This window comes from Carlito syrichta, unplaced genomic scaffold (assembly GCF_000164805.1).
Source record: "Carlito syrichta isolate Samal-C Ts95f unplaced genomic scaffold, Tarsius_syrichta-2.0.1 Scaffold90601, whole genome shotgun sequence".
In the NCBI taxonomy this organism is placed as follows: Eukaryota; Metazoa; Chordata; class Mammalia; order Primates; family Tarsiidae; genus Carlito; species Carlito syrichta.
The window spans coordinates 4,882-76,970 of record NW_007034697.1 but is presented as its reverse complement, the minus strand read 5'-3'; the positions used below and the strand labels follow the sequence as shown (position 1 = coordinate 76,970).

At 39.0% G+C, this 72,089-nt stretch overlaps 1 protein-coding gene across 1 annotated transcript; it reads left to right on the top strand.

Annotated features, from left to right (window-relative positions):
* The first annotated feature begins 17,676 nt into the window (after window positions 1-17,676).
* On the top strand, window positions 17,677-68,310 carry LOC103260949 (teneurin-3-like). The gene is made up of 4 exons (XM_021712529.1): window positions 17,677-17,706; window positions 41,746-42,051; window positions 64,923-65,201; window positions 68,109-68,310. The coding sequence occupies exons 2-4, from the start codon at window positions 41,820-41,822 to the stop codon at window positions 68,111-68,113; spliced, it is 516 nt and encodes a 171-aa protein (XP_021568204.1). The 5' UTR covers window positions 17,677-17,706; window positions 41,746-41,819; the 3' UTR covers window positions 68,114-68,310.
* Window positions 68,311-72,089: the final 3,779 nt, after the last annotated feature.

Sequence of the window (72,089 nt, the reverse complement as noted above, 5' to 3'; positions counted from 1 at the left end):
GGTGCCATTCTATCAACAGATGCTACTCAGCAAGCAATTTTAAATTCTAGGTACCTGAGGGAATATTTCAGAAGAAGCCCTCTATTTCAACAGTCGTGCAGAATTACTCAAATAATGTGTATAACATAGGGAGGGGACACACAGTGAACCAGACCCACTCCTGTCCTCAGTCCTATGTCCCTGACCCTCCTTTGCTTGGCTTCAGTCTTGGTCCTCTTTCGCCATGTATATTTTTCTGTGCAGACCAGAAGTGAGCAATAATTAAATGCCAATAAGGAACTCGTACTAGCTGAGTGATCGAGGCAACTCAACTTCTTTGAGTTTCTGTTTCCTCGTTGGTAAAACGGGGATAATACTAAGAATTATCTCCTGGGGGTGATGTGTACACGGTCCATAATGAACCCCAATAAACATTAGCTCTGATTATCATGATGATGAAAGTGACTATTGTAAAGGAATAGGACGTTTCTAGGGGTCATGTATTCCAGGCCTAACTCTGCACCGGCTTATTAGATGGCCCTTCCCAGCACCAGAAGTCCCTAGTGTGCAAAAAGAAGGAGCTGGAAATAAGCTTCACCCCTCTGTGACATTTCGTGATTTGATTAATATAATGCAGCAAGCTTGTATAGTGGAGTTGGCCTGTCATCAACAGAGAAGAAAATTGGTTGAAAACCAACTGCGTGCAGCATGGTGTTAGTGTGGGTTTGAGGATAACAAGAGACTTAAGACAGACCCCCTACTACGTGCATGGCATGCTCCATGTTTTGTGCTGAAACCAACAGCCCAGGCAGTAAGTGCCGCAGGAGAGGAGGCCCTGAACAAGTCCCAGGGCTGCCAAGTTCGGAGTTTGCTCCTGAAGAGAAGGGGGGTGGGGCACACTGGTCGGTGCTCGGATCTGGCATGAAACCTGAGCACAGGAACAGATCTTTCACAGCATTGCACAAACCAACGGTTTGAAGATGCTTAGGTCAGCCTAAGAAAACCTACGTCACTTACTGTAATTACTGCCTTGCCTTTAATGATCTAGAGTTTCTTTGCTTTTGCTCTTTCATCAGAACCACGTATGTGTTGCTTTTTTCTGTGAGGACTTTTAAAATATTCTGTTGAGTATGAAAAGTGATATATACATACATGTGTATATATGTATGTATAAGGGGAGACGCCAAAACACCGAATTTTATTTATTAAAAAACGGTGTATTTATTCTTACATGTTTAAACTTCAGTCACCTTCAAAGTACTCTCTACTTGATGCATTACACCTAGGGAGATGCTTTTTTCACAGCTCAAAACAGTTTTTGAACTCGTCAATTTTTTGTTGTGGTGTTTTTTGTTGTTGTTTTTTTGTGGTTTTTTTGAGTTGGAGTCTCACTCTGTCGCCCAGACTGGAGTGCAGTGGCCACTCCCGGCCACCTCAGCCTCGACCTGCTGGGCTCCGGCGATCCTTCCGCCTCAGCCTTCCGAGTAGCCGGAATTACAGGCGTGCACTACCACGCCCGGCTGATTTTTTGATTTATTGTAGCGGTGAGGTCTTGCCAAGTTGCCCAGGCGGGTCTCGAACCCGTGGGCTCAGGCAATCCACTCACCTCAGCCTCCCAAGGCACGGGATTATAGGCTGAGCCACCAAGCCCCGCTGAGCTCGTCAATTTTTATACCTTTGAGTGCTTCTGCTGCTTGTTGCGCCTCTTTCCCATCGGCAAAATGTTTCCCTTTGAGGACTTTTTTCACAGGGAAACAAAAAAAAAAGTCTCTCAGGGTGAGATAGGATGAAGAGGGAGGGCAGGGCACAGCGGTCATCCCTTTTTTTTAATCAAAAATCACTGAACTCGCAGCACAGTATGGGCAGGTGCACTCGTGAATCACCCATCGTGAAATGGTTAAAAGCATTGAAAGAATCTCCAAAAAACATTCACTGAAGCTGAGCACAGCCTTTCAAAACAACATTAGCTGGTACACGGATGCCGATGGATTTCTAGAACACTTACCCCCTGGGGGAAGCCTGTGCTGCAGAGGGTCCAGCATCCGAAAGATACTTCTGATTTTTTTTGTTGTTTTTTTGGTCCCCCTCGTATTTATATGAAAAAAGTTATTGCTTAGAAATGATTACTTGGAGTTAAGATCAGTGTCACCTTGATCATAATTTCAAGTAATCATTTCTAAGCAATAACTTTCTTCATATATGGACCAGAACTCTTCATACCCTAGAAATGCAATGGAATATATTACATGGATATGATTTTTGGACAGCATTGCCTGTTTTCCTCTGTTCAAGGCAAGGTCCTGTGCTGTGACATTAGATAAATGAATATGCTGTCATTGAAGCCTGACTTCAAAGAGCTAGCAATCTATAAAGGCAGATACTTAAGTATACAACGTTATTAAATATATACAAGAAGCCGGGCTCGATGGCTCAGCCTGTAATCCTGCGCCTTTGGGAGGCTGCGGTGAGTGGATTGCCTGAGCCCGTGGGTTCGAGACCCACCTGGGCAGCGAGACCTCACCTCTACAATAAATCAAAAAATTAGCCGGGCGTGGTAACACCCACCTGTAGTTCCAGCTACTTGGAAGGTGGAGGTGGAAGGATCGCCGGAGCCCAGCAGGTCGAGGCTGCGATGGCCGGGAGCGGCCACTGCACTCCAGTCTGGGCGACAGAGTGAGACTCCAACTCAAAAAAAATCAAATAAAATAAATAAAATAAAATAAAATAAAAATATATATATATACATACAAGAAAATGGGACCAGAAAATAAGGAGGTATGAGCCCTTATGTAGTCCCTCTGTTTCCTTTTCTTCTTCTTTCTAATTATCTTTTAGATTCTTCTGTTATTCTGTAGTTCTTGGAAGGTGATTTCTGCCTGTTGTGGGTCCTCATAATTGTCGTTTTCTCAGTGTGCTTTATAATTTTTTACTGTGAACTCATCTTCAGCCAGGTCCCCAGGAGCTCTGGATTGACTGTGTCCCTGTGGAATCCTTTTTTGTATTTGCCTCTGTTGGGACCTAGTGGTTTCATATCAGGTTTTATTTAAAATCTCAGTCAAGGGCTCCCAAGGGTTGTGAAAATGTAGCCTTGACACCTACACATTGCAGAGATTTGAGGTTCTTTTCTCTCAAGAAGACTTTTCTTTCCAGCACAGACCTGAGCAGACTGTGGGTCCATGAGCAAAATTTTTTCCCGTCACCTCAGAGATAGGACAGTTCTTTTCACCATGAGGTTCATGCAGAGAGTAAATCCTACCTTCCCAGTTCCTGGACACAGTGCAGGTATCAAAACTCCTGTTCTTTCAATGGATCTCTGAGGCAAACATTCAGTCTGAGACTTCTTTGGACCATTCAGCTTTAGTGTCTCCTTCTCATTTGGGCCCTGAGTTTCCTCCTTGTATCTAGCCTTTGGAGTTTTTCCTTTTCTGTTTTCAATGTGGGCCACATATATATTTTTAATTTTACTTTCTTTTTTAAGAAACAGGGTCTCACTCTACTACCCAGGTTGGAGTACAGTGGCATGATCTGGGCTCACTGCAGCCTTCACCCTCTGGGCTCAAGCAGTCCTCCAAGCTCAGCCTCCTAAGAAGCTGGGACTCTAAGTGTGAGGGAGTACACTCAGCTTATTAAACAAATTTGTTCTTTGTAAACAGGAGGTTTTGCTATGGTGCCTAGGCCGGTCTTAAATTTTTGGCATCAAGGGATCTTCTCATCTTGGCTTCCCAAAGTGTTGGGATTACAGGCATGAACCACCACACCTGGCCTAATTTTACTTTTTGAAAAAATATCTATTTTATTCATCATTTCTATATGTTTTAAGTTCTGGGGGAGAAAGGGACTGCTTTTAATCAGGCCACCATATTCACAAGAAGTTGTAATCACTGGAGCTTTATATTGTTGAATAAGAGCAACATTTACAATTTTTCTCTTACACAGAATGAAATTCTTTTCAGCCAAAAGTTTAGAATGGATAATTTCTATTTTTGTGGAAAATCTATTCTTACAAAGTATGAACCCGACTCACTGCATTAAAAATAAACCTTTCTTCTCACTTTCCTGTTGTAAATCAGGAGTCTTATTTCAGTAAGCAGATGAGCCTTTGAGTTGGCATAGCGTGGAAAATTGAGTCCTATCCAGACACCTCTGTGCTGAGTCCCTCTGTGCCACAAACCTGGTGGGTCGAATGGACTGTCACTTAACTTTTTTGGGCATCATCTATAACAGGGAGACTGGTCACACCTTTTGAAACTTTACATAAAACTCATCAGAGTTGGGGGACTCTCTTGGATGTGAGTGAAGGTTTCACCCCTTTGCCCATTAGCCGGCAAGGAGCCCCCAACGAATATTCTCAAGAGCCTTGGGAAGCAGAGTTTACAAATCACTAGACTAGACACCTCCGTCATGTCTGAAATGATCTGATTCTGGGAGAACACAGTAGTAGGCAGTGCTATTTGATTGTCAGCTGCTCAGCTGACTTGGGTAATTTCTCCTACACACTCCTGTTCCTCTTTAATAAAGTAAAAAAAAAATTCATTGAGTAAGAGATTGGCTCCTTGTTTCTTTCATATCTTTAAGTATTAAAACGATCATATTTTTCTTTAATGGGGACCATCCCAGGCAAATTGGGACACATGGTCACCCTACATTAATGATTATATGGGGGAAAATCTTGGTAGAGTTTACTACAATTCAGAAATACTTAATACTATAACAGCATGCATTTTGTTAGCATTTGTCTACATAATTGTCACTTTAATAACAGATATATTTGAAGAGATTCCTATAGATCGGATAATTACCAAAAAAAAAAAGACCTCTTTTGTCTCCGTAAGATCTTTTGGCCACTATAAACTCTCTCAATGTAGATTAAATGTAGCCCAACATTGAAAATAAAACGATACTATCAGAGTTTTCTTTCACCTTGAATATGTCCATGCAGAAGAACAGAAACCAACATTTTTTTTTTTTGAGACAAGGTCTCATTGTGTTGTCCAGGTTGGTCTTGAACACCTGTACTTAAGCAATCCTCCATCCTCAGCCTCTCAAATTTCTGGATCTGTGGGTGTGCTATTGCACCTGGCAGTAGAAACCAGCACATTTAATTATAACTCAAATGTGCCAAATTTCTAAGATGTTATAATACATTGTCATTTTAAAATGTAATTTTAATAGGGAGTGTGTTAATTATTATCCAACAACTGAATGTTTACTATTGCCAGCTTTTTAATAATCAACAAGAAAAATATGGCTTTACTCATGCCTGTAATCCTAGCACTTTAGGAGGTGGAGGCGAGAGGTTTGCCTGAGCCCTGGGGTTCAAGACTAGCCTGGGCAACTTGGCAGGACCTCATCACTACCATAAATTTAAAAAGTAGCTGGGTGTGGTGGCATATGCCTATAATCACAGCTTCTTGGGAGGCTGAAGTGAAAGGATCACCTGAGCGCAGCAGGTCGAGGCTGTGTTGGCCATGAGCATGCCATTGCACTCCAGCCTTGGTGACAGAGTGAGACTTCAACTAAAAAAAAAAAGGCTTTAAAGCAATAATTATAAAATGCTTTATAACTCAAATACCAATGGACCTGGATAAGAGTCAAGAAGTCTTACCATGAAACCCCCTCCCATAAGCGTATCCAGCACTAAACCATTAGGAGAGACAGGCATCTTCAGGGTCATTGCCAAGTCATTTTGGACGGTAGTGAGGATTTATATTTTTATATTGAGTTCTTCGTCTTCTCCATTATATTAGTTTGTGCTTTGTCTTCATGTGCTGTGTTTAAAAAGCAAAGATAAAATTTTCATTATCCTTCTATCCAGAGGTTTGCATTATTTTCTTCCAGAGTAGTTTCTGTGTGTTAATAGCATGTAAATATGACAATCGAAGGTGCCTATCTTTCATCAGTAAGTGAAAGTAGGTGTGGAGTAACAATGTTTCTTTCTTTGTCTGGAACCTGAAATTTTTGTCATAAAACTATCAAAGAAACTGGATAAAAATTCATAGTCAAATATCTCCTCGTATATGCTTGCATCACTAATATATTTCATGGACTGTTCTTTTAAATAAAGAATAAAATAGAATTGCTTCTGCTTTAGCAGTCTACTGACAGTTTATAACAATGAAAAGACTGCCTGGTATTTGGATACACAAGAAAGCTGTGGGTTGCCTATTTTGATTCTTTTAGATATTTATTGCATTTTAAAAAAATTGACTTCAGCTCAAGTAGCAACAACAATCTACTTCTCTTTTTTCCTTTAACATTTCATTTTAAATTGTATAATAATTACACAAATCCATTCTTATAAAAATGTAAGTAATATAGATAAACCACATCTATTTTATAAACACTTTTTCTCATGTTAAATTGAATTTAAGGTGATGGTAACAAAAAAGAGAACCTTTGTTTACCCAGATCATATATATTTGCTTTTTTTGCAATTATTTGTCACTGTTCTGTTTTTTCTAGAGACACCTTTTGGTCCTTCTGCATGGTCTCAGATGAGACGACATTAAAACAAAGAAGGCTGTGCTGGGCAAACATACTTTTTTGGATTAATTGAGATGTGGTCGGCACTTATTAAGGGTTATCCTTAATTCACAATACACTTTCCTGGATGAAGATACATGTCAAATGTGTGTCGCTGGCTCCCATGATGATGTATTAGAGCTAATCAGTAGAGTTTCCTTCTGACTCCAGAATGATCTGAAATAAGAAATTGCACAAGCACGTGTGTGTTCTCTAAAATTAACAAGAATGAATAAAAATAAACAAATGCTTTGATATGGAGGTGTATGTGGTGGGATGAATTGGCCTCTGAGATTTGCTTTGAAATACTTGAGGAAGAAAAGAAAGAACGGAAAGACGACACGGTCGTGGCAATAATTTTTTAATGTAGGTGGTGTATGTATGTGGGCATTTTAATGTAATGTATGTGGGCATTCGTGGTTTTGTTTTTGTCTATTTTTCAAAATGTTCACAAGCAAAAAGAATATATAGGAATTATTTTTAGGCAGCATAAGAAATATTAACGCAGAGATTTCATCTGAATGCAGGTCTTTTGACAGTGTTTGTGGAGCCGTGGTCTGGAGGTGAGATATGTGCATTACCTCAACACTACTTTGTGGTGTCATTTGTCTGCCTAAAGAAAGTGTTTATTATGTGACTTTTACCTTTTAAGAACTTTAAAAATATTTTCCCTTTACAAAGTCTAGGTTTATAAGACATGAGAGAGTCTAATTAAAGTAAAAAAAAATAATTGAACACTTAAGGTTAGAGTTTTATTTCAGGGTTACCAAAACTTGCCTCTCTCCTCTGACTGGTATCACTTTCAAATGAAAACGAGTGAATGAAATGTGAGCATTGCCAGATTTCCAGTTTCGTTTCTCCTCTAAGATTATAGGTTGCATGACTCTAAGTTTGCAAGATTTTCCAGATGACCCCAATGGGGCATATTCACAGGTGTTAATCTCTTATAAACAGCATATTATGATTTTGATTTTTTTTTTTTTGGAAAGTGGGTCATATGTAAAGTGTCATTTTTGTTCAGGCAGTTTGACTCATTTAAGTATATTTGTGGATTGATACTGGTCAATGTTATAATTAAAGGTAATGCTATGGTGGTTTAAGTGTATTGTGGTAAAATGAAGGGGGAAACGCTGAACCCATGTTTATTACTGTAGAAGGAATATGACACTCCATTTGCACCCTTATTATTTTTCATACCCTAAGGTAAATAGACTAATGGCTGTTAAGAAGTCGTCAAGAGAAGCCTGCAAACACTGGGTATATTATGCAATCAGGCTGTTGTCGCGTTGGAAAAGTCAGTAGTTGGGAAGGGGGGAAAAAAGTGACCTTGTACTCTCACCATTGTCTTTACACTGAGTAGAACAGATGAGATTGTGAATTATTCAGAACATTGAAAGCTTATAATTGTTAGCAGTGGCTGCGGCGATAGAGGAGCGAGACAGGACTGTGTTAGTCCAAATGTCTGGTTCTATTAAACATCAAAGGAATCTTTTCTTAAAACCATCTTGGGGAATTTGGGTGGCATGGACCCCATGAAGAATCCTTTTCCCTGTTTGATACCTTTTTGGGAATCTGGGTCAAAGAGGCACAAGTTAATATTTAGCATAATTTCTTTTGGAAATGCAGAGTAAAGGAACAAAGACATTCTAGGGAGAGGATTTGCCATTTCAGCAGGTGACACAGCACATGGGTATCTCTCTTATAAGTGTCAGGGTTTGGGCTTGGGTTCCTAGTTTCTAGTTTGTTGATACTGTTATGCTGCTCCCTTACAGTTTAAATACTTACAGCCTTTAGGTTACATCCAGATGATATCTGATGGCCAATTAGAGGAAAATTCATTATACCTAGGTTAATGTTTGTAAATATTTGGGAAGTTTGGAGAGCATGCTAGATAGAATATGGTACAAAGAATTCATTTTTCTATCACTTTTCATCATCATTTTGTTTTCTGAGTATGTTCCTTATCTTAGTTATTGTTTTGTTTTGTTTTGTTTGCAAAGAGCTAAATGCTCAGCATTTACATCCCACATGTATTTTTTTTTTTTTTTGAGTTGGGGTCTCACTCTGTCACTCGGGCTCCGGCGATCCTTCCGCCTCAGCCTTCCGAGTAGCCAGAATTACAGGCACGCGCCACCACGCCCAGCTGATTTTTTGATTTATTGTAGAGATGAGGTCTCGCTGCCCAGGCGGGTCTTGAGCCCGTGGGCCCAGGCAATCCACTCACCTCAGCCTCCCAAAGGCTCGGGATTACAAGGCTGAGTCACCGAACCCGGCTCCACATGTATTTTTTTAAGGCTCTGCTATGTGTGTGGCATATGAGGTCTATATGTGAAAATAGAAGATGAGGTTCTTGCTCTTAGGAAGTTATCAGCTAACTGGGGCGATGAAACCATTCTGAAGTAACATGTGATTACAGGTGTGTATGCCTTACAGGAAACCAGTCCTCTAAAAGGTCAGCAAGAGAGCTAGTCGTTTTAAGCTGAAGCGGAAGGAAAGGCTGTAAGAGGAATAGCAACAGAGCTTTTCTTGGAAGAGTGGAACATTTGAGTTGGTACAGACAAATGACATGCAGCCTGAGTGGACGCGTGGACTTGGAAGAGATGTGTGCACAGAGCCACAGGAGGATGTGTGCTTAGAGTCACTGTTTTCAGGGATGGATCAAGACTAAAACAACTAAGTGATAAAAAAAAGGGGGGGACCTTTAAATACCAACTTGCAGAAATTAAAATTGATCATTAAGGATGAGTGTTGTGGCTCATATCTGTAATCCCAGCCTTTGGGAGGCTGAGGCAGGAGGATCATTTGAGGCCAGGAGTTCAAGAGCAGCCTGGGCAAAATGGTGTGACCCGCCCCCCCAGTTTCTACAAAAAGTTGAAAAAGTAGCTGGGTGTGGTGGTGCATGCCTGTACTCTAGTCTGGGCCACTGTGCTCTAGCCTGGGCAACAGAGCGAAATTCTGTCTCTTAGGAAAGAAATTGATAATTGATCATTAAACTTGATAATCGAACACTGATCATCCTTCTGTAGCAGGTGACTCCTTGGGGGATAGATGTACTTGCCAGGGCTTTGCTGGACCTCCCCCCAATATCGTCTCCTGACATGGGAGATCATGGCTTGAACGATTTGCCCAATACCCCATCAGCTTTCCTGCTTGGCCTCTGGCCTCACAGATTCTTGCTTCTGGAAACACGCTAGATTGGAGGGCAGGTTTCTTGCTGGGTATTGCCACGGGTATGGGCAGGACAGTTGGAGTCTAGCTACCTTCCCCCACACCACTGTGACACGGTAGCTTGTGAAGACAGTGGCAATGCCGGGGGCTCCTGTTTCTGCCTTTTCCTTGCCCCTGTCTTTTCATCCTCTGCCCCTTTCTTTCCCCCTTCTCAGGTAAGCTCAGCTCAGATCAGAGAATCAGCTGGGGACCGAGTAGCTGTTCAGCTGGAGGCTGAGATGCCATTCTCCACTTCTTGTCAGCACGCCATATCTATCAGAGAATCTCCCTTCTTGGGCTTTGACTTGAAAAGGAGGAGGTTCTCTCCACAAACTGCATCTCCACGAGGCTGATGTATGTCTTCATCTCTGCCCCCATGCCCAGCCCTTTTTGTAGGTGCAAAAGGTTGTGGCTGGTGCCTATTGGAAACAGGTCTACCTCTTGGTAAACCCAGAGACCATGTTTGGTCCTAGTTGTTGACAGTTCTTAGAATGAGGCACTCAATCCTACTCTGTCCTCAACTTTGGTCCCTTGTGGCAAAATGAGTAAGAAAAACCCCACTCATTTTGCCAACTGGTCACTAACATCTCTCACCAGGATCACCACCAAAGACTCTGAAATGGTCTCCTTGTTTCCGATCTTGCCCTCTCCCCTTCCTTCTCAGTCTGTGGTTCACTCTGTGCTTAGCAGCCAGATAAATCTTTTTGTGATGTAAATCAGATGACATCACCATCCAGCACAAAACTCTCCGGTGACTTCCATGGCTGTTAAAATAAAATGTGGACTGGGTACCTGTGGTGCCCCACGTCAGTGGGCCCCGACGGGCCCCTCCGTGCTTGTCACATGCCACTCTCACGTGTTCTTATGCCTCAGCCATGCAGGCTTTCTGCTGGTGTCTGTACTATGCCAGGCTTTTGCTATTTCAGAACATTTGCGTTTGCTGCTCCTTCCCCTTGAAATGCCCTTTCCCCAGATCTTCGTGTCTGCCTCTTCTTTTCGTTCCTAGTGAATGAATCCGTGTATCTGTTCAAACATCACTTCCTGAGAAATGCTTTTCCTGACCAGCCCAGGAAAGGTGGTTGCTCATCCCTCAGCAATGCCTTTGTTTCCTGTTACCCATTTCTATTTTCTTCAGTGTTCTTACCACTTCTGAAATTATAATACTCTATTAACTGTTTACTTGCTTTCACCTAAAGTCCACGAGGACAGAGATTTTGTTTGTCTTGTTTGTCACTCTGCCCAGCATCTGAAAATGTGCCCAGCACATAGTGCGTTTTCTGTAAGCAGCTGTTGGATGAGTGGATGGGCGACTTTACTCAGCAATTAGTCCCAACTACTGCATGGCAGACATTGTGTGGAATGATTAAACAGAATGGATACTACCATGTCTAGGTGTTAGGTGAAGAAATTGGCTTCAGAGTGGAGTGACTTGTCCAAGCTTGTACAGCTCTACTGGTTTCCAGTTGAAAAAGCAGAAATTGAAGCCAAGTGTAGTGGTGCACACCTGTAGTCTCTGCTAGTTGAGGAGGATCACTTGAGCCCAGGAGTTTGAGACTGGGTGACAGAGGGAGACCTTATCTCTTTAAAAAAATTGAAAAACCAGAAATCGAAATTGACTGCCATAGAATCTAACTCCAAAGAGTTTGCTACCATCAGCCCAGAGCAACTCATGGATCACAGGGTGGAACACCAGGGTATCCATGAAGTCCCCCTCTTTGTGTCTAGCACATATACCCAAAGAAAAACATTGGAAGGGAACTGGAAATGTGGGCAGTCATTTAACTAGCAACTAGTTTTAAAGATTTATATTAAAACACACATAGATATTTGTGAAGTGGAATGGAACATTTGTCCAATTTAAATAAAGGACTAGATTTCAAAGACCTGCTCTGTTTACAAAAGCCAGTTCCTGGCCGCCTCCCTGGCTGTGCTTATGCCTGGGCTCTCTGGGTGTGCTGGGGTGAAGGTGAGAAACACTATGCCCTGCCACATAGCCCACACAGAGGCCCAGCAGCACTCTGCACGTGCACACACGCACACGCCCTCACACATGCTGCAGCACAGCCCACTGTAACAACCACGTTTGCTTTATGTTATCCAATATATTTTAAACAAAATCTTATTGGGGGAAAAGTTTACTGGAAAGTTAAAGTTTGAGTTGAGGAAAAATAAGATCATGTACATATTTTTTCACTTTCCCAAGTCAATGGGATCAATTTAGAAGTCAACCCATTCAACTGTTGAGTCCAATAAATATTATTTGAGAATCTTTTACATGAGGCTGAGAGGTATACAAAAATGAATAAGGCGGAACTCTGGCCTTGTGGAAGTTTCGTGTAATGGGATGATTTCATTTTCCATTGTTTTCAGAATAAAATCCAAACTCCCTAGTGCTTTGACCAAGTTGCTTCCGTGTATGATTGGTTGTGCCTCTCCCATATCGATTATATCCAGGACCCCATAACCCTTTCCCCTAACCTGTTACGTAGTTCTGTCCCTCCCCCTGAATACCTCATTCCTCTGCCTGGGGTCCTCTCCCAGCGACGCCTCTCCTACCCCTTCCTTAAGATGCCATCCAAGAGTGCCCCCCTCTGAGAAGGCTTCTCTGCCCCATCCTTCCTCCTCACAGCTAATCCCTCTAAATGTAGCTGGCTGGCCCCATGTTCACCTTCCAGCATTGACTGTGGCCTAACCAGTGGGGCAAGGTCTTATATCTCCAGATCTCTATATGCCTGGCATTGATAAGTGTTCAATAAGCGCTTGTTGACTGAATGATGAATGAATGAATGACCAATGGCCACCTTACCTGCTTCCTCCCCTATTGCTACTTTCAGAGCAGCTCTAGAAACCTGGTTTTAGCAGCAGAGACCTGATTTCTCAGTCCTGAATCTTTGAGCAGTTGCTTGAGTTTTCAAGGGTTGCATCTTGGGGCAACGCTGCTACTAATTTATCTCTAGCGTTCTCAGATTGTTGCTAGAAGTCATAGGGTCATCAAGCCATACTACATGTGGTGATTTGTTCCCCCAGTTTTACATTTGAAAACACTTTTTGAAGAGGAGCTTAATTTCACAGTATCTTGGATTGACAGTAAGTGGTATAAAGGGGAATGCAAGATCATCTGGACTGTTTGAGGAATATTCTCATATGCTAGAGAACTCTGGTAGGCTTTCCACAGAGGAACACCTCCCTGGCCACATTTTGTTTTTTTGTTTTGTTTTTTGGTTTTTTTTTGAGTTGGCGTCTCACTCGGTCGCCCAGACCGGAGTGCAGTGGCCGCTCCCGGCCACCGCGGCCTCGACCTGCTGGGCTCCGGCGATCCTTCCCCCTCAGCCTGGAACTACAGGCGCGCGCTACCACACCCAACTCATTTTTTGATTTATTGTAGAGATGAGGTCTCACCAAGTTGCCCAGGCGGGTCTCGAACCCACGGGCTCAGGCAATCCACTCACCTCGGCCTCCCAAGGCGCAGGATTACAGGCTGAGCCACCAAGCCCGGCCCCTGGCCACATTTGTCACTGACCCCAGGTCATCCTACAAAGCTGCCTGAAAGACGGGTCTCCAGAGGCAACTTGGAGACCAGGAAACAAAGCGTGGAAGAGCCTGGTCCTCTTGGGGTATCAAGTCAATATAAGAGAGTGAAGACAAAGCAGGACCTAGATAAAATTCCAGGAGATCGCCGGAAATAAGGAACAAGAGTTGGAAGTAGTATAATTGCGGGGGTGTCCATGTGTGTCAGACACGGGGCTTGTTACATCCGTTCATCCTCACTGCCTACTTGAGATATGCTATTGCCATCTCCGTGTGAAAGTTAAGAAAGCAGCCTCAGAAGGTTATATGATGTGTCTAGGTCACGAAGCTAATTTAACAGTCAGAGCCACACAGGAACCAGTCTCACTTCAGACCATACATCCATCCTCATCATGGGGTCTTCCCGGACGGGGATGTGATAAATGAACGCAGACCCAGAGACTGAGAGGCAGAGGCGCCAGCACAGACACAGCCGGGAGAAGTCACGTTCACGTGGAAGATTCTCTCCAGGTACCGTTGGGTCCTAAACTCAGCTGTGTGGATGGGGCTTAGAGGAGTTAGGAAGACTCTTACTATATCCTGCAAGTCACATTTGTGTTATTCTTCCCCACAACGATTTTCTTTGTAATCTTATTAAAACTTGGATGTCTCAGATAAGGGCCCATAAAAAAGTTTTCCTCAAAACATTTTTTTTTTTTTTTTGCTTGTCTTTTTTCCTTTTCAGCCCATGAAAAAGCTGTTTTTGCCATATGAGTGCCTTCTGTTGTTTATGGAACAAACTACAATGCTAAAGAACAATTTGGCACCACTGTATTTCTTTTAATGGGAAAAATACGATGCTATAAAGATTTATTGTAAGAATGTAGGATATTAGAAGGTGGGCATATTGATACCTGCAATTAAGCCTAGAGAAAAACAAAAACACAGCCATCTCCAAGGGGCCCCGTGACCTGGATGGGTGTCACAGAAACATGTCCAAGGCATTCCACCCTTGTACACATTTGGGAATACTTCTATGTAAAATCCACCTTTAAAAAATGAACAGTGCATGTCTTGGTAATAGATTACTTGTCTCACAGAGTTAGATTTTAGTCCCTTAGGATCTAGCCAAGTAGTAGAGATGTTTTCCTAAAATATTTCTCGGTCTATTTTTCCACTGTTACTAAATGTTAGCATTCTGTGGCTATTATCTGTATTGTTTGAAAAGGATTGTGTCTACATCAGCCACAAATTCAAAAGGATGTGTGTTTTTGTCATAATTCCTTTGAGATCACAGATTGGCGTGGTCCCACAGGTAAATGTTTTGATCTTTCCTCCACCTCCCTCTCTCTGAAAATAGGCATCCAGCCATTTCTGTATGCCAGGCTTTAGGGAGTACGTGCCCAGGGCATTCGCTCTCTGCCCTTAAAGAACTTATAACGGGCTTGAAGGCACTCATGTCAATCTGCTGAGGGAGTGCTTCAAGGCCCAGGTGAGTGTCACCCAAAGGTTTTCCCATAAGAGAGGACCTTGGCTGGGTGTGGTGGCTCAAGTCTGTAATTCCAGCACTTTGGGAGGCCGAGACGAGAGGATTGCCTGGGTCCAGGGGTTTGAGACCAGCCTAGGCAACTTGGCGAAACCACGCCTCTACAATAAATAGAAAACTTAGCCAGGCTTGGTGGCATGTGCCTGTAGGCCCAGCTACTTGGGAAGCTGAGGCGGAAGGATCGCCTGAGCCCAGTAGGTCAAGGCTGCAGTTGCTGTAAGTGTGCGTGCCACTGCACTCCTGCCTGAGCGACAGTGAGACCCTGACTCAAAAAAAAAAAAAAAAAAAAAATAGGGGACCTTACAGCTGCAGCATGAAGAGAGGTGAACCAGTGGCGAGACAGTGTTTTCCAATCCCAGGGCTCAGAGGCACAGAGAGGAGAACGCACTGTGCAGTCTGGGAGCTGGGCTTGTCGTCATGAACACATGCCAATACCAGCTACCTCAGCGGCACACTTGCTTACGTTGGACACTTTCCTGGGTCTTCACTACACTGTCTCACCTCAACCTTGCCATATCCCTGTGAGTTAGGTCTTTTTATCCCCATTTTTAAACGAAGAACTGAAGCTATTAAAAGTCAAATAATTTTCCTAGGATTTTACAGCAAGTGAATTCTACAGTTAGGGCATGAACCTAGTCGGCTGCCTATCCTACGATGCTATCATCCTCCTGTACTGCCCCATGGGCATCTTTGGGTGATTCAAAAGCAATCTCCCTCCACACCAGTCTTGCTGACAGCAGCAACAGCCGGGAGAGAGACCTGTTATCAGAGTCCGTAAGGCTTTGGGAGCTGAGTGGGTGAAATGAACCTTCTACCCAAGGAAACCTGGAGACCATGTCTCTTCTTTCTCCTGTTCTTTCTTCCTTTCTTGCGATATGCAAGTTGGCCAGACCCCATGCATTTAAACAATGAGGCTTGTAGCCTTTCAAATGAATCCGGACACCTTTCACTAAGGGGTGAGAATGGCGATCATTTTCAGTGGCATTCTAGCACCTTGTGACCCTGGCTGAAAAACAGAAGGGTAGACAAAGTTTGCCTTGGACGTTCTCGCTCTAGTCTTACTAGACCTCTCCAACACCTGATGCCTGCTCCTAATTCTTCCGAGACCCCCACCCCAGATCCCTTCCAAATTTTCCTCCCTTCGGCCCTCCTCAATCAAAACTCGCTTTCCCTGAGCCCTCAATTAATTAGATCTGATTATCTAATTAAACTAATTCGCACTGAGGTATGAATGAGGCTTAACCCTCCCAGGGGACATTTGCATTTTAAAAGAGGAGCTTGTTAACCCAAATGCCTTGACGATGACAATTAATGGCCCATGTGGGGAGATATTTGGGGAGAATGGGGCTTTTCTGTGCTCTCTGCTTCCTAGGCTATCGCAGGTCCAGGGGAATCTCAGGATTTCCTCTACCAGTGAACCCAAAGTATGGGCATAAGCTTGGCAGTTCCCCACCATCTGTGTCTCTGGCTTTGACTGTTGACTGAATTTTTAAAAAAAGGATGTCATCGCTTAAGAAGAGGGTTCCTACTAATACTGTGAAACTTCCGTCGTGGATTGTGAAGCGCCTTCTTTTCTTAGAACCAGCCTGTGATTCGTGGAGGCCCAAGGAGTCCTAGTGCCAACATTTTAAGATTTCTAGATTGAGGATCTCTAGGTTTAAGATCTAGACTCTAGATTTCAGATTTCCAGGTCCAGCCCACATCCATCACTGTGGTTGCTATGAACATTCAACATTCATTTTGGGTTTCTTTTTTCAGCCTAACTTTTAATCCCTAAACAGATCCTGTGTTTTCAGTGAGAAGGATAGAAGCATTTGTATCCCAGCCTTGAATTGACATGGGGTAGAAGTTGACCAAAGTGAGAGGGTGGAGTAAGAAGTAGCTTTGAAAATCCTCATGGTAATCTTACTGTGGCCCCCTTGTGAAGAGATACAAAGGCCATTTTGTTCTCCAATGCCTGAGAGCTAGAAGTGAAAGAGTACATTCCAGCAAGATCCAAATTAAGGAAATGCTCTGGGAATCCAACCCCAAATCTGCCCTGCTACTGACCACGGCCTTGTATTTACCAAGACTGCCACATGTTATCATTTTTCGTCAAACTTTTAATTCCCATGTATAGACACAACCTAAAAATGTATGGGATACTCTTTCTTTAAGATGTGACTCAGAAATCCTGAAAATAAGAATATGGACAAGTATAATGTATATGCCCAGCATCGATTGCTTTGTTAAAGTCTCTTCATGACACAACTATTTTTGCCATAATTTTGCCATGCTTATCCATGCTTTTTGCATCGTTTCTTATTTTTTGATAAATTTAATGGCTCTGTATTTTTAGGTCCAACCACATCAGTGTTAAGAGGTGGGTGGGAGCAGGGGTACTACAGCTTGGAACTATTGATAGAGAATTGGCATTTTCCACTCTATTTTGAGTGATGGATTAAGAAAATTATTTTACGTAAATGCTAAATGATTTTACATACATTCGTTCCCTCAATATTAAAATCAATTAAATTTTCTGGAAAGATAAGAAAAAGTTCTGTGCAATATCGATGATATGAGATAGTGTCACATTCACTCAGGAATATATATGGAAACAAGTGATGTGTATGTGCTTTTCTTGTCCTTACATTAAGATTGTAACCCTCGTAGTAAAAACAGGAATAATAATCCTGTGAAGCTTCAGAAAGCAGAGCTCATCTGCAAGAGAAAAACAAATAATATAACGGGAAGCTGTAAAAATTGTGATTAAACCTTTCATCCGATTGTTTTTCATTTCATATGCTATTTGAGTTTTTATCTTTATGTTTTGCTTCATGGAAGAAATAAGTATGACATCTGAACAAGGCATTCATAAGGGAAGACAGAACTGTTTACCATGGACATTTTAGCTGTTGGGCCCTGAAAATTAAAATAGGAGAACTGACCAGCTAAGGACAAACAAAATTGAATTATACTTAAGTGACGTGGGTTTATACAATAATTTTTTTATTTATTTTGAAATAGTCGTTATCGATTATATTTTATTTTATCCCAAATATTTGTTTCACCATTAAAGGCATGAAAACTCTTTTTGAATATCTGATCAAAGTTGGTCCTTACCAAGATACAAAATAAATCCGAAAGGGATTAATTTTTCTTTTTTTTTTAATATTTTTTTTTTAATTTTAAAATTGTGGGGTACAGTTAAGGGTTAGGTATACAAATATTCACTGCGCAGGTACCCTTGTTGATGAGGTGTGCCCTCCTTTCCCCAGGCAGATATCGACTACCGTTAATCCCACCTCCCTTCCCCTCCCTGCCCTCCCCATAGTTTCCCGTCCATCCTTTTCTTATAGTATTACAGTAGTTGTTCAAGATCCACTTATGAGTGAGAACATGTGATACTCAGATCTTTATTTCTGTGAGAGATCATTCAGTATTATAAACTCTAATTCCATCTAGGTTGCTGCGAAATTCATGATTTTGTTTTTTTATGGCTGCGTGATATTCCATTGTGTATATGTACCACATTTTTTTAATCCAGTCCTCTTTTGATGGACAGCATGGTTGGTTCCATGATCTTGCTATTGTGAACAATGCTGCGATAAACATACGTTTGCAGGTATCTTTTTTATAGAGTGATTTGAGTTCTTCAGGGTATATTCTCAGTAGGGGGATTGTGGGGTCATATGGAAGGTTGATTTTTAGAACTTTTAGGAATCGACACACTGATTTCCACAGAGGCTGTACTAGTTTACACTCCCACCAACAGTATAGAAGTGCTCCCTTTTTGCCACATCCTCTCCAGCACCTGTTATTTTTTCTATTATATTTGAAGCCTATGAGTTCTTTTGGTTAGCTTGCAAGTTAGACATCATGAAAGAGATGTCCAAACCAGAGCTGTTTATAATCAGAGTAATCCTTGATCTACCACAAGATTTACTGGATGCCAATTGGCTGTAACTAGTGGAGTTTGTCAGATGAGTTGGAGACATTAAGGTTTCTAGATTGCACAGACTTAGAGTTTGAGTTTGCAAGCTTCCTGTTTTGGATGCATTGAAGGAATGCTTGTACTATGTGCACAAGAAGTCTACAGATTTGGATTGCTACCTTTGATTATGATGTCTTACTTTCTCAAACACTTCTAAAAATATGAGATTAAAACAAAATATGTCTCTTCTTTTTTTTTCAAAAACAAATATCTTGTGCTAGTTTGCTTTTAATTTTCTGGGCAATATTTCATTGTATACTTCTGATTTTGATAGAATAACCTCTAAAAAATAAAATACAGATTTCTGTTTATTTGGAAGGGAACGAGGATACCAGTGTACCCCTCTTGCCACTAGGAATCAGGGAAGAAGAAATCAGGAATACGTAAGAGAGGATCGGTTAGAGATTATTCTCATTTTACCCAGTTTTGGAGTGTTTTTTTGAGATCAGGTCTTGCTCTGCCATTGTATACAGTATTTTATAGTTGATCTCCTTAAACCTTTGTCTTCTTAACTGTAAGATGCCAGTGATATTATTCACCTCATAATGAGGAATAGATAAAATAGTATAAGAAAAGCACCTACCACTATGGTAGCCCTGCACAGGGCTGGCACATGGTAGCAGTCAGTACATGCTAGAGTCCTACCCCTGGTGAAGAACTCAGATTCAGAGCTTATGGCTTGAGTTACAACTTAAGACCAAGACGACCGGGCGCAGTGGCTCACGCCTATACTCCCAGCACTTTGGTAGTCCGAGGTGAGAGGATTGCCTGAGTCCATGGGTTCAAGACCAGTGTGAGCAACTTGGCAAGACCTCATCTCCACAGTAAATCAAAAAATTAGCCAGGCATGGTGGTGCTTGCCTGTAGTTCCAACTACTTGGAAGGCTGAGGTGGAATGATTACCTGAACCCAGCAGGTCGAGGTTGTGGTGGCCACGAGTGTGCCACTGCACTCCAGCCCGGGCAACAGAGGGAGACTCTAATTTATAAAAAAAATTAAAAAAAAAAAAACCAAGTCATCCATGTCGGAAATCATCTTTTTGATTATTCTCGTATTTGTTGAACTGTGTGACATTGTCACTTTCTCAGATCAAAGACAATAGAATATCGGCAATTTCAAATAGTTTGACCCAATGCTGAAATAAATCATTTGCACAGTTATTCAGGTAATATGGATACGTTCTTTTTCTGAATTGTCTTGATCTTTGAAGTAAAAGTGCTGCTTTTAAATGAATAGATTCTTTTATTTCTGACTTCCTTTCCACAATGCATGATGAAGATAGTAATTCACCATCCTGTGGTTTCGGATAGCTTCTTCATTATTTCTTAGATGGAAGACTGAAAGTGTGTCTTGATCCTCAGTGTCCCGGGCCCCTACCCCCAAGCTACCTTTCTTCGGGATACATCTACATGTGAATTCCTGGGTCAATATAATATAATATAAAATAATATAGTATAGTACAGCACAGTATAATATAATATAATATAATATAATATAATATAATATAATATAATATAACATAACATAATATAATATAAACCATAGGCTAAGAATAGCTCTTGGTAGTGTGGAAACCATCCATTTGTGTTGTCTAGACTCTTTGAGGTGGCAAGTCCAGATAGGGTAGACTGCCTCATCAGTTTTGTTGATGTTGTTTTTATTTTAGAGTTGGGGGGTACAAGTGGGGATTTACTACATAAGTAGATTGCACATGGGTGAAGTTTGGGCCTCTAGCTGGCCCTCTCTCACCCTGATAGTGGACCAGGTACCCAGTGTGCAGTTTTGTTTGTTGTATGATACAAGGGGAATATAGATAACAGGCCCTAGGGCAACAAGGCCTCAGGGAGCTAGGTTATTTGTAAAATATTCAGGATCCAAGCATAGCTTAGTTCCTCAGTCCCAGGCCTAGGACTCAATGCAGTTTGATTAACGCAGTCCCTTCTTCTTCCTCCATTCACACTCAAGGACATTCTCAGACCTCTCCTCTGCTCCGTGACCCAATCTGCTCCCGCACGCAGCCTGAGCCATGGCTTCTGCCCAGGCCCCTCGATCCCTCAGGGTGCCCCTTCTTAACCTGGATCCAGGGAGGCACTTCCTCTTGTCCATCTCTGACTCCACATCACCTCCTTCAGAGAGAACCATTCCTTTCCCAGCGTACATACTCACCTCGCTGCCCTCCATCTGAGCAATCTGATGTTTCATAGCACCTATCGCTTTTTGTAATTATTTATTTGTGTTTGTCTATTTTCTTTTGTCTGCTTCCCCCACTGAGCTAAAAGCTACAGAGAACAGGGTATCTATATACTCCATCCTTCTAGCCCTAACACAGTGCCTGGTGCATAATAGGTCCTTGAGAACTAGTTGTTGAATAAATAAATACATGAATGAGCTAGAAACTCCTTAGAAGGACCTGTGACTCCATGGCAGACACTCCAAGACTTCTCAGGGAAAGGAGCCACCTAGTATATTCTTTCTTCAAATACGAACAAGCTTGTGTTTTTCCATTGTGTTTGTTTTTGTCTTGTTTTGAGTTGGTTTCTCACTCTGTCGCTCAGGCTGGAGTGCAGTGGCACGCTCACGGCCACTGCAGCCTTGACCTGCTGGGTTCAAGTAATCTTTCTGCCTCAGCCTTCCAAGTACCTCGAACTGCAGGCGCACGCCACCACACCCAGATAATTTTTTTCATTTATTGTAGAGATGAGGTCTCGCCATGTTGCCCAGGCTGATCTCAAACCCGTGGGCTTAGGCAATCCTCTCACCTCCGCCTCCCAAAGTGCTGGGATTACAAGAGTGAGCCACCACTCCTGGCTGTGCTTCTTTCTGTTAAGGTAGGCTATACATTTTCACACATTGGCTTTTACCTTGTTGTTAGAAGGTAATTAATAGTGAACAGAAAGGAAGCTTTCAGTAAAATATTACATAAAAATGTACTTTAAATTGAGAGACTTAAGGATTGTTTGGGAAAGTGCCAACTTGGAATTAAATATCAAGGTAGAGAGTCATATATGGGAATCGAATAATTGAAAGGAAGAAATATCAAAGTGAAAAGTGGAGAAATCAGCACTCCATTGATTGAAGCACATTAAAGAGGTACCGGCTGACCAGCTGCTGGACAGGCTTCAGGAGATTGCGGATTGAAGCTGAGAAGTAGAAATACTCAGGAAACTCTGGCTGGGGCTGATAGGACCAAAAGAACAAGGAGACATTAAAACCACAGGGTCATAATCTGTGACACATTTTCAATTGTGCTAGTTTCTCTTAGTTATTAACATCCACTTTGTTGAAAAATGAAAAAAAGATTCAAAGAAGGGCATTTGTGCATTTCTTTGTAAAACTAGGTTTATCATTCAGAGTCTTCTTTACTGGCCACTTTTTTGCAATGTTAAAGTAAAACTTTACAAACTCTTACAATTTCATCAAATCGATATGGAACAAGCAGGGGAAAGGAAAAGGAAGCCTGTGTTACTCTAATTGAAGAATATAGATTCGGAATTAATTTATTGTATGCGATAAGAAAACAATCATACTTTTTAAAAAGGGAAAACCCAAGATGACACATAATGCTTATCTTTGCTCGGGTTACACAGTAAGGTTGACATTTTACTGTGTATCAAGGTCATAGAAATTAGGAACGAACACTATCTTTGAGAAATCTCTAAATTATAGATCTTAGAGTTAGCAGGCACCTTGGATAATTTAGACCAACTCTTTACTTCCAAAAAGGCAAGGTGTTATTATCCCCCATTGTAGAGATGAGACAAGTAAATTAAGTTACCTGCTGAGGTCACATGATTGAAAAATGACTGATAGCTGAGAAGGCCAGGGATAGTGGGGTGGCTGAGAGGGTTATAAAAAGCCAGGTTCCGGTATGTTATTAGGGTGTGCTTCCATTATTCTACAAGCAAAGGGATTATTTCCCATTTTGATATGGAGAGAATAAAAGACCTGCTTTATTCAAGCAGACCATTATTTACCAAAACAGTTTTTTTCCCTGGAAAGGAAGGGAAGAGAGGAAGGGAAAGGAGGAGGAAGGGGGAAAGGAGAGAGTGTAACTGTATTGAAAGTGACATTTTTTTTTGAGTTGGAGTCTCACTCTGTCGCCCAGACTGGAGTGCAGTGGCCACTCCCGGCCACCGCAGCCTCGACCTGCTGGGCTCCGGCGATCCTTCCACCTCGGCCTTCCAAGTAGCTGGAACTACAGGCGTACGCTACCACGCCCAGCTAATTTTTTGATTTATTGTAGAGATGAGGTCTCGCCAAGTTGCCCAGGCGCGTCTCGAACCCGCGGGCTCAGGCAATCCACTCACCTCAGCCTCCCAAGGCGTGGGATTACAGGCTGAGCCACCGAGCCCAGCCTGAAAGTGACAATTGACTCCTCTGTCTATACAGTTGAAAAGGGGTGCCGGTAATCCCAGCACTTTGGGAGGCTCAACCTGTAATCCCAGCACTTTGGGAGGCCAAGACGAGAGGATTGCCTGAGCCCAGGGATTTGAGACCTGCCTGAGCAACTTAGTGAGACCTCATCTCTACACGAATCACAAAAACTAGCTGGTGTGGTAACGTGCATCTGTCGTTCCAGCTATTAGGAAGGCTGAGGCAGAAGGATCACCTGAGCCCAGCAGGTCAAAGCTGCGGTGGCCGTGAGCATGTTACTGCACTCCAGCCTGGGCGACAAGAGTGAGACTCTAACTCAAAAAAAAAAAAAAAAAAAAGGGACCAAAATTACCTTGATTTGTTCTTTTCTATATTTTGAATTATAGAATCCAGTGTCCCACATTTTAACAGTAAGTGTCAGGTACATATGACTAGTCCCAGGTCTGACAGTAGAATTAAACACCTTGAGAATGTTAGTACTGGCAGTGAAGCAGACACCTAGTGATGACTTGTGCCAACCTTCAGCCTGAGGGTTGGGAGGTGAAGATCAACTCTCGTGAAGCTGAGATACCTTTACTCCTGTCTTACATTGGCCATTATTAATTTTATAGCCTTTAATCGGCGCTCTATATGTCTACATACCAAAAGAGAATCTTTATTCGTTCCTTCCTCAGCTGTATAATTCTCTAGTTAGTCTGCCATATTTGCCACCATGGCTTCCAGACCTCCTTGCAGAGCGCATGCCACTTGGAAGACTAATGCTTCTCCACAAGCCACAGACTCTCACTAGACTTCTGCAAAACAGAGAAATATTAAAACGGGGTAGAATCACTATGATGGACTTTCCATGTCATAAGCAATTCAATTTGATGATGGATTCTCAACTAATTTTCTTCATTTTGTGCTGAAATGACCTTTGATCTCTCTTAGCCTGGCATTTCCTAGCTATGATTTATAGGGGGAAAAAAAGCATTTCATGTATTCATTATGTTGCTTTTGAATTATAAAGCTATCTTTCATAAAGAAAAATAAAATATGTATTTGAAAGAAAAATGAAGAGGTCTGCATCTTGTGCATATTAAACCTCACTAGCAAGGATGATTAATAAGCTATATTCATGTTTCCTTTCACTGTTTCTAATATTTCCTTTGACTTTCATAAAAAGTCTCTATTTTGGCAGGCTCTTTGCAATCAGATAGAGTCGACCATTTGCCGACCAAAGCTTACAACCTTCCATCACCCTTCTGTGTGTCCCCCAAATTTCTTTCCCCCTTTACTTAAAGATGCAACTGAAATTTAGATTTGTCTGACTTCACTTGTACGAAATTGTTTGTATTTTTAGAATCATATCAATAAAAATATGTTTCTTCATATATTATCAGATTCTATTCCACCCAGTCCCCCATCCCCTGCCACTCATTCAGCACAAGGTACAGCTTTGACAGGTAGCATGATGAGATGTATAAGAGAGGCTGAAGTTAATTGAGGTTAGCACAAAAAATATTCCTGTCAATTTCAGATTTTTTTCTTTAATTATTTTAAACTCATGAATAATCAATTAAACGAGAAAGAAATGTACATTTAAGCGCATCCTGAAAATTGTCTCTCCTGGATGCATCAGAGGAGAGAGGAACCTCTTGTGACACTATCTACAATAGAACACACCACTGACTTTTTGCAGATGACATAAGTTTTTTGTTTTTTGTATTTTTTTTTAAAATGATGCTTCTTTTGAAGTAACAGAATGAATATACTGGGAAGAGGAAGTTGAGCATATACAGCCATAAAAGGCAATTTACCTTTTCAATGACAACCTAGTTGCAATATAGCACCAAGAATAAGTGTTTCATACAACTATGAAGACAGGGATTTGGGGGGACTAGCTGAGCAAGATGAACAGCCAGGACCCACAGTTCTGCTTCAGGGTGAGCTTCAGTTACTGTGCTTCCTCACTACGCATTAATGTGTCTTTTGGGCTTCAATATAACGGAAGACAAAAAAAAGTCTGACCTAAAAGGACTCGCTTGAGTGATACATTTTCTTTTAAAGAGTGGTAAGTTGTTTTGTCAACCCTACGACCAATTATCTGAGCGTCTGGCTTAATTTCTCTTACTAGAAAAAAATAACTGTTTTGCCAACAATTTTTAAAAGAAGCTTCTTCCAGAAAAATAAAAGGAATCTTTTTTTTGATTCATCCACAGAGTCTTTCCCTTGGCCCTTTCCCATTTTAGTGCCATACTCCTCCTTTTTGCATGTGTGTAATTTGAATTCTCTTCCCTCTGTGAAATGAGTGTTAGCGTCTTCATTTTATGTTGATGCCTCTGGAAGGTGAGAGTCATGTTAAACATGCTTCTGTAATCTGAGTGTGAAAGTCAGTGTTCCCTAGGGGTCCTTCCTTGTGGGGTCATTCTTCCAGTCATCTGTTTATTCAGCAAACTTTTATGAGGCGTCCACTAGTGTTTAGTAGACAGATCTGCTTTGCCAGGAGTTTGTGTTTTAACTGTTTTAAAAGTAAGATATGTAGCAAAGGATATTTGGCAATCTTTCCCTTTAACCAAACGTAATGCCTTTTTCTAAAAAAGTTAAATAGAAACATTCATTACACTTGGCCTAAAGCAATGATGAAAGAAGATATAAAACTTGAAGCCAAGAAACTGGTCCAGAAAACAATATTTAAGGAGCACATGATAAATTTGTATTTTATCTAATTCTAAAATGGAAGGATAGGGAGGGCTTTCTGAAGGTGCAGATTGAGAGCTGTTCATCCGACAAGTCATTTTTCCTTGAGAGTGCTGGCTTTGCAGGCATTCTTTCTCATTTCCATGTGAGAAGACAGACTTCTGTCATTAAGAACTGAGCTTCCAGGTATGAAGTCCTGAAATATCCATGTATTGAGAGTCATCACTTTGACTAATGGAAGATCCTGACCACATATCATCCTAAGCACCTCTTCACAGTGTGTCATTTTTCCAGCTCAGTTGATTTTTGATATATCTCACTTTATCAGTCATTGAGGTGGAAATTTCATCACTCTTATGTGCTTTTTGAGTTTTTCTTGGTGTTTGTTTGTAATAGGTTTTATGGGTGATTAGTTATGGGAATTACGGTATTCTTGGTTATAGGAACCTATCTTAATTTCACTCTTGAAGTTTGTTTTTCTCATAAACTGTCATAAACCATGGGTTGAATTTGTTTTTCATTTAAACATACCTCATTGAAATTAGTATATATATTTGCATTGCTGCATAGTATAAAAATTACTAGCAGCAATTATTTGCATTAGCTCTGATGTTTGAATGGTGACCTTTTTAACTCCGTGATTTCACTCGTTGGTTACTATGCTTGGACACATCATGAACTGATTGCTCCACTGGGCAGTAGCAAATGTGAGGATTTTACCAAAACCCCACTGAACAATATTATGACATAAGAGTAATATTTCTGTTACTTCAGCAGATGATCATCTTTGCCTTAAAAGCTTTCACAGTAAAACATGAAAAGTGATATTACCCATCATTTCATTTTATCTAATGTGACTGCATATACCTGCCCCAACAGTCAGCACGGTGTCATTGTCAAATGTATAGATTTTATGTCATGAAGATCTGGTTTTGAGCCCTAGCTGGGCTTCTTAACGGGTATGTGACCATGGGTGAGTTACTTATTTTCTCTGAGGCGAGGCTTCCTTATGTGTTAAAAAAAAAAAAAAAGATTCATAAAAGAACCAACCGCATGAGTTTGTTGTAGAAATTAAATGTGATAATGCATATAAATTGAACATTTGGTGTGGTGCTCAATACCTTTTAGCTATGGACATTAAACTTTTAAAAGTCTGTATTTGGTGACTTTTTAGGCATCCCAGGACTTCAGAATCCTCAAATTAACTGAATATGGTAATTTTTAATGTTTTTAATTTGAAGGTTTCTCTTTTTGTTTTTACATTGCATGATTATAATTAGAGTATTCTGCTCAACCATTATTTTTTCCAGATGATATAAATTTTACCATAATGAAAGTCATAGAGACATATAAATGTTATAGCATGATTTTGTTAGAATAGGTTTTTTGCTAAATCATCACATTCCCATTATTCATGATGAAAATTTGAAATAGACTCCAAAGACTGTAGGGGATTGGCAAGTGAAAAAAAAATACATAAAAGCAGATAAACTAAATCTAGTAGTAGCAAGTAGGAGATGCTCTGCAGACAACATTATACTATCGTTTCTCTTTCAAGATAATTTAATTTTTCTGTTAAAATCAGCTCTATCGTCTCATCATGTAAATTGGAAAATATCATTGATTATTGAAGACCTAATATGAGGACACAAAAGTAGACACCAGAGTAGGTTTTCCTGCTGTGGTGACGGAATTTTAAAGTAGACAAGGGTATGAGTAGTCAAATAGAAAATTATGGCACAATAAAACTTCAGTTACAACCTGTATTCCTCCTGCTTCTCAACCGTTGTATACAAAATAGCATTCAACCTGAAATGGGAACGACATAGCTTAACACTGTTTTGCATGGGTACAGACCCAAGAATTTGTGGGATTATAGAGATCTATGATTGTCCTGGGGTTGTTTTCAACTACTGTGCCTTGGCCTGTTCACATGTGACATGTGAATGAGAGGTGCCACTTCAGTGATATCTGTGGGTCAAGGGTTTTTTTCTTTCTTCTTCTTCTTCCCCCTCGCTTCTCTTTCTGTATATTTTTCTGCACTATGAATTTTGGGATGATAGTGGAGTCTAGCTTCCAGAAAACTGAACTACACTGGTTGAGAATGTGGTATGTGGGGCTACCACTGAGAATCAGATGGTCAGGCCTGCTCCAGGAATTATTACACATTGACAGGAACATGTGAACATTCTGCCGGGGAGTATCGAAGAGGCCATGGTCAAGGCAGTAAACAGCCCATCCCAAAACCCCAACAGATTGTTAACGAATAACAAATCCTGAAGACCAGCCAGTAAGACTACTTTCATTCTTCTATTGACACTGTAAGGCACTGATTCACTGTAGACATAATTGCATTGTTAATCGTGTGTGACTTTTCAATGTTGTTTTGAAACTTTTATTTCTTTCAAAATGCCACCAAAATGTTTAGGATTTCAAAGTAGGCCGTGAACACTGTGGCGGAGAATTTTCTGAACTAGAAAATTAGGTGTGATCAGATTAATAAAAAGTTTGTGTGGTGAGCCATCTCCAGATAGATGGAAGAGGTTTATTATTCAGAATCTGCATTTTGATGGTAAGAGGTTCCTGACATTTTAGCTATCATTTATCCCCATTCACTACAGTTTGTAAACTAAGTACGTCCAATGTTTGTTTCAGTTCTCTTTCCCTGTTACACTCCCTTGCTTGCTACCCTTTACTGTCTTCCTGTCTTGGCCCTAGATGGAAGGTAACTCCCACCAGAGTATTCAGTGTCCATACCAAGTCCCGTGTATGTGGCCTTGTGGCAATACCCAACATCCAATATTCAATACTGCAATACCCGATACCAATACCCAATGCGTGGTGCTTATTTCACAGAAGCCTGTTTCATGGCTTGGGTTTTAGGGCTTGGAAAGAAGTGACTGCTTTTTCTAAATGTTCCTATGCAGTTTAGTAATGGTGGAAGAGAAAGGACTTCTCCCAACATTCTCATTAACTCCCTAAGTTCTGCATATCTGATGAGAGGGGGTGTGACACCCACCATTTGGGAGATGGCAAAGTCAAAAGTCCTGTCAACCGGAGAAGGGCTGATGGGGATCTGGCTGATCTCTCGTCACTTAGTGCCAGCAAGTGACACAGACCAGTCCTTCAGGCACCCAAGAAGAAAGAGTCTCTCCTCTTCTGCCCCCGGATATGACAGACAGCCATACTTACTTTTGGAAGACTTTTTCTGTACTAGTTTTACATAGCCAATCTACTATGAGAACCTATGTGAAAATGTTTATAAACTGTAATGTTAGTCTTATAAGTATGTTATTATCATAAGGAATATACTTACTACTTGAATATTTGAGTTACCTAGTACATTTCTTAAGGAGAGTTTATAACAAAACGTTTGAGTGGAAAATTACATTATAATAATTTAGCCATTTTCTCTTTATTATTTGTTATTTATTCCTGAACCAGTATTTTGATACTCCTGGTGTTCTGAGCCCCAAGTGAAGCCCTGTACTATCTGAGGACTCCTGCCAATAACTGAATGGTAAATTGCGTCAAGTGTATGCTCTTCATTTGCCTGGGGTTTCATGGTTTTCAAGTTGTACATACCAGAAAGGTTCTGTAGATAAAGTATGAGAGGAAAAAGGCATTATGTACATTAGTTGAAATTGGCTTCATGTTGCCAAACTGTAATAAGCCTTAGGGGAGCTCAGTGTTGAAACTACTCAATTGAATGCTGAGATTTCCCATAACAATTTAAAAGGCCTGCAGGCATGCTAAAGTCATAGCTGGATCTTTCAGTTAACACTTTGTAACATGACCCCAAAGTCTCATTTACATCACAGCAATTAAAATATATTCCACATTACACATTTACTACTACATACTGTAGAAATAATCCAATGAAATACGGCTATTTTCCAAAAATAATCATGGAAATTTTTACATGTATTCACGATTTCTTCTTTCCAAAGTGGTATCACCATTACATTCGTGTACATAGAGGATAATAGTAATTGTGAAGGGTGAAGAAGGCGGGCCAGGTTACAAGAAATGCAGCCTAGACTAATAATGACTGGTAGTCATTACTACTTGGTGACCCACATGAAAAGAGGTTAGTGGTCTCAGTCCGGTTCATAGGTGACAGGTGTCCGTTATGCAAAAATAATTATTGTAATCTGTACTAATTGGTCTCCGACTGGTAGGTAGAAAGTAGAGAGACTAAAAATTAAATCAGCATTATACCTCCTGGTTGCAGAATTACTGCCTCCAGATTAAGACAGAAACACCAATGCCCAGTTGGGAAGGTTCTGGAAAAGTAGAGTAGCACTTGTCTGAGTAAGGTATTTTCATAAGTTTAGAGTCTTTTCCTTATTATCCCATTCAAATTAAATTTAAAATCCTCCTGGCACGTGGATTGTAACTTTAACGATTAACTCTGATACCTTAACTATTTTGTAATGAGATGACTAGCAAACCAAATTACTTTAAAGCAAAGCCACAGTGGCCAATATTAGATCATATTTTCTCAACAGTGACTCTTGCATTTTAGTAATGCCTTTCTTTGAAGAAGCATAGACCAAATTGACTTACTCCAAATGGTTGCGGTTGAATATTTATTGAGTAGCCACACCTTACCAGCTTACCTTGAAAGTGTGGTTTTTAACAATTGTCTAGAATACATCACCAAGGTATGAAATATAGTGGCAAAAGTCCAGCATCTGTCTTGGCAGGCAGTCAACGGGAAGCCGAGGAAACTGCATTTCTCTCTGCGCCCGTTAGAACATTCTCTTTTGCACTCCCCTTTCATGGCTAAGGGGAGCCTTGGGAGAATCCTACTTCAGCAGACATCTGAGAAGGCAACATATTATCTACTGACTGCCTAGGTCCATTGTAATCCTCTGCCTTGGTTTATGACTGCCATTAGAAGCAGCATGAAAAAAACTGTAACTGGGCGTTTGTGTTCGTTATTGAGAGGACACTGTGCGACACCAGAGCATAGGCTGGTGCTCTATGTTCCCTCACCAGATACCCCTGTGTCCCCTCACCAGATACCCCTGATACCTAGACTGGCCATGACTACCTGCCCCATTGAAAACTTTTCCAAAAATTATAAATTATGCACATATTTGTCTTTATGATATAAAACATCCAGGAAATCTCGAACAACCAGGCAATAAGATCCATTTTCCTAATTTTACTTCACTATTTGGTGGCATTCATACAAAGTCATAATATTAGAGAGGATCATACATATGCACTTTAAGGTGTGTGACTAAACTCAAGATGTCAAAGCATTAACATTTCTATGTGAGCCTATACCTAGTCAAACATATTTATAGTCCCTGATACTGTTGCATTAAATTTTGCTTGAAAGCAAGCAATGAGCATGAAAGAAGAAAAACATTCAAGAGAATGGAACCCTGTAAAGAAGTGCACTGACTGCTTGCCAGGCTGGCTGTGACAGTGTTGGCCCAATTTCCTAGACCCATCGAGACTGAGTCCAGCCTTGACCCAGCCCCCGCCTGTCTCCACTGCAAGCTGAAAGGCTTTCCTCAGTCCTTCGAGAGAATCAGACACTCAGACTGGACCCAGAGGCGTTTTAAAACCCTGAGGCAACTCCGGAATTGACCTGTCCCCCCTAGAGCTTACCTACTGCAGGAGGAAGGGGGGCCTGGGCATGTCTGTCCATGTGTCTCTGCTCATTCTACCCACAGGTGCTGTGCTGAGGGAGACACCCACCTCTAACACTGAGCCCGAATTTCCCATTCCCCAGGGGTCTGTGAAGATGCCATTTGGCTAGTGTGGTGCTTTTCAGACTGAGATAAAAACTGTCTGGTGGGCAGTAGACAGAGTGTATATTTATTATAGTAATTTTGCCTGTGGGTTACAGAGGCATGAATAACTGCAGTTATCCTTTATTCTCCAAATACTTGTGGGTAGTTATCAGGTCTCCACCTAGTTGTTACTAAAATAAACCTAACATAGTTCTTTCAGTCTGGAGCCTCTTAATCAGTTTTATTGCTCTTCTTATAAGTTCTGCCAGCGTTTGCCGCTGCTTACTACTAGCTAAACATAAATATTTGGATAACATTGTAGATGAAATCATTTTGAAATTATTGGTGTGGGCACTGTTCTTTTCTTGTTTGATGACATAGTATTTCCAAATAAGCTCATAAAAATTCAAAACTCTAATTCCATTCAAACACTTCAGCAAAATACCAATTTTATTACAGATTTATAACCACTTATTCTCAACCTTCCAGGACTGAGCCCAGCCCAGCTTCCCCAGATGATTTAGGTTTAAGTCTAATGGTAGTGGACATTATTCTTGGACACTGGACAATGTTCTTGACTTAATTATAATAGCTGACCTTACGCCTTAAAAAACTTTATCTCATTTGATCTTCATAGTATCTCTATAAGAAAGGTATTGTTATATGCCTTTTAGATAATTAAATGTAGGAAACTAAGCCTCACAGAGTTTAAGTAACCTGTCCAGGCCACATGTCACATAAATTGTCGATAGTGGAGCTAGAATTTAGACATAGATTTGTCTATTCAAAAATCCAGTGCTATATATTTCCTCCCCAACTGCGTTAGCACAACTGTTTTTTAGCTGAAAATCTGGGGTAAGAACTTGTTGGCTCAGAATCATATTTCTGTCTTTCTCTAAGGTCTGTTTCTTCTATATAAACTTCAATGGCAGGCAGGCTTTCTCCAAATGGTGGCACAATGTAAATAAACTACAAGTTTACATTCTTCCAGATTAACAATGCCAATGAAAAGAGAAGTCCATTCCCACCAGTTTTATCAAATGTCCTGAGACTGACTGTATTGGCCTGAATCAGGTCATGAGTTCATTACTGTACCAACCACTGAGATTCAGTGCAGGCAGTTCCTGGATCCCAGGACTGGGATCTGCTCCATCTGAACCTCTTTGAACCAATGTGGGGAGAGGGTACTTATTCAGGGAGATACAGGTCATATACACGCCCCCCCAAAAATCAGTATGGCTATGATGGCTATTTGCAGGAAAGCCTCTCTCGTTTGTAACTAAACCGTATGAGATAAGAGACAAGCAAAGGGAATTGTGACCATGTCCCCCTCTGGGACATAAAATATCACAACAGGGTATCCTTTACTTCTTTCCTGATTGTCTTTTTCCCCAAAGAAGTAAATGGACAATGTTTCCAGGATATTTTATTTACTTTGCCTTGAGCTTTACAACTTTCTTACTCCTTAGTTGAATTTTGCTTGGTTTTTATTTTTACCTCCCCAATGCTGTGATCTCTGCAAATTTAATTATCATGGTATTTTCAATATGACAACCTTCATCGCCTTTGTTAATACGGGATCTGTTGACATCCTGACACTGTTAAACTCATCCCTGTCATTTCTCTCTCGCTCGCTTTGTTGTTGTTGTTTTTTTTTTAAATTTTTATTTCTTACATCTCCTTTGTGTTCTAAGGTTTTAAAGTATAGTCCAATGGTTAGGAGTACAGATTTGTAATAAAACTGAAATGTGTTCAAATTCTGCTCAGCTACTTCCTGACTCTGTGACCTTGAAAGGGTCACTTAATCCCTCTGAGCCTTAGTTCTCTCCTGTGAAAATGGGGTTTATGATTCTTATTTAGCAAGGTTGTTGTGAGGATTAAGAGAGGTCATATATGTAAAGCACCTGGAATATTTTAAGCACTCAGTAAATAATCAAGATTGAAATTAATAATTCATCAAGGAGCTTTTATGTCCACTTCTAAAGAGAGGAATATACCCAACACTTAGGGAAATAATATCAGCTCTTCATTGAAGAAGCTCCCTCAATCACACCAGCCATCACCAGGTCAGTGATACCCACCTTTGTCACTTTTGTGTTCTATCAGGCTGTCGTTGCTTTTAAGCCATCTAGAAGGACTCGCTTATTTTTCTCTCCTTACAACTGAAGGTTTGAATTTGGAGTTGATGCTAAACAGGTCTTATAGTTTGGCAACTTTTCAAAGAAATAAGTGGGAGAGCACCATATGGGAGCGTGAACCAGCCTAACCACTACTAGTTGTATGACTTGAAAGTTTTATTAATTCTCTCATATTTTCTCATCTATAAAACTTGTAATAACACAAACCTGCTGTGTTGCTGTTAGGAATAGACATGCGGTATGTAAGATGCCTAATATGAAAAAGTCTAATAAATGGAGGTTATTATGATTGTGTGTTTGATTGTGCCTGGCCTGCCCACTAAGGTAGGCATGTTATGTTGAAGATAGAATAACCTAACCGAATCAGAAAAAAAATCTGATGTGACATCAAAGCGCTCTGTTGTAGTGTATTTTACCTAGCATGTATTCGAGGCCATTTGGATACCGTGGTATTGTCTGCCTGACATGTAATTGTGTTTCTTACTTTTCCATCTGAATCAGACATGATTACAGGCAAAACTTTCACCTGTACTGAAACACAGGTGAATGAAGTGGTGGCCGCTATATTCAGGGTGCTGGTTTAAACCATCATAGAAATGCATAAACAGACGTGATGGATATCGGTTGATCCTGGCAGGCAGGCAAATTGAGAGGTATTATTTACACTTTACCCTAAAGGTCTGCAAACTGGAAAAGCTGCAATTGGCTCAGTTGTATTCGATTCTTAAGTGCCTTTACCCATCTAAGTATAGAGATTACGACCTCCTCCTCCCTGTAGTCATTCATGCCTTTGCAACCATAGACTACATCGCTGTATTAATATGTGTGACTGGTGTCTATTAAATATTCCTTTCAATAATTTTTATCAGGAAAATAAAATCACTTTTATTTCAAACCATGTAAGTGAATTGTTTTATTCTTTTTTAAATGATAGAATATAGCCCCATTTTACCAAGTGAATTAGCCTTATTATCTTTATTTTTTTCTTTTTTGATCATTTCTGGTTTCTGTTTCCTTCTACATATACATATTTTCGAAAGGATTTTTAGTGATTTGATGAGATTTAAGTCACTTTTCTTATAGGCTAAGGCATCATTCTATATATTTTCCACTTAAAAATCTTCCAGTACTCACATTTATTCAGTAGCTATTTTAGTATACTGTTCTTATTTATTTCATTATCTAGGTTTACGTGTTTGTTACCTATGATAAAACATAATGGGTAGTTTTGAATTTTAAAACAATAAGCTTCCTATTTATTATTCTTTAAATAATGACATGAATATATCTTTGCTCACATGAAAATGCTCACAATATGTTAAGTAAAAATGGGTTACAAAATTATTTATACTAAATGTATATATGTACACATGCATTTATATGTATGCATGACATATATATGCACACACAAGTATATGCGTAGAAAAAGTCTGAAAAGATGAACACTAAAAGGTTAAGAGGGCGTTTTGGGGGTCTTATCTGCATGTTCTAGTTTCCACAAGGAAAAGTATTATTTGCTTAATGCATATTTTAAGTTAAAGAAAAAAAAGAATTGGGATTATGTATGAAACAGTGCTTAGAAACTGGCCCCATTCTGTCTGCATCCAAAGAAGTCCCTCTTCACCCAGTGGTAATGTCTAGAAGTAATTGTGATTGTCTAGAGGTGATTTTGATTGTCATGGCTAGAGTTGCTACCAGCATCGAGTAGGTAGAGGCTAGAATATCCCCCCATCAAAAAAATGTAGTTTTTTAAAATTATGACGTTGTGGGGTACAGTTAAGGGTTAGGTCTACAAATATGCTTCGTTCAGGCACCCCTGTTGATAAGAGGTGTCTCCCCGTCCCCAGACAGATATTTACTACCAACAAAATGTAATGTAATTTTTTGTCAGTAGTGCTGAGGTTGAGAAACCCTGCTATAATCCTTTCAGATAATTCCTTCTCTGGTCTCCAGTGATCTCTTCATACACTTGTGCTCGTGAGTATGCTGTGGAATACTCGAGAGGGACTTTCTGCAGACCTCTAGGGTTCTTTCTCCATGCAGCTCTCTTTTCTTCAGCGCTTTGTCCCGCAAATTCTTACCACCTGGCCTACAAGATTAAGGCCTGTCTCTTTAATTTAGAAAGACCACTGGGCTCTTCCTGGGTTCCTCCTCTCTGTGCTACAGCCTGGAAATTCCCAGGGCAGTAAACAGGGATAATCAAAACTCATCTTGTTTGTCTCCCAGCTCTTAGGGTTCACTGTCCTTTCATTGCTTGATGTCAATGGCTTGAAAACTTGCTTCAGATTTCTTGTTTGTTTTGTTGTTATTGTTCTAGACAGCAGGCACAATCCAGTTCCTGTTACTCCAGTCCTGGTTGGAAGCAGAAATTGACTTGTTTGTTATGACTTTTAAAATTAAATGTCCCTTTTCTTTACTGCCATGGTGTAAAGAAAGCAGCCTGTCTAATTTTCCTTCTCCATCACTAGTTCTTCATTATCTTTATTCATTATTTATTTTTTCTCTGTACCTGTATCTTCTGACCAAGCATCACTTTTGCGATTCAAAGCAGATTTCCCTTTTCCTATATTTCTCTCCACAGTTTTATTTGTTTTTAACTTTGTACCACAAACATGATAGTTAGATTCTCTTGCATTCTACTATTTGAAACTGTAAACTCAAATTCTAGTGATGCTTGAATTTAGCACTACCCCCCAAATCACCACAATATGATTTTATTTTCATACTTAATTATTTCAATCTCTGATTTGTAAATTTGCCTCAGGAAACACAATTTCCTCTAAAATGAACAAAAGCAATTGATTTCCTCTGGTATTCAACTGATGTTATTCTAACTATTCAATAAAGGAAATGCTTTGAAATTCTTATGGTATGCAAAGTTGTATTTACCATTTGATTAACATACCTGGTAATAAATCATAAATACTAACTTATTAGGGAAAATATGAATTGTGAATAACAAAAGGCAACCATTTCTTGGTACCGTGTACAAAGAACTTAATTTAGATCTTTAATCTAAAATGTATTGGGGTAGAATGGAGTTTCTCTGAAGTCTGCTTATTTTGAGGGGAGTGAGTTTTTCCAAACTATAATTGAGATAGCAGGGCAGTTTATGTAGAAGATATTCAAGAATTTGTTTCTCTTACAGAAAACAGATAATGGTGGAAGACCAACAAGCTATTTAATCTTTTAGGTTTGGATATTTGTTTTTATTTCAGTCACTACATAGGTACATAAACTCATGAAATTTTAGAACTTCAACTGATTTTAGGAGTGGTTATAGGCCTGATTCATTGTAATTCATTGGCATCAGGGGTTTAAATATATACAGACTCCAGTTGAAATCAAGTTACTTTCTAAAAGTACAATTTTAAAATGTTTCTTTGGGATTCGAAACAAGTTATGAAACAATATAGTAATGTTCATTTCTCTGGTCAAGTTCCAAAGCATATTTAAATCATATGTCTGAAGGATAGGATCACCCTAAGTCTAGGGTCCGTAAGTCAGAACCTGCCTGTCCATTCATTCATTTAGTCAAATACTTAGCAAACTATTGATCAAAAACAAAAGCAAAAACAATAACCAAGTAATCCAGCTTGTTTTAAGATCAACTGTGATTTACAGAGGAGTGCTATGGTTAGTAATTGTGTTGTTTTTCAAGGAACTTATAAAAATTAGCCAAACCAGTTTGATATTGTTGTGTACTTGCTGGTGTCAGTTCTCTCAAAGGTTTTTGGTTAACTTTCTTTCTAATAGCTTCCCTTATTTTTCAAAGACTTCGCCCACTGATGCAGCTAATATCCTGTTCATTAAGTGCTTTTTGCTGAATATGCACACAGTGACCCTCTTTCTTGTATAGGACTGTGCAGTTACCATCAAAGTGCTTCAACAACTCGCATCGCTTAAGCAGCTGCATTTCTTAACCTTCTCATCTTCAGCCTTGAGTGGAAGAGATAACATAGAAAACTGCCTTTTGAAGTCATATCGAACTCATTGACTTCCATCAATGAATCATATCAGTAGTTGCAAACATTACAGTGTAGATTAAATCCTTGAAGAGTTTGAACTATGTACAAAATTGAAAAGACAGATACAAAGGGCTTTTTATTGTTTGGAGTCACGAAGATCACATTGCCTTCATCTTTGATGGTATATTTGAATACTACATCTGGATTTATATCGGCACTGTAGAATTGCTTCACAAATAAAGGAAACTCAGACAATTGGTGCTAGAGATGTTCTATAAATCTCCAGAATACCTACAATTATCATTTTATGATTAGGTTCATAACATTTACAAATGATTTATAAAATTTGGTGACATTACCATGAAATGGAAGCTTTAATTGTGAGAATATATGCTCATATTACCATATTAAAATAACTGCATGATTTTCTAATTTGCAAGACTGTAAAATTGTCTCAAGAAAACTATCCATAAAGAGAACACCTTTCACATTCAAAGATCCAAAGGGACGAAGAGAATGGAGAGATGTTTAACTCGAGGGCCCAGATAGAAAAAGGCTCAACTTGCAGGCCATGAGGTGTCTGCATGAGACTCCAGTGGCTGCAGTAACAAAGAACCACAAACCTGGTGGCTCAAAACAACAGCAAGTGGTGCTTTCACTTCTGGAGGCAAGAAGTGTGAAATCAAGGTGTAAACAGGTCCAGGCTCCCTGTCAGTTTCTAGGGAAGAATCTGCTCCCTGCCTCTCTTGAACTTTTGATGGCTGCCGGCAGCCTTGGGTGTTCCTTGGCTTGTAGCTGCTTCCCTCCCGTCTCTGCCTCCCCCCTCACACGGCCTTCTTTCCTGCGTGCCTGTGGGTTGCTGTGCCCAAATCTCCTTCTCATGTCTTTTATAAAGACACCCTGGCCAGATGTGGTGGCGCACACCTGTAATCTCAGCACTTTGGAAGGAGGAGGCAAGAGGATTACCTGAGGTCAGGAGTTTGAGACCAGTCTGGGTAACATGGCAAGACCTCAGAGCTGGGCATGGTGGTGTGCATCCGTAGTCCCAGCTACTCAAGAGACTGAGGTGGAAGGATCACCTGAGTCCGGGAGGCTGAGGCTGCAGTAGCTGTGATTGTGCCATTGCACTCCAGCCTGGCCAACAGAGTGTGACCCCAACTCAAAAAAAGGAAAAAAGACACCAGTCACTGTATTTAGGGCCCACCCTAATCCAGTATGATCTCATCTTAACTCAATTATATCTGCACAGACCCTATTTCCAAATAAGGCTACATTTACAAGTACCGGGACCACACATCTTTTTGGGAGACATCATTCAAACCACTGCAATTTCTGTCGCAACCATTCAACTCTGTCTTTGTCGCATGAACATAGCCAAGGACAATACAAACAAATGTGGTACAACTTTATTTACAAAATGGATGGTGGATCAGACTTTGCTAGCAGATCAGAGTTTGTCAAGTCAATAGCTGGTCTAACTCAATAGAAGGAAAACAACTTCTCTTTGCTTCTATCAGTCCAGTCTTGGATTCTTTTAAAATACAAGAATGAATGCATATGTGTATATAGCAACACTTATTTTAAAATAGATGTTGACTTATGGCAAGAAATGAAATTTTGATAATGATTTCTATTCCCAAATCTCTATTACTAAAAAGTGCTTAAATTATATTTTTCTGGTCAATTAAAACCTTTTTGACGATCATTTAAATTTAAGGCTCTAAATGGCCTCTCCAAAGAGATCGAGACAGTTTTGGAAACAAAATCTCCCTTGAGCTCAGACATGTTTATTCACTCTATTAGAAAAATTGTACTTGTTTCCCTGACTAAATGTGTGTGCCCTGAGGGCAGGAACTTTGTTTTATTCACACCTTGTTCTTGGCGCTGGAAAGATAGCCTAACACCCAGTAATTATTCTGTAAATATTTATCTAAAGTCACTTCTCTCTGTTGGGATAAAAAATGTGAATTGGTGTGTTGTTTTAATCCTGTTGTGTAAAAATATCATCACCAAACTTTAAAACTATTTATTTTAAATTGAAAGGAAAGTTAGGATATGAGAAATTAAATTTCTATTAGGAGCTATTGAAAGAATTTGTAAAGAGAATAGTGAAGTAATGAATCAAAAGGAGTCAGTGAAAAATATTAGTTTTTTTTTTAAAGTCAGATTCATGGAAAAGAAAAAAAAAGGTAGAGACATCAAGATACATTTCAGCCCCAAACTAAAATATTAGCAACTACTTTGAGCAGCCTGACTGAAGCCAACAGCAGAGAAATGTGGGACCCCATGTGAGGGCTTCCTTTATTGGCAATACGGGGAGGGGAGGGGAGAGTTTGACTGAAGAGCCAGTAGGAGCAGCCCAGCCCTCTCCAAGCCCAGGCTCTGGATTGTTCCAGCCCAGGGAGTCTGGATGGCAAGTAGACGTTTACAAGTGGAAAGGGACAGTTGTCATGTTGAGCATGGAGACTTCTTCCTACTTCCGTGTAAACTGAGTCGGCATGGGAGAGAGTCAGCTCCAAGACTCCAAGTTGGAAGCACACTGGAGAGCTGTGAGATGTGTATACTGATGGCAAATGATGAAGAGAGAGAGAGAAAGAGAGTGAGAGCGACTCTTGGGAAAAGGACTCACTCTCCATGGAGAAAAATCCTCCCCGAACAGATCACAGCCTAAGGGTGCAGAACCCAAGAGAAGATCTTGGGCCAGCTGGGAACCACTGATTCCAAGTGGATTATGGAATCCCCCAAAGAGAAAGTGAATTGAGGAAAGAAGTATGGTGAGAGGAAACACCAAGGGCTGGAGACAGAGCCTCCAAGGACCTTCCGGATAAAAAGAGGGACCACATAGCACCTTGGGAGGCCGAGGTGAGGCACTTGCCTGAGCCCACGGGTTTGAGACCAGCCTGGGCAACTTGGCAAGACCTCATCTCTATAATAAATCAAGAAAAATTAGCCAGGCCTGATGATGCATACCTGTAGTTCCAGCTACTTGGAAGACTGAGGCGGAAGGATCACCTGAGCCCTGCAGGTCAAGGCTGCAGTGGCCCTGAGCGTGCCACTGCACTCCAGCCTGGGTGACAGAGTGAGACTCTGACTCAAAAAAACAAACAACAACAAAAAAAGAGGACCACAACTGAAGGAATGGAGACAAAGGAAGACCACTTAAAATGCAGATTAGCCCTGGGCAGCTCTCCCACCTTATTCCTTTTCTACTCACCCTTTCCATGGTCAGCTCAGCACATTCAGGAAAAAGAGAGTTGCCAAGTAAAGAAACACAATTTGCCTCACTCATTCTTGCTACCAGCAGTTACAGGAAACTACCCCACCAAATTAGCCACTTGAATTGCCTTAAATATCAGGACAGCGCTGATTAAATTCATTTGCTAGAGAGGAAACTGCATTTTAAGCAGAGAGATATAAGAGAAGGACCAGCTTTTTTCACAGTTCAAGACATTTAGGTCCTTAAAACAGGAAAATTGTGTCCTGAGAAGGAAAAGTCTATGTAAAAAATAATAAAATGTTCAATGCATTTGAAAAAGTTTCAATTGTAAGAAGCTCCCAATTTCTTCCTGCTTTAAAAAAAAATGAAAAAGAAAAAAATAGTATGTTTTTGTAAGAAAAAGAAAAGGAATTTATTTGTGAATGGAGAAAATGCCTCAAGAGAAAACTTTTCCATTGTGGATTATTTAACAAACTACAGAAGCCAATTTTTAGCTGGTTTCTATAGTGAAATTTGAACTTGAGGTTAATTTTTTTTTTACATCCATCTTACAGGGTAAGTTTTTGTTTGTTTGTTTGTTTGTTTGCTTTTGTTGGTTTTTTTTTTTTTACATCCAATATACAGGGTAATTTTTTTAAATTAATAGGTAAAATCAGATATAGGCATTTAAACAAACACCTATAGCTCTCATTAGCAGAAAGTATGCCTCACCTCTTGGTGATACAAAATAGCTCACACTGATTTCACAAATATTAATTTCTTGTTGAAAGCAAGCTTCCTAGACAGGCAATACTATTGTTTTCCACCATTCTCCAGATTGAGACGAATAGTCAGGTTTTAGATGAATATTATGTTGACGTCATGCAAACCTTTTATCTTTACAGAGAGACCAATGAGAATTGAACCCTGAGCATAATTTGTAAGCAGGACTGATGTGCACACAGAAGGAATGAAGTATGGATGTGAAAGAACGTAGGCCTTATTGCTCCCTGACCAAGAGCAGACGAGAGAAAGAGCGGCGATACACAAATTCCTCAGCAGACAATGAGGAGTGTAGGGTACCCACGCAGAAGTCTTACAGTTCCAGTGAGACTCTGAAAGCTTTTGATCATGATTCCTCGCGGCTGCTTTATGGAAACAGAGTAAAGGATTTGGTTCACAGAGAAGCAGACGAGTACACTAGACAAGGTAGGTGACTGTCCTAGTAAAAAGAACAAGGCATGTGCAAATGTGGCTAACTCGTAGGTGTCACATTTTCCCCCCAAGGTGGCATGGTTATTTTCTGATTTTGGTGTCCTATCCACTGATTCAGGTTTTGGGACATGATCACACAGTATTCCAGAAAATACTGTGGAAAACCACCTAGAGGCACACTGACCCCCAGACTCTGGTACTGATTCATATGGAGAATAATCCCAAAGCTCCGCATTTCATATGATTCTGCACATGGCCAACGTGTTTGTGCAAAAACTTGAAACTCAGGTCTCTAGGGCTCACAAATATTGCTTTTGTGGTTAGAACGGGTGATAGGAGAACAGGAACTGTTGGTGAGGAAACCCATCTTTCCCTCCTAGGAAAGTGAGAATTATTATCCTTATTCATGAGATGGATCACATGATCTCTCCATCCCACCATTTCCTCTGCCTGATTCACACAAGAGCCTATCACGGACGGATTCCGTTTTCTTTCTCCCAGGCAACCTAGTATTTTAAGGTCACCCCCTAAGACTTCCTAGTTTCCATAATGTAATTCATTATGATTTGGTCTTTCACATATATTTGTTGAACATTTTTACACTCTGTTTTCTGCCTGCATAGTGATTCATGACTTCTGTAACTTAACTTCACAATCCTAAACCTATGGATTTCCACACTTAAGAGGAACTTATTTTATATTAGTCATACATTGTTACATTTTGTTTCTTCAAATACAGTCTTGAGAAGTGGACAAGATGACTGCTAATAAAAATAAAATCCTCTTACATTTGTAATGCACAGTCCAATTTACATAGAACTTAGCATCCCTTAGCTAATTTAATCTGGAAATGAGGAAAAATAAATTAAACTTTAATAATAAAAATATATTCATTCTTTTCCAATCACCTTACAGACAGTGTGACTAACAGTCTGATATTGGGCAGGAACACATTTAAGAAAAAGTAATAATGCAATAAATCGTTCAAAAGTTTGAAAATTTTCCATGGTTCTTTTCTTCCCTGCATTGTGCAAAGAACCATTCTAACTAGATTGAAATAGTGTTCACTCACCCAAACCAGTTTACATCAAAGAAAACTCATTTGATTTGCTAAGAAGGGATCTTTTTTCCCCCCTAAAGCATGCCGTACTAATTACTAGTATCAAATTTTATAAAAAGGGACAAAATAGCTTAACGTTTTAAATCCATTTTTAGGGGAGATATAGAACATATGTTTGAGATATGTATTCTTAGTTCTTGTACAACTTATTATAATTCTAAACCCAATTTTTTCTTTCCTATTGTCTCCACAGCTGACATAGATTCTCAGTGTACATTTTCCACCAATTTAAAAAATAATTGGGAGTGTAGAAACGCATGTGATCTGAACCAAATATGAAGTCTTGCTTTTTGCAGCAAAATAACTGTTTAGTGCCCTGTTGGGAAAAAAACCAAAAAAGACAAATCAACAAAACCTACACTGGGGAATATTCTTAGAAGGGAAAAGTAGCCCATGTGGAAAGTGTGTTGAGGGACTCCTTCTCCACCCCAAGCAAATGTTTAGTTTTGGCAGCAAGGCGGATGCTTCCACGAATTAAAAATAGCACCCTGGAACGTCCCCCTCCTAGGCAGCGTCCATCCAGTGCAGACTGTGAATGATCAGGCAACAGCATTTGTGGAAACCCTGGGTCTGAAGTCCTCAGGGGACCAAGAAGTACTGTTCCTCAGCTCTTGCAAGCAGAGGGCTGGAGAATGCAGGGGGCATAGGAGGGAGAAAGGGAGCAAGGAGACTGATGGAGGCCTTGTCAGGGGCAGGATAGCATGGTGAGAATGGACTGGAGGCAGAAGAGACGGTGTGACGGGGCCACCCCGCAGTATCCTCCTCTCACAGATTGAGACATTGGAAGGTTGGAGAGGCCCGGAGCCCATGGCTCACCACAGCCGAGCGGGAGCTCGAATCCAAGGCCTGTCTGCCCCTGGCACTCAGGCTTCTAGCCCCTGTGCAGTTGCCAAAGCAGAAAACGGGCAGTTCAGTAGCATAGGCACCCTTTGGTTGATTGGAGTTGATTTTGGATTACAGTAATGACGGCGTGGATAGTGAGGGATGAGCAAACTGCAGGTGTATTTAGGAAGTAAATTGGTGAATTTTGTAATTGGGAGGCTGAGGACCAGGGCAAGGGAAGTAGCCAGTGCTTCTCCTTTCCTGCATTTTGAGATGGGGACTGTTTGTAGCAGGAGCCGTAAGTGTAGGAGAGAAATGAATCCGGAAAGTCTGCGATCAGATGTTTTTCTTGAGCAAGTATAGTGAAAAATCTTTCCAGCTTTCATTTTCTTTGAACCTGACAAATGTCAATTTTTCCTCGCACACTATTATGCTGTGGGATTAATTATTGAATTGACAAAATGTGCTTCCTGCCACAGCTCTTGACATCATACCCGTAATAAAAATGAAAAATTAAAAATATTAATAGTAGCCAAATATCTTTGAAACAATTCCAAAGAATCATGCTAATTTAGCTTGTCCATGGAGTTTTAAGGCAGCCTGTCCATCCTATGTCCACTTACTCCTTGAATGACAGGAAAATGTGACTTCAGCTGGAGGAAGGGATAAGCAGAAACCCTGTTAGTACCCAGCATGGTGGCTTATGCTTGTAATCCAAGCACTCTGGGAGGCTAAGGCTGGAGGATCACTTGAGCCCAAGGGTTTGAGACCAGCCTGGGCAGCATAGCAAGACCTCATCTCTACAAAAATTTTTTTTAAATAGCTGGACATGGTAGTGAGTGTCTGTAGTCGCAGCTACTTGAGAGGCTGAGGCAAGAGGATCACCTGAGTCCAGGAGGTTGAGGCTGTGGTGAGCCATGATTGTGCCACTGCGCTCCAGTCTGGGCAACAGAGTGAGAACCTGACTCAAAAAACAAACAAAAACCAAAAAAACAAGAAACAAAAAAACCTCTTAGTGCAGTTACATGGAAAATACAAATAAAGGAATATGATGTTTCTATTTTTATCAGCCAATTTTATGTCCTATTATCAAACCTGATTTTAATTATTTTATGACTTTGCTGACTGGCAGGTGGCTACTGTTAATTACATGTTATATTTAGATACTGTAAAGCTGGGGTTGATTTCATTATCACAGTCATGTGTTGTTTGCCTGGATCTCACATAGACCTCTCTCTCTCTCTCTTTTAAACTCTCTTCATGTGGTTTATTGGTGATGGAAATAGTTGTTCTGATAGCAGCTGTGGAGTTCTCTGTAGGTGTGATGGGATTACAGTAACAATGGCTTGTTTTACATTATTGGATACTATTTTCTTGGATTTGTCTTTAAAAAGAATTCATCCTGTCAGGTCTGAGGCAAATTTCTTGTGGAACAGCTGCATAAAATCATCCCACAGCTTTTGGAGAAATGATAAACTAAAAGAACTATTTTTCTGTGCTGCAGATCCCTGTGCTATGCATTGCCTGTAGTATCCTTGACCTATACATGCTTATCAACTCCAACAAGGAACACTGGCCATGAGAGTGAACTTTGAAAAGAGGTGATGTCTGCAAATAGGAATACATTGTTTCTACTGAACCATAAGCTTGAAAATGACCACTTTTGTGGTCCAAACCCAAAGTGTTCAAGTTAGTCGATCACCACTATTGGGGTTGTGAATTTCAGTACTGTAAAATAAAAAGACTACCATTTATTTTTTGTTTGTAGGGAGGAAGGTTGTCTGTTTTTAAAACTGAAAAAACAGCACTGTATCTGTGTTTATACATAACTGAAAGCAAAATAGAAAATAACTTTGCAAAGAGGGAAAGGGAAGGAGGAAGGCAGCTTGGCAAAGACATGAACTGACTGATTTATTTGTTTGCTCACCTCTGGTCTTCCCAGACCATGTGGTTCCACCCCAGAAACTCCCCTCTTTGAGACTTGCCTTCTCTTCATTCTTACCATTATTGGTAGTGCTCAACTGCTCTCCCTTCCCCCCAGCTCTCTGCTCCCACAAACATGACTTCTTCTTCCTTCCTCATGATATTGCTGGTCCAAGGCCAGTTCAAGTATAGTTTGGGGGATTTTGCCAGGAAAGAGAAGAGGGAAAGTCGATCTCACAAGCACTGCTTCTCCACTGTTGCACGTCCCTACTGGGCTGTGTCCTGAGCACTAGTCCATCTTTATATGAATATTCCAAATGCCAGATCTGCCTCTTACCAAGGATAACCCTCTTTTGTGAAGAAACACAAGGACTTTAGAGAAGCTGTCTGAGTCTTCCTGTAAATATGAATCCAGGATTCTGGCCTGATGGTAGTTTGAATGGTGTCTCTACCACTCATCTCCCAGGTGACTCCTCACCTCCTCTGAGCTGAGTAGCGATCAAGGGTGTAAATAGATTCTCAACTCTGGTAGACTCCTGAAACACCAAGCTGATACAAGTACTTTTCCTTTTGAGCCAGATGATAGCTGTAGCCTGGCGGTTCCAGAGAGAAGCTGGCCACCTTTCTTGTAGCCCCAATAGGAATGAATGTTGCCTTGCAGGAGGGACTGGTTTCCTGGGCCCCTTGGGAGCTAGAGGAGCCAAACAGATGCATTTCTCCATTGTGACACTGTGAGAGCGCCAGCTAAGGAAACTAGAGAGTAGAAATGCTTGTCCCGGGAGTCTAACAGGACTTCCCACTCTTTTTAAAGGTACCCTATGAAGACAATCTGTTAAATGGCACCTAGCTTGCAGTGTGCAAAATAAATAGATTAGGAAACTCTTAATGGAAATGAAAGTGTAAATGAGCAATGGAGACAAGAGAAGACAACTTGAACCAAAATTAAAAATTATTATAAAAGCACTTACAGAAGTCCAAGAGCAATAACAACAAAAAAGCAAAAATAACAACAAAACCAACAATGACAATCAAATGCTAGAGAAAAAAAGTTATAACGTATAAACTAGAAAATATAATAGATTGGTGGAAAATGAGAGGATAATGGCTTTGAAGACCGAGGAGAACTAATGCAAAACAGAAAGCAGAATTCCTGGTGGAACTGAGAAAAAAACACGCATGCACATGCAGAAACCTAAGCATATCTCAGAGAAGTTATTTAGCTTATGGATAAAGATATTTTACAAGATTCTAGAGAGAAAAAACCAGTTACCTTATTGTTGCTTACAAAGTAAAAATAAGACAATGAATTTCTTACTTACAACTATGGAAGTCAGAAGACAATGGAATAACACCTACTAGGGAACAGAAACTACATCCCAGAGATCCTATATGCAGAGAACATAGGGAAAGAAAGAGTTTTTTTTTTTTAACCCATTGCTAGGATCATGACTATGACACCTACAACAAAAGGCAGATTAACAAGAGAAAAGCATACATACTTATTTCATATAAAGGAGCCTTCATAAGGAAAGTAATACCCAAATAAGTAAACTTGTGTACTTTTATGCTTAGGTTTGATGAAGAGGTGACTAGTCGTGGAGAAGTATGATTGCATAAAGAGTGTAGGGTATAATAGTAATCTTCTGGGGGGAGCTTAGCAAGGCCATTTTGTTCAGATTCTTCTCTGTGTCCTTTTGTCTTCAGAGATAAAGATGTTCCTTCCTCCTAGTATGGGAAAGGTGCCTCTTTAGCGAGGATCTGATAACCTGCTTCAGCAGAGAAGGGCAAGAGTTGCCTTTCTGCTTCTGCTGTTTTCTCAAATGCCAAGATGCCATATTCTGCGGTAGCATGTCCTCAGCCCCCAAAATATCATTCATCTCTCAAAGTAAATGAAAGATATTTAGGGAATAAAAAGATTCAGAGACTGTGTCAACCACATACACCATCTAAGAAAGTACTCAAGAAGGAATACCAACTGAATCAGAATCACCGATAAAGAGAAGAGGAAGCCGTGATGAGAAATCAACTTTGTGGTATATATAGTTAAACCTCAAATGATGATTACAGAGCAACTGGAAGTGTGTGTGTGTAAGAAGCATTACAAGGAAAACCTCAACAGAAGGCTGAAACTAAAAACGCTTGCCTATCTCAGCAAAATCTAATAGTTATAGGAAAGTGTTAGGGAAAGTAAAAGTATTCCAGAATCTCATCTCATCTGAAGAGGAAGAGGGGAAAACAGTTATGAAATACAGCTTTAGTGGAGGGAAATAATTGCTATCTTGCTTTCATGTAACAATGAAAAACATGTATTTGAATATGAATGTCAGGAAAGGGAAGGTAATCATTTATAGGGGGGAAAAAAGCACAATAGACCTACCTAATTAAGCAAAGGGGAAAAGAGAATGAATAGCAATCTGACCCGTTTAGCAAAAACAGCTCCAAGAAAGAGGAAGAAACAAGTAAAATTCACAAGTAATCATAAAACAAGATGGAAGGAATCAAATCTACTATATTACATATTACCTAAAATATAAATGTACTGAATTAGGACATAAATGATTCAATTGGTTCATAGAAGTTATTGGTATTTATAAGAAATATACTTAAAATGGTAAGAACAAATGGTTGCAAATAAATATATATTAGGTAAATATAAACAAAAAGAAAGAAAGCGAGAATGGCAGCATTAATGTCAGGAAATATGGAATTTATGATTACAAACTCTAAACAGGATAAAGAGGACCATTGAGTAGGTGATGCAAGATGCACTGTACAGAAGGATGAGTACATACTTTTAAAGTGAATCCATTAAATAATATAGTAGCTAGATTTATAAGGCAAAAATGACTAGAAGAAAAAGAAAGGTTATAACACACATGAATGGGGGATATTTTGATTTACCTCCTCCAGAATCAGGCAGATCTAAAAGGCAGAAAAAAGACAGCAGTGATATATTAATTAAAAATTTTAGCTAAGATATACATATTAAAATCTGAAACTGTCACATAGAAATGATGCCATTTAAAAAAATTCCTATGTATTAGTTGCTGAAATCAATTATGTATTTGGCCACAAAAAGAAATATAAAAAATTCAGAAAAGCAAAGATGTTGTAAGCCAAAACGTCCTATCATAAAATTATAAATAAATAGCAAAATGCTTTCTCCCTATGGGTTATGATGTCCCCTGACTATGAAAAGAAGCAATAGAAAACAATGAAAATAAAATTCTACTTCCAAAATTTGTGGGAGACAATGAAAGCCATAATCATAGAAAAAATATATTAGAATATATTTAAAGAATAAAGAGCTACAAAAAAGATAGGCACAATGTGTATGTATGTGTGTGTGTGTATATGTGTGTACATATGCATCTTAAGAAATGAATAAAATATCTGGAAAATAAACGAGACAAAACAAATTAAAAACAAACAAAAAAGCTATTTTTTAAAAAACAATGGATAAAATTAAAAAACCCCTCATGATCCTCATTAAGGAATTATTAGAACAAAATTAAGGAAAGATACTGAAAAGATTGGACAACTAAAAGGGATTTATTGCAAGCATTAAATTGGAGGAAATCTACAGAATGTATTATTTCTCAGAAAATATGATTAACCCCACATGATTTTATAACATGGAGCAAACTTGTCAAAACCAATTATTTCAGAAGAAATGAGAAAATTGATTAAAAGAAGAGTTACATAAAAGGTCCAGGCCAGGCTCATGGCTCAACCTGTAATCCTGCGCTTTAGGAAGCCAAGCTGAGTGAATTGCCTGAGCCCGCGGGTTTGAGACCTGCCTGGGCAACTTGGCGAGACCTCATCTCTACAATAAATCAAAAATTAGCTGGGCGTGGTAGCGCGTGCCTGTAGTTCGAGCTCCTTGGAAGGCTGAGGCGGAAGGATCCCCGGAGCCCAGCAGGTCGAGGCTGCAGTGGCTGGGAACGGCCATTGCACTCCAGTCTGGGAGACTGACTGAGACTCCAACTCAAAAAAAAAAAAAAAAAAAGATCTAAATGGATTCCTAGGTAAATTTTACATAACCTTCAAAGTACAACTAAGTCCAGTGTTTAAAAGCTATTCACAGTTCCCCAAAGATGGAAGCCGTCAAATTTTATACTATGAAGTTAGCATAACCTTAGCAACAAAGCTTGATCAAACTAGTACAAAAAATAAGCACTATTGGCCAGATCTTCCCAATATATGTGTGACATTTCTAAACAACTATTTGCATTTACAAATCAGCAATATATGAAAAGAATAATATACTAGGCCAAATTAATAACAGTGCTTACTAATCCTTGCTGATAACGCAAGGACTTTTCAATGTTTGGAAATCTATTAACATAATTAGATTAATAAATCAAAGCAGAAAACTATGATCTTATCAGTAGATGATTAAAAAGTTTTGAATAAAATTTAGGAACGATTCCTTATTCAAGTAAACTCACTAAGTAAAAAAAGAAGAAAAAACCACTTAAAAATGATATAATTAAGACAAGCATTCAAAAAAATTAAGCAGCATTCTGAAAGGTGAGATCACAGGACATTTCACTTAAAATCAGGAACATAGGAAGAGTTCACCTAGTCTCACAATTACTATTCAAAATTGTTTTAGATGTTTTAGCAATTGCACTAAGAAAAATATTATATATATATATATACACACATATGCATGAAAAAGTTAAAATCAATACTTTTGGAATATATATGATTGTACACATTAAAAAGACAAAGACATGTATCTCTAGAAATAAAAACAATAGAATTTGAAGTGAATTTGGAACTTGCATGAATACAGTCTAGACATATAGAAAGCACAGGCAGGAAAGCATCATAACTGAGAGTTTAGGTTCTAAGATCTAGATGACCTGTGTGTGAATCGCAGTTCTGCCTTTCACGAGCTGTCTGGCAGGTTATCTCGGCCAAGTAACTTGCTTAGACAAGTTACCTAATTTCTCTAGGCCTCAGTTTTCTTATATGCAAATTGTGCTGTAGTTCATTATGGGTAAAACGAGCTAATATATGTAAACTACTTGGAATTATGCCTGGTGTATGAAATATGCTAGTATTAAGCATTATGGCAATTATTAAGCAATAACTGGCTAAATTTGGAAATCAGGAAAAAACATCCTATCACAAGGGCAACAAACACCGTGTAATTCTTTGGAATAAGTTTTGCAAGCATGACAGGTGATCTAATATTATTCAAAGACATAAAGCAAGATCTGGATAAATAGACAGTCAGTGTTTGAGTATGGAAAGACTGCTACCATAAGAATATCGATTCTCCCAAAATTAAAGAAAATAAATGCATAAAAGTCAATACGATCAAATAAAATTTCAATAGGTTAGGGTTAATTTTAACTGGAATGAGTGATCTTAAAATTCATGTAGAGTAAGTGATCTTAAAATTTATCTTAAAATTCAAGTGATTCTCAAAACCCATATTTTCAAATGTTTGAAAATAGCCAAAACATATTTAAAAGTCAAATAGTGAGGATAAAACGACCTTAACATGGATTTTCTAAAGTGCTGTGAAGCTGCTGCGATCACATCTATATGGTATTGGCATAAATAAGACAAGTAGAGCCGTAGAATAGAAGAAAATTTCGAAAAAGATCCTAGTAGATAGGGAATTTAACATAAAACAAAAATGGTTTTTCTCTTCAGTGGGATTTGATAAATGGTGCTGGCACAACTGGTTATCCATCTGGAAGAATATAAAATTGGACCCATCTCTCTCAGCATATTCAAAAATAAATTAAGATGGATTAAAGACAAATGTAAAAAATAAAGCAATGAGAATTCTAGAAGTTAATTTGGGCGACTGAATAAGACAGGGATGACTTGAGTCATGAGTAGCAGAAATCTCCCGAAACAGTGGCTTAAACACCTGAGAGAATTAGTTTCTTACAAGACAAGAAGTCCAGAGATAAACTGTCTAGCCAGGGCTCAAAAATGTCAACCAGGGCTCAGATTCCTTGTGTCCTTTTTGCTTTGCTGTCCTTAGCTTGTGATTTTTGTCCTGTGGGTCCCCAAGTGACTGCTGTGCTTTCATATTCCTGCTGGAGTAAGAATGACCACAAAGGGAAGAAAGCCTTCTCTACGCTGGACCAGCTCATCCCCTGCCCAGACTTCTTTTTACCTCTCTTGCTTCAGAACTGCTATACATGACCATACTTAGCTGCACAAGAAGAGGAAACATGTACTGTTTTTCTTTCCAGTCTTTGTGACAGAAAGCGACAAAGAGAAAAGTAGTTGTGAAGCCATACGGTCAGTCCCAGAGTAGGAGAGACCATTCTAATGGAAACAAGAAAACTCAGAAGAAAAGAGGCTTAAATGATTATTTTTTATTTAAAACCTTTTATATGTAAATTAAAATACTCAGTATCAAAATCATTGTCTGGAGAGATTATATATTTATAATCTTTGTGACATATTTAAAATTTACATCTATAATACACTGAGTGACTTTTACAAATTGAAAACAAAAAGAAAAGCAACCCAGTGAGGAAATGGCATACCCAGACGATTCATTAAAATGATCAGTAAACATATGAAAAGGCAAGTCAGCTTCCTACAAGTGTGGGAAGGGTGATAGCTAATCCCAAATTACATTTCCCCACTGCACACCTCCTAACCTGCAGCCTCCATTGAGCATTCATGTGCCCCGCGATTTACCTAAGAAGTTCCTCCTGGCTTCTTGGTAAGCAGGAAATAAATGGAAGAGGCTACTGCAGGAGAGGTCATCCTAGGAGGAATTCTGAGTACGTTTTCAGAGACCATCTCATATGTAGAAGCTGTGCTCTAGGCTTCCTTTAGTTCTTCACTGGGATAACAACAACTTAATAGTCCTGCATGTTCATCCAGGCACCCTGCATACTGTTTTCGTGGAGACGCGTATACCGATTCTTATCAACTTCTAAACACAATGCGTTCCTAAAGTGAGGACTTCATGCACAGTTGTGAAGTTGAGGAAGAAGCAAAAGAAAAAAAAATATGGATAGCTCTTTCAAAACTCTTATGAAAGTATATGAAATAAACAACAAAAATCTATCCATAGAACTACCAAAAAGAAAAAGAAAAAAACTAAAAGAAAGAAAAGAAAAAATTGCCAAATATTCATGGAGGTTACATATGGAGAATCAGGCTGTGAAAGAAAAGCTTCCAATCTGAAATCACCAAAGGTCAATGGCAGAAAAAAAATAATAATACCTGCTTCAGAACCACAGTAGCTTAGTTCTACACTTTAGGGACTCAAGGAGAGAAGCACCTTTCAAGATGGCCAGATATCACTTGTCAATGTCCATGCAGTCCTGATGCTCAGTTTTCCTGATACTAAAGGAAATGTTAACTGTTGTGAATCATACTTTTACCCAAGGTCTTTTCTCTTCCCTTCCTCCTCCTTGGACTCTTAAGGCTATCGTTACTAGCTTTGTTTTATGTTCCATTGTACTGCCTTCTTTCTGCCTCTTTATAAACTTATATGTTTGGGAGATCTTTGAGATCCTCTAAGTCCATTCCACTGATGAGAAATACTGAGTCTCGGACATGTTAAAACGTTCACTCAAACAATAGCTGGTAAGTTACAGAGCCAGGCACTACTAGAGTCAAATCCCAATCATTTTTCTAATCTACTCTTTTATCTTTCTAATTTCCACTAGAAAATCATAGCAAAAAGCTTAGCATGTTCTTGAAAATCATCACAAACTTGAGGTAGGCAAAGATATCTTTAAAAGAATAAATATAAAAGAAAAAAATGATAAATTAGACATGTTAAAGTTCTGCTTACTAGATGATACTTTTAAGATAATTCAAAGGTAAATCATGGTCTGAAAGAAAGTGATCTATCTGTCCATTTATGATAGACATCTATCGACTTGTATCTGGAATTTAGAAAGAGCTTCTACACATCAGCAGGATACTACCACTCACCCACTAGAATGCCAGAATTTTTTTTTAAATTTTAAATATTTGGGATACAATTCGGGGTTAGGTATGCAAATGTTCATTATGCAGGTACCCTTGCTGATGAGGTATACCCCCCTTCCCTTGTCAGTTTCCCACTACTGCCAATCCCACCCCACCCCCTTCCCTGACAGTTTCCCACTCTCAATCCCTTACTTACAGTATCACAATAGTTGTTCAAGGTCCACTTATGAGTGAGAACATGCCAAAAATTAAAAAGATCCATGACACAAATACTGGTGAATAAGGAACAACTGAAACTCTTACACATTGCTGATGGGAGTGTACAATGTAAGATGGCACAACTGCTTTGAAACTGACAATTTTTCTTTATTTTTTTTTTGAGTCCGAGTCTCACTCTATCACCAAGCTGTAATCCAAATGCTGAAGTGCAGGGCCATGATCATGGCTCATCGCAGCCTTGACTTCCTGGGTTTAGGCAATTCTGCCTCAGCCTCCCAAGTGGCTGAGACTACAGATACATGCCACTATGCTCAGCAATTTTTTTTTCTTTTGTAGAAACAAGGTCTCACTGTGTTGCCTAAGCTGGTTCTTGAACTCCTGGGCTCAAGCAGTCTGCCCACCTCAGCCTCTCAAAAGGCTGGGATTTATAGGCGTGAGCCACTGTGCTGAGCCCAATTCCTTATATAAAGTTTAAAATAACATCTCCTCCTTGACCTAGCAATTCATCTAAGTATTTACACAAAGCAAATAAAAACTTACGTTCATAGCAGCTTTTTCACAATAGGCCCCAAATGGAATCACCAGGAGAACGGAAACAACACTTGTAGTATATTTATACAATAGAATACAATTTGGCGGTGCAAAAAAAATGAACTACTGATACATGCAACAAGAAAGCATCTCAAAAAACATTCTGTTAAGCAAAACGATCCAGATTATATACTGTGCAGCTCCATTTATACAAAGTTGAAGAATGGACAAAATTAATCTACAGGAAAAGATCTCAGAACAATAGTTGCCTGTAGAAGTGAGAGTTGACTGGAGACAGGAGAACTCTGTGGGCATGGCGGAGAAATGCCATGTCCTGTTTGGGGTCACGGTGGATACATCTGCTAAAACTCATGAAGGTTGTCCACTTTAGATCTGTGTATTTCACTGAATGAAAACTTAACCTAAATATTCAGCAAATGGCACACGATTTTTTTAAAAGTGCCTAAATAGTAATAATTAAAACAAAAACAAAACTAGGCATGTTCAAACAACTGTAATTGAAGATGACAAGTTTTGGGTTTGTATTTTCCCTCACCTGGCTTCAGCCTGGATGAGATTTCATCTGGTGCCGGGGGAGATTCAGACTGTCTCTAGTGAACCTTAACCACAGTCTTCTCCACTGCCATTGCACTGTAGTGTTTTGCTGGATGAAGATGTTTTGCCCGTGAAGATAGTAGCATACACAACATATCCAGGACTGTGCTGAGGAAGGAAGAATTGGTGACATATAGATGAGACCAGGGCTTTCCAAAATTTTCATCAGTTTCCAAATAGAAAAAAGACTCCTTATAAGTTCTTAGATAGACATTACTTTTGGGGAACTAGTTGTATTAATAGAACATTACTAAAATAATATGCAGTTTTTAAATGTTTCTAGTGGTCTATTCTAGATAGGTCAGAAGAATCAAATTCATATTTTTTAAATATGGAACATGAAGGTTGTACATATAACTTTAGAATGTGACTGCTAACATTGGGCAGATGTAAAACTAGTATTCATAACTCCTTTGATTAATATACTAATTCTGTGTCTCTGCACCAGTTTATTCTGCTTTGAAAGTGAAATGGAATAAATTATTTTTCTTACTCTTCTTATTTTTATTTTACTTATTTGTATTTTTTTGCATTATAAAAATATATTAACCATTCAGACATGTTTGGAATTGTGAAAGAGGAAGATTTGAGAGCCAAGAGGAAAATGCTTTTAATTTTAAAGACTGAGATTTAGTTTAGTTTTGGATGCCATTATCGTGAATAATGGGAACTGATCCTAGACTTCAAAAGAAATATGACCATATGGTCCTACCATTCAGCACTTAATGCTGCCATGAATTTCCAGTTAGACCCCAAACTTTTCATTTCCCTGGTGTTGTCCCTCACCTCTGTCAGCAGACAAAAACGAAAGGAATCTGAAACCCCTTTTCATGTTTTTCTGAAATACTGTCGCTGAGAAAACTTACTTTTGTAAGAATAGGGTTTAATAGAAAGAGACCAAAACCTGAAACATTAATCAGATCCACTGGGCTAATTACTGAAACTCCAGTTTATTACTTTTAAATATTAACTGCTTAAAATAATTCATTTAGAGATCAAAATGATTAATCCTTCTCAGTCACTATAAATGTCAGCGGCAGGATTAAAGGATTTAGATGGTCATGTTTACTCAACCTGAAATTTCTGTACTTAAAGACACAAGTTAAATAGCTCCAGTTTATCATTGTTTCATGTTAATGGCTTTCCTCTTAGCTCCCTCTTTTTGCGCCCCTGCCTGATTGTTAACTAATTTTGGCTGTTAAGTAGGCGAGGGCTTCTCTCAGGCTTGGAGGCCAACCTGCTTTGTAGATTACCTACCAGAAGGTGTGGGTAGATAGATGTAGCTTACAGCCCTCCTCAGGACACAGTGGGAGTAATCCTTTCCCCCTGCCTCGGCCTTTATTGGTCTGATGTCTCCAGCCCTCAGCTTACTACTGAACTTGTATCTGGTTCCTTGCCACGTTGCCAATTTCGGATCCACATTGTGAATCACTGCGGGGCCGCTTTAGTCGCAATTATTAAACACCTGCTGCTTTATGCCAAACCATAGGCATATTTATATCAATATCTACTGCAATTTGACTATCAGATATCAGCAGATACATTGCAGGCATATTATCATCCCCAGGTCTTGAATTGTTCTAAAGAAATGATTACTGAGTACAAAGAAGAAGCAAATTTATTTTCAGAAACTTTTTTTGATAAAAACCATTTTTAAAGTTATTTCTCGAATTACAAATGGTTGCTAAGATCACTTTTTTATTGTTGGGTCTATAAATCCCTTATGATATGGGATTAAGAGATGCTCTTTCTTTACAAGTCAGCAGACCTAATTTTTCTCATTCGGGCTACCAGACCTTCCACTCAATATTTATATGTTCATCTTCTCCTGGAGGCCACACAAATCTTATCTGGAAGAAAATACATCTTCTCCAGGGCCATTCATTCTAATCCTGCTTTCTCAGCTTGCAAATATTCCCAGGCATTTCCCTTCTCACCCATCTCATCAAGTTCACCTTAGTGCCCAGCCTCGAAGTTCCATTGAATACTATATTTGGGATGATTGCTGGAAGACACCCTGCAATGGCTTCCAATAAACTTGTGTTTTGAGGAATAAACTGGAATATATGTATGGTGTGCAGTGGTCATTTTTAGTGTCCTCTAGAAATCTGAGGTTGTCGTATGTGGTTATGGATGTTAACATATTGATAGATAAATAATGTAAGTAGCTGGCAAATATTCAGGTATTTGCACTTTATGCCTGCAATAAAATGGATGGGGAAGTTAAGATATTTAGTGGGACTTTAAGTCCATTTTTAAAAGCATAGTTTTTTGTAGGGCCTTATAAGTAAAGATTTGTACTCTCAGGCAGCTTTTTTGGGACCACTCCTGCTGCTATAGGCTTTTCTATCATCTAATAAATTCCTAGTTACTCACCAAAAAAAAAAAAAAAAAGATTTGTACTCTCACTGAAATTTCTGTTGCAAGTTCAAAAGTGGGTATTCTGTTCAGATTGTCATGTGGGAGCCAAGGCCCATAGGCCCTAAAGTTTCACTGAAAAAAAACACTACCATGCAGCAGACTGATTCATAAGAGAAAAAGCATACACATTTATTTAACATGTATACACGAGAGCTTTCAGAACAAAGACCCAAAGTTTATGGACAGCTGCATAGAAACACGATTGGACAAAAAGGGTAGGATCTAATGCTCATAGACTGGGTGGGGAAAACCAACAAGACCCATCTGTCTAGATTCTTTTTGGCCTCTCTGAGCAGCACTCTTTCCTTGTAGGTGTTGGGCAGGACCCTCTCTGGAATTGGGAAGGGTGTGTCTTATGACCTATAGTTAAATAAGGTAACTCAGCTTCTTTATGGCCAGTTTTTACATAGAGTATTTTTAAGTTTTAGGACTGGCTTTGGGGCCAAGGGGTCCTAGTTTCTATGACTTGCCTTGGGAAAGAAGGATTCTGATTTCTATGTATAGCCTTGGGGAAGAATGAGACTGAGAGACAGGAAAGCAGGAGAATGTCAGAGAAAAACTTTCCCTTCTGAGACTGCGGCTGTGGCCTCATTTGGAGGTATTTTTTGAGACCCAACACCTGATAAGTAAAGATTTGTGCCCTCATTGAAATTTCTCTCACGTGTTCTAGGATGAGTATTCTGTTCAAATGGTGACAAACTTAACACGAGAAGGTTAAAGAGTTTGGAGTGTCCTATATGCATTCAGAAATAAAGTTACACATATTTCTATTACTGTGTGTTCTTTCTTGACATTTTGCAAACACAACAAAAAAAGAAAGTCTGCATAGGAAAGCGATGCCACTGATTCCACCCGCACATAATAAGAAATGTTTGCCCAGTTTGTAGTTTTGTGTTTTGCGTGACTCGTGGAAGAATTTCATTCCATGCCTAAAGAATAAATAATTTCATTCAAGCTTACGAAAACCAAAGACAATTAGAGATTGTTTTATTCCTGTGCATGCACTTTATATTGATTCTTCCGTTCATTTTTCAACTCATTTTGGGGGGTTTGTTACTGTGGGAGAAATGAATGGTTATTAAACACCATCTATACATGATGAAAGAAAAGAGAAGGTCTGAAATGCAGGAAAACAGTTCTCCCGGATCTCTTACACTACTCCATTTCCTAGCAATAAATGAGGAAGGGGTTTAAAACCCAGCTTCCCCCAAGAAAAGGTAATAAATTAAATTTCTAATTAGCGAATAGAAACTATTAAACAGCAAATCAAGAAAATATATTTATTTTTTAAAAAAGAAGATGGACTGTACTTTTTCTTTATGATTTTTAAAAAACGTATTGGAATAATTATCATGAAAAATAAAAATGGAAAACCATCAAATAGAAAATTACTAATTTCCATTATTTATAATCCCTTCTAATTGATATGAATACTTCCTCACTTTTATTCATACTCAAACCATAAGTACTTATATAGTCTATTGGTTCTTTCTTTGTTTCCGAAATGGCATGATACTGAAACTTGCATTTTTTAAATTTCAAATTTATATGAATGGGCTTCCCTCCAGATATGAAGGGATGAGTCCAAACTCATTCTTTATGCTAGCCTCACAGTGTTCCATAGCACAGATATATAACTTTTTCAGCCAATCTCTTTCTGGCAAACATTCAGGTTATATAAAGTTTTGCAACCATACTGTATCAAGTAAGCATTTTGTATGTTTACAATCAGGCGATTTTATTTCTATAGGCTATAATCCTAAAGGTTGAGTTTCTGAGCTAAGGAGTATTCCTGTTTTCAATAGAAAAATATTTTATAAGGAATCAAACAGCATAATAGAAGGAAAAGAAAAAATGATGGAATAAAATGTTAACAAATTTGCGTAGCAGACCCACAGAATCAACTCTTTTTAAAGGAACAGTGATTCTTGTTTGTCCCCTAAATTTCATTAATGAACTGTATTTGAATTCCTCGTTGTAAATTCCAGGCCCTACTGAAGTATAGAAAAGAGAATCAACAGATAATAATAAGTGTTGGTGTGGATGTACAGAAATTAAACCTCTCATACACTGCTAGTGTTAATATGAAATGATGCAGTCACCGTGGAAAACTGTCTGATAGTTCTTCAAAAGGTTAAGCATAAGAGTTACTGTATGACCCAGTAATTCCTCTTCTGGGTGTACGCCCAAGAGAAATGAAAGCATATGTATACACAAAAACTGGTGCACAAATGTTCCTAGAAGCATTTTCATAATAGCCAAAAGTGGAAACAGCTCAGCTGTTCATTAACTGACAAATAGTCAGTAAAATGTGGTATGTCCATTCATACAATGGAATGTTATTCAACAATAAAAAATAACGAAGTCCTGATGCATGCTACATGAATGGATGAACTTTGATAACATTGTGTTAAATGAAAGAAGTCATTCACAAAAGATCACATATTGTAGCATCTCTTTTCATTTTTATTTTTTATTTTTTTTGAGTCAAAGTCTCACTCTGTTGTCTAGGCTGTAGTGCATGCTCATGGCTATCGCAGCCTCAACCTCAGCCTTCCAGTAGCTGGAACTACAGGCGCGCACTCTCATGCCCGGCTTGTTTTTTGATTTTTTGTGGAGACGAGGCCTCACCAAGTTGTGTATGCTAGTCTCGAACCCCTGAGCTCAGGCAGTCCTCTTGCCTTGGCCTCCCAAAGTGCTGGAGTTACAGGCTTGAGCCACCACACCCGGCTGATCTTGTTTATTTTAAATGTCCAGAATAGGAAATCTATAGACACAATAGTTTAGTTGTTACCTAGGGCTGGGAGGGGCTACGGGGAAGAGGAAAGTGAGCAGTCGCTAATAATTGGTAGGAGGTTTCTTTTGGGGATGAGAAAATATTCTAAAATTGATTGTGGTCATAGTTGCAGAACTCTATGAATATGCTAAAAACCTTAAATTATATACTAAAAATGGGTATGTTATATGGTGTGTCAGGTAGATTTCAATAAAGCTATTTTTCTTTTTTTTAAAGAAGAGGGCAGCCCCCTCGGGTCACCTCCCACTGTGGGAGCTTTTCTGTCCTCTCAATAAATCCTGCTTTAAAAAATATATAAATAAATAAAAATAAAAAATAAAAGAAGAAGAAATAAGTGAGGGAGAGAGAGAGAAAGCCAAATCTAGACATTAGAGGGGAGAGAATGCCCTTCCCCTAAGGTGCCAAAGTCATCCCATGTAGCTCTGAGACTCATCCTTTATGTAGAATGTTTTCCCATTCACCTCACATAAGTAGATAGGAGATGTGTTGTCTGTTTGTGAACATTGCTCTGATTGCGACTCTGAAATATCCCTTTCTGCTCTATGTTGTAGACACTACGAGAAGAAGGCCACGTAGCCAGCCCATTTTTCTTATTCCCTTTTATTAAAGAGGTAGCTGTGCTGTGTGCCAACCTCATTTGAAGTATTTGTCTTTATACTCTCCTTTCCACTTTGTCACATATCCTCACTATTTTTTTTTTTTTAATGTGAACTTCAAAAAAAGATACAACCTGCCTAGGTTGTGTTTATTCATTTTTTCTTTTATAGATTTTCAGATTTATGAGTGTCATAAAACAAAAATGCCTAATCGAATCCAAACTAGCCTTGCCTTTTAATCACAATGAATTCCATCCTCAGGTATACTTTGTTCTTGCTACAATTTATTGTTTTGGTCGTGTTTCAAATTGTAATGGGAAGCTCTGTTGTTGGCTCTGCTGATCAAGGTTACCAAAATTCAACGTTCAGGAGATACTTATTTTGCCAGTCCTGGCCAAACACAATAACTACAAAGACAGTAAAAGACAAAGAATGAAATAAGAGAATGGGATTAGAATTATTGCGAACAGCACAAGACCTTTCCAATCTGAATAAACCGTGGAAGATAAGAATAAAGTGCTTGTTCCTTGAAGCCAATGCTGACTTTCAGCAGGATTGTCCCGTGTTCTGCCTGGTTCCAGAGGTGTCTCAGCTGCCTTGTCCTGCCTGTCTCTTTCCACTTCTCTGCTTTGTCATAAAGCCTTCCTCCCAAGGAGCCCAGTCCAGCCCCCCGCCACCTCCTCCATAGCTCAGCCAACTGTTTCTTCTCCCAGTCAGGTACCTTTCTTGTCTCCATCTTCCCTGTACTTGTCAAAACCACAGATGTTTTCCATAAGTATAGCATATCTTGCTAAATATTGCTAGGTTGTGGGAAATAATCTAATAGACTAATTTATTCAATTTTAAGTTTAGATCTCCCCAGGGATGTATGCATTAAAACAAGAGGTCCTAAAAACAAAATTTCTTAACCAATAGGAAGAACTGACAATAAAATCTGAAGCACTGAGGCAGGTCTGGAGTAGGGAAATTTTTGAATAAAGGCAATTACTTAAGTAAAAGCCAACTTTAGTTGTGATGTTGCTATTTGAAACTGACTTGAAAATGATTCTCTCCCCACCCTCAAGTTATACATTTCTCTATGATTATTAATTGTGTTTGCCAAGGTATTTATTTTTTAAGCCATTTTTCATTTAGCTCTTCTTTATACTAGTCATATTTACATAAACCATCTCCTAAACCAAGTCACGACAGCTCTAAAAGATGAAAAAATAGTGTTAAAATGATTGAACAGAGCTAGAGAATAGCTTTAACCTTGGTCCATCTGAGGCTAAGTTTAGTTTTCTCTCCTAGGGGAAACAAAAACAAACTTTTAGTTCAGTAAGGAACTCTAACAGACTCCTGCTGCTGTGCTTGCTTTTTCGCTTGCATTTAGAAACAGCATTCAAGAGTTTGGTCACTGTGAGACTCTGACTCCAAAATGTCTGATGTTTATGGAGTTTGGGGCACACGTATCAATTCATGGAGACAGTGTGCTACATATTTGGTTGCAAAGTGAACTGTGTTTACATACCTGGATAACAAATAAAGATTGTACTGTTCTGCTTTCTTTCACCTCATAGATTTTTGCATCAAGAGGCAATAGTGTGCAAAGTCAATAACTTGGAAAATGTTTCAAGTTACCTTGCTGAGATGAGAAAAGGAGTTCTTACTGTCTTTTAATTTCTCTCTTCGTTTCATTCTTAAGTGTGGCCACCTCCCAAAACAGAGGGAAGATGCAGAGAATCTTAGCACTGATTTTTCTTTTTCTTTTCTTTTTTTTTTTTTTGAGTTGGAGTCTCACTGTCGCCCAGACTGGAGTGCAGTGGCCGCTCCCCGCCACCGCAGCCTCGACCCGCTGGGCTCCAGCGATCCTTCCGCCTCAGCCTTCCAAGGAGCTGGAACTACAGGCGCGCACTACCACGCCCGGCTCATTTTTGATTTATTGTAGAGATGAGGTCTCGCTGCCCAGGTGGGTCTCGAACCCGCGGGCTCAGGCAATCCACTCACCTCAGCCACAGAGCCTGGCTTGATTTTTCTCACGTTAAAAATTATTTTGTGTTCTTATTTTGAAAAATCAGTACGTTTAATGGTAATACTGAAATGTTTGCATCCTTCTCCCATTTTAAATGTGACATGTAAATAGCAGCAGGTGAGCACTTCCCTAGCAATTCCATTGACTGACATTACCCATGACATTGACCTTGTTTAGATTCACTTTTATAAGTACAATCTGCACTAATTCTTTTAAAATACTGATAATACTGTGCCTTACCTCAGAGAGCTTGCCCACCTTCTCACTATTCAACAAGCAGCTGAACTCCAGTTTCTCTCTCTCTCTTTTTTTGACACACTTTTTGGTCCAGATCCTTATTCACATCTCTCTGATCAGCACAGTTTGATTTGCAGCTAATTGTAGCAACTGATTTTCATTATTTATGAGTGTCATTGTCGGAATCCATTTGGAAGTCTGACCGAGATAAAGCTGATTCTAACTTCTGATATGACCACAGCAATAAAGCAATTAACCACACTAGTTAAAATGTGCTGAGGCCTGGAGGGTGCTAATATCGTTACAACCCAGTATTTACTACAATGTCCATTAGGTGTGATTTATTTCTTAGAAGAGTCAACATGTTATCATTTTATCACAAATAATTTATAACACCCTCTTTTAAAAAATATGATGTATGTTTCTCATGTCAGCCTATTAGCTTAAAAATGTTCATGTATTGAAAAGATACAAGTTGGAAAATAAAAACTATGAGTAATATAAATGCTTAATATTCTTAAAAGGTTTGATTATGAGGTAGTAGCACTTAAATCAGTCTCCATATACTATTATCCTTTACGTGTATTTGATTCTGGTTGGTACCTAAATCTGAAACTACCATGTCAACAAGACACAAGAAATGGAAGAGCCGTATATAAACATCCTTCAAGCAAATACTTCTCTCTCTCTTCTCATCCATAGTATCATAAAACATATGTGAAACTTCAAGAGTAAATACAGGATTGGAAAAGTCATTAATAACAGCAGTCATTTTAAAGTGTCACCTAATTTAAACACTTTTGCTTTAAGTTATTGCAGTGTCATGAGTTTTATTATGCTCAATTTATTAGTAAAGGCCTGCAGAGTTCACAGCCATTTATTTTTCAGGGAACTTGATTTTGTCATTAATTTTTAAATACGTAATACTACCATTTTATTTTTAGAGTGACTTTATTTGCAAAAATCGGTTTACTCTGATCAATACATATGTTTTCAGATGTTTATTAAAGTAAAAGTCCAGAAAGTCAAAGATATCCAAAATGTACTTGAAATTTTTGAGACCTTGCATCCCCAAATTCAGTGTGTTTACACACACACACTATATGTTTATATTGTTTGCTAAGTTAAGGTGGGATGATATCGTGAAACTGACCAAGCTTCTGTTTCTACCTTATGAGTAACATTCTTGAGAGAAACCTTTTTTTCTTCCAAAAGAGTGACATCTGGGTGGAAAAATCCTACAGTTAAGGTCTAAAGACAGGACCCAGAGAATAATTCTGACAATTTCTATTACTTCACAAGTCTGCTAAGTAAAATTCTATCATTGGTCACTAATCCTTTTCCTGGGTTGAGTTTTCATGGTCGGTTGCCACCTTATTTGCCTTCTCTCTGGAGGTGCTTGTGGGCTTAAATAGTTGACAGAGGAACTTGAAGTTTGGGCCCTGACCACCCTCCTGTAACTGTACCCCCTTGACTGTAGGCCATGCAAAGCTGATGTCAACACCTGGTGCTGATAGCGGGAAAAGCCTGAATGCTTGAGTGTTTATTTCAGAGACTTTCTTTTAAAAGAGTAAAAATAAATAAAAATAACTCTAAACATATACTCACTAGTTGTTATCTTTTTTTCCCCCTAATTAGGACAGAATTTTACCCTAAGGCAGTTAGGCGTTTGCGAACCAGCAACTCGAAGAGGACTGGCATTTTGTGCAGAAATGGGGCTCCCCCACAGAGGCTACTCTATCAGTGCAGGGTCAGATGCTGATACTGAAAATGAAGCAGTGATGTCCCCAGAGCATGCCATGAGACTTTGGGGCAGGGGGGTCAAATCGGGCCGCAGTTCCTGCCTGTCAAGTCGGTCCAACTCAGCCCTCACCCTGACAGACACGGAGCATGAAAACAAGTCCGACAGTGAGAATGGTAAGTTTCATTTTTTGCTTTATAATTTTGGCGTTCAGTGCTTCTGTCTGTTTTGATTGACCCTGGAGGCATGTTTACCTTCCTTTCTTCTTCTCATCCTTCTTTCTTTTTCTTTCCTATTCATTTCTTTTTGTCTTAATGCAGTGGAACCCAAGAAATACCTTTGAATAATGCATTTTTTTCCTGGAAAAAAAAAATCAATATTTGACATCAGATTGTTAAATTAAGCAAGCAGTCTATGATGTGTTAGCTATAGTTTTGAAAAACAATTTAATCATGTACCAAAAAAAAAAAAAAAAAAAGATTAGCACTGACTTATCTTGGACTGTGTCACCTGTTGTCCTCTGTGGAGTAGCAAATCAAGTGTTGATAAAGTTTACCCCAGAGCCATCTCGCAATCAAAGATGTCTTTGTAGATTCCTCTTGAAGATATCTCAAAGAAGTTGCAGAATCTTAGAATGGATGATTGAACACACAGAATAGTTTATTAACAGGGCTCAAGTGATTGAAGAACAAATTTGATCATGCTTTAAACTTACTAAATGATGAGAGCAATTGCAATCTTGGTAGAGAGGGGGAGTGTGTCCTTTGATGTGGGTTGCGGACTGGATTACTATTAAATCCACACACAAAAATTGGATTTTAAGATATCCAAATAACTGCTTTATATGTTGTAAGAAAATGACTTTCTAAATTATTGAGACTTTTTTCCTGTTGCCTGTGCAGGATAATTTTTTTTAAGCAGTTAATTCATATGCAATAATAAATTTTAAAGAAAACATAATTTCTAGTAAGTGCTGCTTCTAGGAAGAATTGGAGCATTAGCACCAATGCACCAGAAAACAAAAATCATCTCTCTTTTAGCTTTTAATATTAGCAAGTGCACTTGCTCCTTCAGTCTAGTTATTAATGCTATGCAAAAGCAAAGAGAAAATTAAAGTGGGAGAATTGCATGGCATTTGAAAAGAAAAATGGTTGTCTTATCAATGACATTTCAGTTGTATTGTTTACTGGGCACTTTGTCAGCTTTGCTTTGTAACAGGAAAGCAGATCTATTGTTGGCTTTCAAGCCAGCTAAGTCACGGCATGAAGTGGTACCTAGTGCCTCCCACTGCTGAGGAGTTGTTGACTTTCTATTCACGAAAAAAAGTCAAATGTAACCCACACAGTTTCTTATCTTATGTAGAATACTTTAGTGCATTCAAAGGAAGTCAAGATCAATTGATAACATAGACTCAAGATCTTCATATTGGAAGTGTCCATTCTTGGAGGCTGGCTTTAGTCCAATCCAAAAGAAGAAACAGGACAATTATTTAGACAGAATGGGTCTTAGAATCAGGCTGCCAACATTTCTCCCAGTGAATCCATTCACCTCACAAACGCCTGTGTTTCTACCAGTTTTCGTAGTGGATTCACAAGTCACTAAACTTAAATACGTGCGATTTGGTATAAATATTGCTTCCCGTCCAGCTGCACTTCACAGAATACTCCTTGAACAGTCACAGGTACAACGGTTATATTCAAATGTAGCACCCGGCGTTTTATTTTCTTCAAATACACAATAAAATTTGTGATATTTATTGAAAAGGGTAGAATGGAACAGGAAAATAGCATCAGTTCTGATTATCTGCATCATAGATGGTCCATAGCCATACCCACTAAATATTTTTCACATTGAGTCATTTTGCCCTTTAAACCAAAACCTTTGTGGCATCTTTCTCTTTCTTTAAAAACACACATATCTTGGTATGGTCTCTGTATTGGTAAAATATAAATTACATTTTTTGTTTTTTAATTATATATCTGCCATGAAACTGTCTCATAGTGAATTCCCAAACATATATTGTATCTATTTCTTTTCAGAAAATATGCAACTACAGACTTTGTAACCGTTAGTTAACAGTGCATAATATCTGAATGTTTGGAAGGAGAGGAGGAAGGCTTGTGAGTTTTTCACACCACTCCTCTCTCCATTTACATGGATTATTATTAACCAGAGGAGGGATGCATTTACCCGGGAATCTCCTAGACCTTGTTCTTAGAGTGGCATAAAGGCAAGAAAAGTTGCACTCTCATTTCGCCAAGTGGTGGGTAGGAACAGAATGAAGAGAGGCAGGGAGAGAGCTTCAGGGCCTTGCCTTGAAATTTGGAACATTTGACAACGTTTGTTGCGAGTGAACAGGTCAGCCAAGTTAAGAGGATAAAGTGTCAGAAGCAATGTTTGTTGAGCTGGCCAAAGTGATGACTTACACTTGTGTTTACTCTTTTTCCAAGGTTTGACTGCGGTTGTTTCTTTAAACAACATTTTGATGGTCTAAGAATTTCCAATGAGAGCAGTTTAAGGACAGAAACAAAAGAGGAAATAAAATAGATGTGCTGTCTTGATGAATACTGGTTATTCGTATATTTAAGACATATGTCCATAGGAACTTTTCAGATTAATTTATTTGTTGTGAAATTTCAGTGATTACTCAAAAAGAACAAGATTTTATTTAAAGTAATTAATTACATTAACATATATGAACACATAATTTTCTGAAGTATTTAGCAGATCTTATAATTTTGAATTGTGGGATTAAACAAGAGCAGTGAGGATTTTGTTTTCCTGATATAAAAAATTATGTTTTTTTTTCTTAAGCTGGGTTATAATAGGAACTAAAATTTGCAATCATGCATAATTTCTTCTAACATCTTCATAAACAATATTCTCAAAAGTAATACATATTTGTACTTTTATTACTACTTCTAGTCAAATAGTTCTAATATCAAGTTACTAAACTAATTCAATTCTACTCTCCTCTGGTATTGTAAATTGCTCTAGCTTTAAAAGTTATTGATTTTCTGGTTATATTTTCCTTTGACACTTCAATTTTTTTCATTGTTTAATTTTATTCATTTTTGTACTAGCTTGAGATATGTCCTTGAAAGTTCTATTATATCACGAAAGGTCGAAATGAAAAGGACATTGGTAAAATAACTCACCAAAGGAAAACTAATTTAAGAACCAGACACTGATGTATTTTCATCTGGTTTAATGTGGGATTTTTTTCCCGACTGTTTTCATTATTTGAAATAACTGTGAATGAGACTGTTTTCCCCAGAAAAAAAATGTAATTCAACATTTGTAAAATTATGCAAGCTGGGTGCCTGATGTTCTAGTTACAACTTCAAAGAAGAATTTAGTCACTAAAAGGGATTAGATTTCATTTATTTATTGATAAAGAGGCCAACAGTTCAAGTTAAGAAGACGCTAGAACTGCTGTGAGGCTAATGAAATTTTGATGGCCTGGGTATCCCGCAAGAGTAAGAGAACATTCGGACCATGTCACACGGCTCCATGTTAGCAGAGATTCAAAACAAGTGATAAGATTTATTCTTTTGCAAAACTAACTCTTCATCAACCATGGGGATTTGAAGTTAAAATAAATTTTGAGAAAAAAAAGATTTGTCACAACACTTTAAATTTTATATGTAATTCCAAATGTTAATCTTGTTCCAAATTAAGAAAATGGAAGAAGTCCTTTCTTGACGTATTAATTGTTGTGGTGTCGTTATTGTAAGTCAGCTACCAAACATCAGGCTGAATACTGGAGGGGCAGTGATTTGGGACCACCTATTAACAGCAGTTTGAGGAAGCGGTTGAAAGGTTACAAAATAAATGCGATGGGGCACCCTCCTCAAAGGTAAAATTATCAGTATGTTCTGGATTATTTTAGGCATCTTGACTGTCTCTGATGTGTTGTTAAAAGATCCCTGACTGAATTCCCATGATCCAGCTTTGCAAGTACTGTAATCTGATCTCAATTCCAAATTATCTATTTAAACGTCAGGAACAAAGGGCTTTTTTCTTTTTAATCCAAACATCAATCTTGAAGCTTTAAAAATGTTTTCATGGAGAGTAACTTGGAGTGTCAAGTGATGTGCAGGAAATCCAACGAAGGGTAAGGGCCTTGTGTGCATCAAGACAATGGGACAATGAAGATATTTAGCAAAGAAGTTTAAGTGGAAAAAAATAGCATAAAGTTGGTTTTGTGCTATAAATGCATAAGTAAGATAAATAAAATTTTGCACATGCATCATTTTCTAGAAAAAGCTAAGCCTATATTTGTCATCCAGCAGTGAGGTATGTCAGTAGAAGTTCCTGTATTTAGAATCACATTGGTCAGGGTTCAAATTCTTTCATTCATCCCATAAGACTGTTTCCTCCTGAATCACCCAGAGTGGAAGTTCTTCTCTTTTCTGTCTGTTCACTACTTGGCCTGTTGTGCTGCTAATTCCAGAGGTGTGGTCCTCTCCTCCTGGAGGTCCCTCATCTCGCTCTGTATCCTCGCCTCTTCAACTTCTTAGTGCCTCTTGGAAAAAGATGACCTTTGATGTCAGACGGATTAGGAGTTGGCACTACTCTTCCACCTCATCATGACTTGGGACCTCAAGAGCCTACATGGAGGGCAGTTGCTAAGAACGTGCTGTCCAGAGGCAGGCCACCTAGTTTTGCATGGACACCACCACCTCCCAGCTGCGTGACCTTCAGCCAATCAATTAACCTTCCCATGCTACAGTTTCCATATGGATAAAATAAGGATAATAGTAAATAGTGTGCAGTCCTATGAGGATAGGGCTGTTATGAGGATTAATGAAATGAGTTTAGGAACATATTATGCTTAGAACAGTGCCTGGCGTCTAGTGAGTTCCAAGTAGGTGTGTGCTCTTCTTATTAGTTCTAAAAGGAAGACAACTATATCTCCTCCTTAAGTGGTTATGAAGATTAACTTAAATAAACAATATCAAGTGCCTCCATAGTTTTGACCCACAATAAATGTCCCTTCTCTTTTCTCCTCCTCTTCTCTCTTACCTTCCTCTCTCCCATCCATATTAGTCAAGTTCTTGTGCTTTTGGCAAGATGAGGGATAACTCATGGTCTCCTCCAGAAAAGGCACTGATAATCTGCACAGCCTGGAATTTCTGTCACCATTTATTGACTCTCTTATTTTCCTCCAAAACCCCACATCCTTTTTAATTTACTGTAATTAAATGAATGTACATTGAATGGTGCTGATAATTAGTCTGATGGCTGTAGACTTCAAAGACTGTAACATGCTCCTTCCCCTCCTGGCCAAAGGAAATTTCAAAAGTAGTGTTTCCCTCAAAGGCATGTTACTTAGACAGCCAGTCAATTAAAAGGCAATTTAACTGGTGCTCCTCAGTTCACACAAAAAAATAAATCATTCCAGGAAGACTTTGTTTCTCACCTGGGGTCTTAGCAACGTACCTGTTGTAGGACCCCACTGATGCCACACTATTGTGCATGATACTGAAGTATTAAGGGCTAATTCGGCAAGCAAAAAAGGGTAAAATATTAAAGTGCAGACCTTGTAAATGTAATAGATACTTGCTTTGCACCGCTGATACACTTTTTATCGAACATTGAATTTAGAACATTGAACATTCATTTAGAACATTGAAATAGTATTTTAAAAGTCTACTCTCTGTATGGACAGATAAAGTCTAAACATCAAGCTATTGTATTTTAAAAGGAAAGAGGTATACATACCCCTTAAGCCAGTTTGATCAACTATTGTAGTGATAAGTTTACATCAATCTCTAAAGAGAGAACATTAGCTATTTTGCAATCCAAGTTACCATGCTAGGCAGAGTATGTTCTCTGGAAGAGGTGGCGGTGCAATTTCTTTTCTTTCTAAGCAACTGAATATAGGTGAGAAAGAGGAAATAAAAGAACTTGCAGCTCTTTGTTGTAGATTAAATTCTAGAAGAATTTGGGGGGAACTGCCTGTGGCCTTGGAGTACCCTGTTATGTCTTGTACCTCTGATGCTTCTAGGATGACACAGATGCCATTTCTCTCCTGGCTCTTTTCACAATATTTGAGTTTTCTGAAGATAATTTGAAGAAAGTTGTACTTTTTTGCCTCACTAGCGTAATTCCATTTCTTCGACTTTATCCATGAATTCTTTATCCTACTTTGGAAACTGATAGTAAGAATTAAGATGGAAGTCCGTTGCTGTAAGAAATATATATATTTCAGTGTTATTCTAATTTTATGAGATTCTATTACACATACTAAACTATAACTTGAATATAAATTTCACCATAGGCCTTTTCCTGGCATGTAATGGTCAATTCTGGCATGGTCTGCTGTTGTAAATCATATTTTATGTTTTAAGTGCTCTGGGATGTCTAACATAGCAAAAGTAATATGTTGGTGCGCTTACTAAATCAAGCTCAGAATTAAAGTGCTGCTTTGCAAAGTGCAGTCAAATAGTTCCTAATATATAAAAGTAATTACATTGCCTCGATATGTATATACTTATAGTTTCAATAGCGACTTGTCATTCTTTGAGCAAAAGCTTCCATATTTCATTTAAGGATGAAATATATTTACTTCGTGGATATATACAAGGTACTCTTGAGCATAGTAAGTTATTATTTACATAAAATCCTTTTAAAATTTAGCATTATAAAACTAGAATTAAGATGATTACAAAGTCTACTACTAGTGGCTGGGTGTAGTGGCTCATGCCTATAATCCCAGCACTTTGGGAGGCCGAGGTGAGAGGATTGCTGAGCCCATGGGTTCAAGGCCAGACTGGGCAACTTGGCAAGACTTCTACAATAAATCAAAAAATTAGCCGGGCGTGGTGGCACATGCCTTTGATTTCAGCTACTTGGATGGCTGAGGCGAAAGGATCACCTGAGCCCAACAGTTCAAGGCTGCGGTGGCCGTGAGCATGCCACTGCACCTGGGTGACAGAGTGAGACTCCGAATTAAAAAAAAAGTCTACTACTATGTTGTTATTAGATACTTAAGTATTTATATATATTTATATTTTTCTGTTCTAAAATAGTTTTCAGAAAACGTGACAGCTTCACTT

What these genes read in the sequence shown, in the direction of transcription:
- LOC103260949 (XM_021712529.1), top strand. Translation starts at nt 41,820, where the DNA reads ATGGATGTGAAAGAACGTAGGCCTTATTGCTCCCTGACCAAGAGCAGA. An exon ending in AGACGAGTACACTAGACAAG is followed by an intron (nt 42,052 to 64,922) that starts GTAGGTGACTGT and finishes CCCCCTAATTAG; the next exon opens with GACAGAATTTTACCCTAAGG.